Source organism: Silene latifolia, chromosome 5, assembly GCF_048544455.1.
Source record: "Silene latifolia isolate original U9 population chromosome 5, ASM4854445v1, whole genome shotgun sequence".
Lineage (NCBI taxonomy): Eukaryota > Viridiplantae > Streptophyta > Magnoliopsida > Caryophyllales > Caryophyllaceae > Silene > Silene latifolia.
Genome location: NC_133530.1, coordinates 38,234,469 through 38,306,557, shown reverse-complemented (window position 1 = coordinate 38,306,557; position 72,089 = coordinate 38,234,469). Strand labels below are relative to the sequence as shown.

The 72,089-nt window shown below is 41.3% G+C and overlaps 3 protein-coding genes and 1 non-coding gene across 4 annotated transcripts; 2 read left to right on the top strand and 2 right to left on the bottom strand.

Annotated features, from left to right (window-relative positions):
• Positions 1–28,200: 28,200 nt before the first annotated feature.
• On the bottom strand, positions 28,201–31,223 carry LOC141655240 (uncharacterized). The gene is made up of 4 exons (XM_074462329.1): positions 30,543–31,223; positions 29,978–30,279; positions 28,453–28,699; positions 28,201–28,344 (listed from the first exon to the last, which is right to left on the bottom strand). The coding sequence occupies exons 1-4, from the start codon at positions 31,221–31,223 to the stop codon at positions 28,201–28,203; spliced, it is 1,374 nt and encodes a 457-aa protein (XP_074318430.1).
• Positions 31,224–32,459: 1,236 nt separating this feature from the next.
• Positions 32,460–32,566, top strand: LOC141658155 (small nucleolar RNA R71). Its single transcript, XR_012549057.1, has one exon. It is a non-coding gene; the product is annotated as a small nucleolar RNA R71 (small nucleolar RNA).
• Positions 32,567–53,999: 21,433 nt separating this feature from the next.
• Positions 54,000–56,836, bottom strand: LOC141655239 (uncharacterized). The gene is made up of 3 exons (XM_074462328.1): positions 56,300–56,836; positions 55,895–56,203; positions 54,000–55,295 (listed from the first exon to the last, which is right to left on the bottom strand). The coding sequence occupies exons 1-3, from the start codon at positions 56,834–56,836 to the stop codon at positions 54,000–54,002; spliced, it is 2,142 nt and encodes a 713-aa protein (XP_074318429.1).
• Positions 56,837–59,036: 2,200 nt separating this feature from the next.
• LOC141657282 (putative auxin efflux carrier component 1c) lies at positions 59,037–63,019 on the top strand. Its single transcript, XM_074464458.1, has 6 exons — positions 59,037–60,545; positions 61,156–61,423; positions 61,580–61,665; positions 61,994–62,151; positions 62,252–62,328; positions 62,668–63,019. Exons 1-6 carry the CDS (start codon positions 59,390–59,392, stop codon positions 62,732–62,734), a joined length of 1,812 nt encoding a protein of 603 aa, XP_074320559.1. The 5' UTR covers positions 59,037–59,389; the 3' UTR covers positions 62,735–63,019.
• Positions 63,020–72,089: the final 9,070 nt, after the last annotated feature.

The window sequence follows — 72,089 nt, the reverse complement described above, 5'->3', positions numbered from 1 at the left end:
TTCACGTTTCCCGACTCACAACCACCCACGTAGTGACCAACCGAAACAATAGGATCTAGTTTTGAAATGAGGGATCATTCTCACCCAAAACCGACCTCCTATAGCACTCATGTCGGGTTCATTTTATTAGACACTCCTATATTCATTTTAGTTCATTGGTTTAGGTTCCAAAATCGTCGCTCTGATACCACTTTGTAACACCTCCTTCTTACCCGACCAAGGTAATTAGGAAATGCTACCGTCTCGGTTTCCCGTGGCAGTGAAATCAGAATTACAATTAGGAAACTTTATTAAATAAATAACAAGTTTAGTTATTACAAACATGAACTAATGGATAAATGAAATACAACTCGTCTATGACTACGTCATCTACCTAGTGACTATGTACTCGACTCCAAAGTCTGTAGCGCGGCCCCAATCCCGACCACGTCAACAAGCAAACCTGTACTTAACCTGCTCCCCATATGATCGGAAATATCATATGGATCGACATAGGCCACCCCTAATTAGGTGACAATTACATAGACAGACAAACGTCAGCTTCAATAATAAAGTGTCACACAACTCAAAGTGTGTGAGTATGCAACAAGACTACAATATGAATGACATGCTATCAAACAACCACCACTATGGTACCGGGACACGCCTATAGACATACTGACAACCACACTGGTACCGGGACACGCCCAAACATACCAACAACCACAAACAGGTATCGGGACACGCCCAGGCGTACAGGGTCCGGAAGCCAACCGGATCCCCTGCCAGACGTCGTGTCTCAACCACACGAGTCCCTCCGTAACGCAAGCCATTAATGTGCACATCCCTCTTGGAGTGGGAAGCTCCAAGAAGCGACCCGAGCGTGAGACAGTCTCCCAACCGCCTCACGTCTCCATAACAACAAGTAACCCACCATGTCCTCCGACATACAAAAACAACACAAATATGCAAGATACCATATAGCATGCCAGTTACCGACTCATCCAATGCAAACAATGACAAACGACTCATTTAATGAATAAACACAGTATCGAAATTGAATAGGATAAACCTACCTTTTAGCAAGCTCCATAAGCAATCTAATAATAAACACAACTCTATAAAACCGCCGCCTAAATACGATAATTAAATATATTTAATTATTAACTAATCTAATTAAATTATAATACGTAATTAATTAAATAATAAAACTCGTCTTAAGGCTACCCAAAACACCCGACATATATCCCCTAACCACCACCAAAACAGCCACCACCGGCTGCTGCCAGCCACCCTACAGTCCCCCTGACCATTCTCGCCACCATCAACCACCCACACGACCACCATAATAGCAGCCATCACGACAACAACCAAAAACGAGCCAAACCCGCATACCCTTTTTCCACCCCATTTTCGACCACCAAACGCTGCTCATTCTACCACCCAATACTACCACTAGACTCTCCTCTCAACCCTCGACACAACCACTCCAACACTAGCCTAAGATAGTCACGAAAGGTGGGTCAAAAATCCGTCTTAAGACGGTCACATAACAACAACAAATACCCATAAAATGTCTCTGTCAAACTCGTTTTTTGTTGGTCAACGGTGGTCAATGGGGTGGTCAATGACGGTCAAAGGTTAGTCGGGGTCAAGGCGGGTCAATGGTCTTAATTAAATATATAAATGCTAGTTTAATACGGTTTTGCCTTATGATCTTGAGGCGGAGGGACAAAATCTCCATTTTCTTCTAATCTCTCTTTCTCTATTTTCTCTCTATCATTTGGTGGTGGATTTTGTGAGATATGGAATGGATAATATTATGGTGAGGATAAGGTGAGGGGTATATAATGGTAGTTAGTATGGTATGAGTATACGTATACATGTATAATATATCGTATTACGTATTATTATTATTATTATCATTACAACTTATTATTATTATTATTATTATTATTATTTTTAATAGAAGGATGCGCGCAACTTTCATTAAAAGAAAAATAAAAGTTTACATGAAATTGGTGGGGAGCCGAGAGACAATATGGGCCCCCACACCCTTAGCAACAGCAAAGCTAAGTCTAGTGAAAATATAAGCGGCAACCCGAGCCCCCGCATCCTAAGATACCGAGAATTTATGGATCCGCTTGAGCAAGGCAACAGCATCCGAACCCAGCTCCCCAAGTGAAGAGAAAGAGAAGGGAAGGAAACCATAACCAGCTGCCGCGCATAACTCCCCATACTTAGCACACTTACGCTGAGCAACATCAGCGACAACCCGGTCGGGCACAAATATTATTATTATTATTATTATTATTATTATTATTATTATTATTATTATTATTATTATTATTATTATTATTATTATTATTTTTATTATTATCATCATTACCATTTTATAATAATAATAATAATAATAATAATAATAATAATATTTATTATTATTATTATTATTATTATTATTATTATTATTATTATTTCATTATTCCGTCTCATTCATAACTCGTATAAATACAATATAATAATATTATTATATAATTATTAAATACGGCATATTACATTGGCACTCGACCGAGTAAGGTTTTTATGATTTTGGGGATAGCTACTGGAATGTGGCCACTCGGTCGAGTGGAGTAGACACTCGACCGAGTGCCCAGGGTGCTTGACCGAGTGAATTTTATGTGATTTTTGGGCCAGCTACTGGTGTGTGCACTCGGCCGAGTAACACGAGTACTAGACCGAGTGGCCAGTACTCGACCGAGTTGCGTAGGTCACTCGACCGAGTACCTTTTTTGGCGGGTAATATTTCATTTTGAGCCGTAGGCCATGTAATAACGTTTGTTTTGGTTATTGAAGATCAAAATGTCGTCAAAGAGATCTGCTGCCATGGCTAAAACTGCTAACACGACCCTCGACGATATAACAAGGATGATTGAGAAGAATGATATGGTCACTGAGGCCTTAAAAAATGTGGCAAGGGGGCGGGAGGTAGTTGTGGATGCATCCGCTCTAAGCACCGCTATCTCTCGCCATCGTCCTACGACGTATGAGGGCACAGGAGCACCCAATCTGCTCGATAACTGGTTTCGTGAAACGGAGAGCATATTTGAGGTGGCTAATTATCCGGGGGATATGAAAGTGGATCAAGCTACTTTGTACTTGAGAGGCCAAGTTGGGGGATGGTGGGATCAAGAAAAGAAAGTCGAGCGGGAGTACTACAGGAATCGGGGTGAAGCAGCGATTCCCTGGGAGGAGCTCAAAGTTGCGATGAGACGCGAGTTTGTTCCGGAGCATGTTCGTAGTCAAATAAGGGTTGAGTTTGACTCCTTTGTCATGACCAGTAGCATGATAGTGTCCGAGTATTATATAAATTTTAATGAGCTAGCATGCTATGCCAAATATATTGAGATGAGTCAACAGGTTCTAGCACTTCGTTTCGAGAGGGGGTTGACGTTGCGGATTATGGAAAGGTTGCCAGCTCGGGTGATCACTAATTTGAAAGATGTTTCTAAGTGAGCGGGTCATGCGGAGCGACTTGATAATATGGCTAAGGAGGTAAAGGAGAAGGTGAGTGAGAAATGTAAGGCTGACAGTGAAGGTGGTTGTCAATCGAACGACAAGCAGGGTAACTACAACCAAGCTAGGTCGTATTCCGGGGGAGCTAGCTATGATAGGGGCTCGCGTTATAGTGGTAGTGGTGCACGCAGTACCAGTGATAACTCCAACTTGACATGCTACAATTGTGGTGGCACTGGCCACAAGAGATTCGAGTGCAGAAGCAATGGAGGAGGGGGTGATCAGCGATCTTATCAGGGGAAATTTTCCCAAGCTCCGACTCAGAGTATGGCTAACAATCGTCCGGCAGACACTTGGAACAACCAAGGAGGTCAAAGTAACTGTAACACCCCCATACTCCAAGTGCCTTACCAGGACCACTCAGGTATAAGTACTTTTCACTAAAGTTATATCATTTAAGTTGTTTCGTTATTGTCTTGTGAATATCATGCCTCGGGTAACCGAGATGGTGGCATCCTTATACCTGAGTGGTCCTGGTAAGGCACTTGGAGTATGGGGGTGTTACAGTAACAATAATGGTGGTTATAACCATAATGGGGGATCTTATCAAAGCCTTAATAACAATTGCAACCAGAATTCGACGGCCAAATTTACAGCATCAGTGAGTATGGTGCAGGGAGGAGGTCAGAAAAACAACGCGAAGTTGTTTATGATGGATAAACAAGCAGCATAAGATGATGCTCAAGTTGTTACGGGTACATTTCTGATTAACCATAAACCAACTTTTATGTTATTAGATTCGGGTGCTACTATCAGTTGAGGATTAAAGATGAAGACATTCCTAAGACAGCTTTTGAGTCGCGATATGGTCACTATGAGTACGTAGTGATGCCTTTTGGGTTGACAAATGCGCCAGCAGCAGTGTTTATGTAACACCCCCATACTCCAAGTGCCTTACCAGGACCACTTAAGGCATGGGAATGCTACCATATTGGTTACCCGAGGCAATGTATATCAAATAGACAATAAAGAAACATACTTTATTAAATATGTTTAACGTGATACAAGTCCAAAACAAACACTGATAAAGTAAAATACAATTGTTTCTCAAAACTGTCAAACCAACTGAAATAAACTAAGTTCATGACACAGCGGAAGACTCTAGTGACTCATGTGATGACTCCATCCCGGCTATCCCTCGCACAAGCCACCTCACACCTGCTCAATAACTGCTCACCATCCCCGAATGGATCACCACAGTTTTTTTAAAACAATTAAACGAGGTCAGTACTGATTATACAAACGTTACAACCAAAGCAAAACAACAATCCAATCCAACCAAACCAATGTCCATCAAATCACCACACACTAAAATGTGTAGTCCTGCCAGAATACTCATCGCAACAAGTATTCCACACCGCCAGTGGGGGACCGCAGCCGTTCCCACCTAAGTCCCGCTCATCTCATCCGAGAGATAAACCCAAGTTCCTAAATGTGCACATCCCTTATGTGACGGGTTCCACAGAAGGCGAATCAAGGGCGTGAACTCCCGCAAGTGACTCCACTCAGCCGAGGACGCACCTCGCAAACCACAGACAGTTATACGACCAACAATACAATAAACCATTACCAAATTCAATACCGATATGATATACAACAACAACAACAATCAATTATCAACAATGCCATGTAAACAATACTGAGTAGGGAAACCCTACCTGGAATAATAATCATACAACCGTCACAGCAGCTAATCAATACCGTTCCTCTACGAATCATCCTCCTATAACACATATGCATACAATTACCACCTAATTATTGATCATAACACACCCGGCCAAATCCCCCAAATCTACCCAATTAGGGTTTTAAACAAACTTATCAAAACATTATAAAAACTATGCAAGAAGCTTACCCTCGACACGACGATCACAACGGCGTAAAGAACAAGATAATCCAACGATCCTAGCCTTGGGATTTGTTAACAACGCGAAGAAAACGAACTACGTAACTCCTCTTTTTCTTTGAAAGGTTTTATAAAGGTTAAAAAGCAATTAGGAAGAATGACGGAAATCTTTTATATTAATCACGTGTTATTAACAAAATCCGGCTAAATCAACCCGTAAGACTCACTTACTCGATCGAGTAAGTGACTTACTCGATCGAGTGCCCCTTACTCGATCGAGTGTCACACGTACTCGATCGAGTACCCATCAGGTCAGCTACTATTTTGCATAAAAACATATTTACTAGACAGAGTAAGTCCCACTCTGATGGTTTCAAAATCAACCTCGCAAGTGCACGGTTGTCGTCGCGCAAAATTGAGGGTCGATCCCACAAGGAGCTAGGAAGATTACTAATTGTTTTAATTCTGAGGCTTAGCTAAGTTGACAATATTTAGATGAGGTTATTAAACTAACCTAGACAAAATAAAATGCAATTTAACGAGAGAAGGAAAAATGAGCAAGAGAAGATTAAGTTGTAAATCAAATGATTAAAAGGCCTAGAACTCGGTTCTCCCAGAACAATTCTTAATTCCACATCACGATTCCCTAGGCTAATTATTCGGGTAGACAAGCAAGGAGGAGATGGCTCTAATTCGCCTAATACCCCCTCTCGGGTTCGCATTAGGACACTAGTCCTCCCAACCCCCTCCCTTTCGGTCTCGGAGGTCGGAATCCTAAGGTAGAAACCCGACTACCCTAGAAATGTGCACTACTCTAAGGTATCCTAGTTTCTCCTAAGTCCAAAGCCCTCATCATTTTCCGGGTCATCCAACTCCTTCTCTCGAAGGTCGAATTCAAACAGTAACCTAGAGTTGCCCTCCCTTGGTTCTCCCTTTCGGTCTCAACCTAGGTTAGCAATAAGACCAAATTCCGGGTACCAGATTCCCAACCTAACAACTTTCATTGGTAGACAAGGGTTACAAATCAACATTACCCAAAATTGGCCCATAAACCAAATCAATCCTCTAGACTACCCTTACTAATCTCCCCCAACAATTAGCCTTTATGTGAATCAATTGATGAAATTACTCATGTTAGGTTAAACCGAGTGATACCGTCGTAGAGTACCAAAGATAATATTTATAGTCCAAACTACTACTATACCTAGCGGCAGTCAGGGTCGAACCACAGAGAGGCGAATGTAATTAAAAGTTGTCTATTTTAGTCTTAAGTAACAAATTTTTGGGGGTTTTATTTGGATGAATCTATAACTAATGACAATGAAATTTAAAAGTAAACTAAAGAAATGTATGAAATCAAATATAAAAGGGGTACTAAGATGGTCGGTTCACTGTAGTTTCGGCGGCAGCATACTAAGAAAGTCTAAAACAATCACGTGAGACGGGAAAATAAGAAGTCCTCTCGGTCCATTGTTAACAGGTAGCATCTTTCGATCTCGCTACGGGTCCCTAATATCACTAGTACTGACTCTCGTCCTGAAAAGTGACTTAAATGCCTAAATTAACTTATCTTTCGACCTCATTAGCCTAGTCGTCTTAATTAGGTAGTCTATTTCCCTCCCCTATCTTTCGATCTTTATCGGGTCGGTCAATTCCTAAGCATTCAACTAGTCGCGTGCACTCGATTGGTCAAACATAGCACTAAATTAATTAAAATGAAGGTAATCTCACGAGGCCAGTCGATCGACCATGGCGCGATTTAGGTCTTCTATTCTAATGCCGCCTAACCTACAGATCCCCTACATCCTAGCACAGGGTATTTAGCTACTCATACTGGAAATAATGAAAGCAATAAAATCAACAATTAAAGCATTCGAATTCATACTTAAATTAATTAAATGAACAATTAACATAAAACGATAATTGGCTTTGGGAATTCTAACCTAACAATTCTATACTACGAACGAATTAAAGCAGCGAGTAATAAACGAAGGAACAAAAAATACTGTAGGGAGAATTGAAGAGGAAAGATCAAAACCGAATGCAAAGAAAGCTTTATTGACGGAAAATAAACTAAACTAATGATTATTCAACTGTATGTTAAGAACTTGATGATAAAACTAGATGATTATTCTGAAAACTAAAGCTACGTTATATAGGAATATCCCGCAACTCTTATTCCTAAACCTAATATATAATGGGCTTCTAAATTCTCGTTCTATTAATTCACGTCAGAATTAACGGTTTGGTCGATCGACCACACAAGGCAGTCGATCGACTGCTCTTCGCTGAACAGTAGCTACTGGAAATCGTGCTCTGGTCGATCGACCATAGGCATCAGTCGATCGACCACTGTAACTGGTAGTCCGCTTCTAAATTCTTCATAAAGTTGTCTTTCAGGCCTCGAAATGCGCACCAAGCTCGTTTCCCGAGTAAATACTTCATGTCAAATGCAATGCCTAGTACTCGGGGACGGATTTAGCTCAATATCTACTCATTTCCGCAATAATCTGCAATATTACATGAAAACACGAAAGTAGACGAAATGGGGCAAATAGTAGCATAAACTACATAATTGAGCTCTGAAATGCGTGTAAAATAAGGTGTAAAACATCATATAAATGACACGCATCAAACTTCCCCAAACCAAACCCTTGCTTGTCCCCAAGCAAGAACTAGACTCGATCCTAAAACCTAATGGAACGAGTTCAATCTCAGAGCAAAATGCAAACCGATTAGCCTAAACCAATTTAATGCAACAACTAACAATCAATTAATAATATGAATCATGCAAACGAGTTTTTTAGTCGTTAAAAATCTGCTGAACCGTCAACTGTAGAGACTTATCAATTCGGACTCTCACGGGTCGCTCATATCACAAGTAGGCACAGGTGAATATATGTAAAAGATAGAAAGAAGTAAATGTAATGACACTCACCTAACTACGACCTATAAGGACATGCCTGCAATCTAATATGGAAATAATCTCTACAACCGTACATATGCATTCCAACCAAACAAATGACCATGACACATGCCGAGGTAAATATGGATATGTGAGGTATGGGTAAGAAGAGGCAAAACATTTATGGGAATGTGGAGGTATAGGTGATCAAGCTAGTACCTAAACAAAACCATATGACAACATCCAACTTCTTGCTCAAGATTTCCAATAAAACCAGTGTGTGGACAAGGCCCTCGGGAACTGCGTCCGCGGGATCCACACTAGGCATAATCGACTCGAGGTTCTTTCGAATCGAATTAAGACAAATTAGAGTCGCCACCAAGTTTTTTGGGAACTTGGAACCGTTCAAGTCAACTTTACACCTTTCATCGAAAAGCATAAAGCCAATCGACTACGAGTGATTAAAGATAAAGACTTGTACCCTATATCACTCGATTTGAATGACTCTCGTAATCCAATGGTATTTAGACGGATCCACAAACCATAGATCTTGAGTAAGGGGTGAGGGTACGTGTTGGGAAGCCCATAAGGACACCCAACCCCGCCCGTCAATAACGGCCTCTACTAAGTCAAGTGTCGGAGTTCAAACAAGGTCATAGCTACTACGATGTATGATATGCAAACGTTGTTTTAACCCTAGCATGTGACAACAATTTCTATGTCGTTTTAGATGCAACTAAACTAACTTTGTCAAAGTTGTAATTTAGCAAGTGGGTTGATTAATCTAACAACATACAAAACAAAGCAAACAAGGCTTAAGGGGGAATGGGGGAGCCGTTGGGATCTACCTATTACAAACCAGGCATTTCATGCCGACACAACAATAAATTAAAGATACAACTCGATCTAAATACAACGCTATACACACGACGCAATACACGGCCATTCGGCCTAGAAAACCGTGCACAAAGGGGTGACTCACGGCCTACATGACACACGGCCTTGGGTCACTCCTCGTAATGCGTGCTTTCACTTAATCTCATCGAATTAGACATTGGGCTACGCACCAAAGCATGCATTAGCATAAATCGGGCCATGTCGCTTTAAGCAACATGCGATTTACTACGCTCTCACATGCATTGGGACACAACCGTCTAACCAAACAAGACTAAGGTTTTTTGAAGAGGTTTTGACTCAAAAAAAGTAAAACAAGCTCGAAAATTACAACTCGATAAACAAATTACAAATTACAAGCAACAAAACAACGAAGAACAAAAGGTATAAAAAACGAAGCAAGAAAGACAAAGAAAACGGCCAAGCTCACGGCCCAAAACCACAACCACCCTCACGGCCAAGACAAGGCCACCCTAGTTCCTAGGTTAGGTTCATTGGTTAGATCGAATGATTGCGAAACGGATTAGAAAATGAGTTAGAAAACAAGTTATAAACGACGTTGATCGATTGAAAAGAGGTCTTGCAATTGTGTATTCTACACGGCTCAAAAGGGGTCAAATTAGGTCAAGTTCGCTAATTAATTTAACTCATCGAGTGTTAATAAGAAGGTGCTAATCACGCACTCTTATACTAGCGAGAAATTAGGTGAAAAGAAAGATGTATTCAATTAAGTTATAAAATTGTTAATCGATTTTTAAAGCTATGTCGATGCCACCTAACATGTCTAATTAGGTTATTAAATTAATCTAATGTCGTCTAAATATGTCATATGTTAACAGTCAGAGGTTAAACTAACATACAACGGATCCTAGGGTGTGTCGAATTGGCCGAAATAACAAAGGGGTCAAAAGCGAAGAGCGAAGTTAGAAATTCGTTTTATTTATGCCCTACCTTGAACACGAGGATATGTAAATGAGACGGGGGTGTACGACCGACTGATGTAGCGGTTTCTTTTCCCATCTCAAGTCAACGCGGGTGTTCATGGTGGTACTTTAACTCATACTCGGACTAAACTAGTTTCATAGTTAATTTAGACGATGAATAAAAGCGATAAACAAACAAAAATAAACCATAAGAAAAACAAGCATAAAAACGAAATAAAAAAAGGAGAAAGAGGAGGATTTGATGCACCCTCAACCTACATGTATCGTTGACACCGTCTTGGGTCGTAATCGATGGTAGATTTTATCTCGAGAGGCCGTCGTCGACGAAGAAACAAAGCAAACACGCGTTTTTGGCAAATCTGGACAGCAACTTTCAAACGATGATTTCTCCCTCGTTTCACGATGAAAATTCGATTTGAAAGATGTTTTGAAAACTAGAAAGAGAGGAGAACAGAGATCTTAAAGCAACCCCTGCTCGTTTTGGGTTATTGGGCACGAAAACGAGCACAAACAGAACTGGACAGACAAGAACAAACCGCGAAAACAGAGTGTATAACACTCTGTTTTTCGAGGGATTTCGTGTACTCTCAAGGGCAATTTGGCTCGTAAATCTTTGTCTAATGTGTAGATGGATGTTATGTGGTTAATTAGGAACAAGAAAATCGAGTTTTGATGGAGGTTTGAGGGAGGAACGAATTGCTTTTCGAGGAAGACACACAAACAGTTTCAGTTTGTATGTCGGTTTTGTGGAGGGATTTTGAGAGGCAATTAGGGTTTGTTTCTGAGGTTTAAAGCTTGTGGGTGATGGTAGGATGTATGGAGAACTTAGAGGAATCAATGTATGGTGAAGGGGTCGTATTTATAAGGAGTTAAAGTAGGGTAAAAGAGAGGAAGAGGCAGTCGGGCCTGTTGAGCATAGCTGCTGTCCAGCAGCTTTTGGGGGGCTTTCTAGGGTTCGTATGGGGGGTTTTCTTGGTGGTTAAGGTAAGGTAATATGGGTAGGATACTAGGGTATGGGTTAGGGTTAATGGGCACGGGTTTTGGTGGTATTTGGAGCGGGTTTTGGGCTCGGGATTGAGCTGCCAAAACAGGGGGGGGGGCTGTTTGTATGCGGGCTGTTTGGGGGGGTGTTTGGGACGGAATTTGGGCCGTGGATAGGGGGTTCGAACTGGGGTGGATGGGTATTGGTCTAGGTTGGTTAGTGTACTCGAGATTCGTGCCAATTCGTAAAGAAAACGGGCTCAAAAACCGAGCTAAAATCGAGCTCAAAAACATGCTTTTAAAACGAGTTTTCTTCGCTTTTAAAATCGATTTTTCAAATCAATCAATACATTAAAACAAATGATTTTTCAAATCAAATATATTCATAAAATGATTTTTCAAATCAATTATTTATTTTATTTTCAATAAAATAAACTTGGGAAAATAAATTCAAAATAAAATATAATAAATTGAATTCACCTCAAAAAAAACCATAATTTAAATATCATTTAAAATAATAAAATGAACTCACTAAAAAACATTAATTTAAATCTCATTTAAATTAATAAAATACTTCATCGACGACGCCCATTCTACATCGTAAAACGAACCCAAATAATGACAATGACAACTAAAGAATACATGTGTCCTATCATCATCGGGTGTTTGTCGGGTTCTCTATAAATTCCAATATCGACGGATACGGGTATCTACACAGTGCTAATTGTCAAGCACTAAACTCACAATCTCCAACTATAACCGTAATTCCCCAAATGATAATAATAAAGCATGGGAATAAAATCACCAACTAATCGGAACTTCAACCATGTGATTTTGTTTTCTCTTTTCTTTTTCGAATCATTTTTCTTCTTTTTTTTTCTTTTTATCTTTCTTTTCAAACCTTTTTCTTTCCTTTCCTTCCACCATTTCACCAACGTCTCGATAAAGAGTAATATAACCAAACCGCAATAAACACATTCCCAAAAACTAATACTACTAGCTTGACAAAGGCAGGCTAAATATAGGATGTAGTTAAGGGACAAAAGGCTATTTTTGGCTATGTGAAGCTTATGGGCAAAATGAATAAAGGAAACCTCTTCCACATGTGTCAACAAACCACAAACCGAATGCATATAGGTATTAAGCAGATTAAGTTCGTATTTATGCAAATTTATGTAACATGTCTCATAAGGAGTACTACTCACAATCCTAGATAAACTGGTCATGAATGACACCAGTTATAAGCTCTAAATCTCAGAATATAATGTAGTTTGCCAAAATTCTAAGTCAAGTTATCAAGTTCAGCAAATAATTAACGAAAACTCGTAGACTATGCATATAAGATTCTACTAATAACATGTCAATTTAGCACGGCTTAAGCATAAAACAGCTGAAAATGCAATGTCATCATTGAAATACTACCGTTCCGACTCGACCTACATGCTAAAATAAACATGCAATTTTGTTGAATTTTTGAAATTTTTTCAATTTTTTTGAAATTTTGTACATATATAGGAAATTAAACAACAATGCAAACTGAAATGCAATAAACGTGAAACAGAAATGCAACAAAACATGTGAATGCAATTCAAAACCCTTCCCCAAACCAAATCACACAATGTCCCCATTGTGCGAAATCATGTAATGAAATAAAAAGGGAAATGGGATTTTGCAATAAAATAACTTAAATAAGACATAAAGGCGACATGGGAAACTTACAAGACTTTAAGCGCAGCAAAAGGAAACCTCCCCAAACCAGCGTGAGCTAGGAGGTTTCAGTAGCCAGCAGTATTACCATAAGTACCTGAAAAGACAACAATACCGTGCGTAATTCCGAAAAAAACAATTTATTAGACGCAAAATTATGTGCAAAATAAAGAAATGGAAGAAAACAGAAATGAGTCGGAGAATAAAGTGGAGAAAAGACTCCCTCAACTCCGCAAATCGACCAAACACAGCAGGGGAATGATCGAAAACAGGCACAGCAGCGTTGGGTGGTCGATCGACCACATTACCCAGTCGATCGACCACGGTGACACGAACAGTAGCTTCTGTAACTGTAGCAGTCAGTCGATCGACCAAGATGGCCAGTCGATCGACTGAAAAACCTGCTGTAAGTTCTGATTTCTTCGAATTAACTCAATAACTTGAGCTAATATGGTCTATAAACCTGCAAAAGCACATAATAACGCGCCCAAAATTTGCGCAAAACCCAAAGTAATAGTCTAAAGGTCTAAAAATCCTAAACAAACTTAAAAGAGCGAAGTTTCGCGCACACCAAAGCAATAAAAAGTTTAACAAAACAATAAAATGAATGTTTTTGAAAAAGTCTTAATCAACTAATAGTTGATCAAGAATGGCCACGGGATGGCCCACTTGCTCGGCTTCTGGCTACAAGAAGTAGCCTCAACAGTGCTCATCTTCTCAGCTGCACTCCTAGTAATTCCAACATCCGCAGAACTCAATGGATCAACATCTCGGACTTCTTCCCAATCAATGACCTCGTCTGGCTCGTCAAAATCCAAATCGGACTCCGTCACCTTGACTGGCTCATCATCAGGCTCATCATCAGTGTCATAGCTAAGACATCCTAAGCCGCCTCTTTGAACGATCGGCTCCTTCACAGCTGGAGCAACATGCGGCTCTTCCTTCCCCAAACCACTTCCTGCAATATCCAAAACAGAAGAATCTTCCTCCAATTTGCTCCCAATCTGGGGCGGAGGGGTTACAACAGAAACAGGTAAGGGGGCAGGCACATCAGAAAGCACAAAATAAGATTTCTTCTCAGAAATCGTATTACAGGTGACTGGCCACATAGAATCTTTCTTCTTAGCGGGCTGGGCAAAAACGATGGACTGTTTCCCTACTTTAAAGGTCAATGTCCCTGAGCCAACATCTATAACTGCACCAGCAGTGTGCAGAAATGGTCTACCCAAAATGATAGGAATATGAGCATCCTCGGGTATATCTAGTACAACGAAGTCAACAGGGAAGAAAAACTTTCCTATTTGCACAGGAATGTCCTCTAAGACTCCTATAGGCTGGACCGCAGAACGATCATCCATCTGTACTAACATGCTAGTAACTGCAAACCTAGTCAATTTCAATTTTTTAGCTAGACTCAAAGGCATAACGCTAATACTGGCTCCTAGGTCACATAATGCCTTCTCAATTGAGAAGGTACCAATATTACAAGGAACGGAAAAGCTACCTGGGTCAGCTAACTTATGAAGTGCAGTATGGGTCAAATAAGAACATGACTCCTCAGTTAGTGCGACAGTTTGCACATTATCAAGTGACTTCTTTTTAGACAAAAGCTGCTTCATAAATTTCGTGTAAGCAGGCACTTGATTAACTAATTCAAGGAAAGGAACTTGCACATTTAAGCTGCGAATAACATTTTGAAACTTATTAAATGATACCTGTTCCTTTGTCGGCACCAATCTCTCCGGATAAGGGGCTGTAAGAAGCAACTTAGCCCTCTCCTCTAAATCTCTCATGCCGGCGTCGGTGGATTTAGGCTGAAAATCCACTACCTTGTCCTTGTTGTAGCTTGAACCTTCTTCAGACCGTCTCAAAAATGAACCATTAATCGACATTGGGTCATACTTTGGAACCGGGACTGACCCATCAGCATTCGGATCTTGCCTCAATATTTTCGGAGTCGTCGTACCCCGAAACAAGTGGTCCCTCAAGTTATCTGGCATTGGAGGACGAAAAGGTTCATGATCGCGGTATTTGTCGGTCGATCGACCATGTTGGTCGGTCGATCGACCGACTTCTCTGAACCGAGAAGCCGTATCTTGTTGCGTGTTTCAGTCGATCGACCGGGTATGTCAGTCGATCGACTGATATACCTGCTGATCGTCTTCTTCTTGCTACTGTTCACCACAGCCTTTTTCTTGCTCGGTTCCGCCTCATCTTTTCCAGTAGCTTCCTCAATCATAGCGGGCCCATCGAGTGTAGACCCACACCTCAAAGTGATAACATTTAGGGTCTCTTTTTTATACGGCTGCGACGGTAAATGCCCCGGAGCTCTTGTTGCACTCTTGCTTGCCAATTGAGCAATTTGGCTCTCCAACATTTTCATCCCGGCCTCTCTAGCTTGAGACTCCTTTAGCAACAAATTTTTCAACTCAGTCAGATCGGAACTTTGGGACTGCTGCTGCTGCTAAGGGACATACGGAGGCTTTTGGTATGACTGCTGCTTATGAGGGGGCACATAATTCTGCTGCTGTGGACCCGGATTAAGGACATTCTGCTTGGTCCACCTCAAATTGGGGTGGACATTAGAGGGATCGGGATATGTACCAGTCTGCCTATAATGATGAAAGGCAGCACATACTTCAGTCGAACTAGGACAAAAATCCGAAACATGTCCCTCAGCTCCACACCTCTTGCATATAAAGGGACCGTCTGAAACAGCATTAACTTTATAAATCCCTCCTTTTTGGGATCCCCCAAAATCTATCTTGTCAAACCTCGCAGTAAGGGCTTCTATTTCAGCTACAGCAGGAGATTCAGCCGATCTTCTCTGATTTCCTCTAGAATTCCCATGCTCAGCTTTATGGGTGGCAATGTCATCGATGATTTTCCACCCCTTTGTCTGGCCACTATTTTCTTGAAATCTCCCATTGGCTGCAGCATCTAAGATAGCTCTTTGATCGTCATAAAGACCATTATAGAATTGATTGCACAGAAACCATTTCTCAAACCCGTGGTGCGGAATGGTTCGCACTAGTCTTTTGAAACGGACCCATGCCTCATGAAAATCTTCATCAGGACCCTGTTTAAAGCTCGTGATCTGAGCTCTAATTGCATTGGTCTTTGAGGCAGAGAAATATTTCTTGTAAAATGCTAGGGCCAGAGAATTCCAGTCAGTAATCCCGTTAGCAGCTCGATCCAAATCTCGATACCATTCCCTTGCAGCATCACGAAGCGAGAATATGAACATAGTCTCCTTCACCTGGTCCTGGGTCACACCTGTTGGTGGGGGTGTGGAACAGCAGTAGTCAATGAATGTCTCCATATGCTTAGCTGCATCTTCATTTGCAGCTCCCCCGAATTGGTTTCTCTCAACTAAGTTGATGTAAGACGGTTTTGGCTCGAATTTTCTATCCGTCCTTGGTAATGTGAATCCCTTATAGAGATTCTCAGCTGTCGGCTCAGAGTGACTGGCTATACTCGCTTCTTCAGCCATGTCTGGAGATGTGACGGTCTCAGCTGAAGAAGTGGAAATGGGTGATGAAGGTGGATCCTCCTCAAACAGCTCGTTCTCGTAGTAACTGGACAGAGTACTCAGCTCTTCCTCTGTCGGCAATACTCTAGATGATCGTCTCAACTCGCGCAAAGTCCTTTCGATCTCAGGATCTAATGGTCTCAATTCACCACCATGTGACCTGCGCATAAGAGGAAACTACAAGTAGAATATAAGAAAAGTTTAAGGAACAGATGTCCCTTAAACTAAGAGAAAGACTAAAACAAAAACAACTAAAAATTAAACAATTGCCTCCCCGGCAACGGCGCCAAAATTTGATACCGTCGTAGAGTACCAAAGATAATATTTATAGTCCAAACTACTACTATAGCTAGCGGCAGTCAGGGTCGAACCACAGAGAGGCGAATGTAATTAAAAGTTGTCTATTTTAGTCTTAAGTAACAAATTTGTGGGGGTTTTATTTGGATGAATCTATAACTAATGACAATGAAATTTAAAAGTAAACTAAAGAAATGTATGAAATCAAATATAAAAGGGGTACTAAGATGGTCGGTTCACTGTAGTTTCGGCGGCAGCATACTAAGAAAGTCTAAAACAATCACGTGAGACGGGAAAATAAGAAGTCCTCTCGGTCCATTGTTAACAGGTAGCATCTTTCGATCTCGCTACGGGTCCCTAATATCACTAGTACTGACTCTCGTCCTGAAAAGTGACTTAAATGCCTAAATTAACTTATCTTTCGACCTCATTAATCTAGTCGTTTTAATTAGGTAGTCTATTTCCCTCCCCTATCTTTCGATCTTTATCGAGTCGGTCAATTCCTAAGCATTCAACTAGTCGCGTGCACTCGATTCGTCAAACATAGCAATTAAATTAATTAAAATGAAGGTAATCTCACGAGGCCAGTCGATCGACCAGGTAACCCAGTCGATCGACCATGGCGCGATTTAGGTCTTCTATTCTAATGCCGCCTAACCTACAGATCCCTTACATCCTAGCACAGGGTATTTAGCTACTCATACTGGAAATAATGAAAGCAATAAAATCAACAATTAAAGCATTCGAATTCATACTTAAATTAATTAAATGAACAATTAACATAAAACGATAATTGGCTTTGGGAATTCTAACCTAACAATTCTATACTACGAACGAATTAAAGCAGCGAGTATTAAACGAAGGAACAGAAAATACCGTAGGGAGAATTGAAGAGGAAAGATCAAAACCGAATGCAAAGAAAGCTTTATTGACGGAAAATAAACTAAACTAATGATTATTCAACTGTATGTTAAGAACTTGATGATAAAACTAGATGATTATTCTGAAAACTAAAGCTACGTTATATAGGAATATCCCGCAACTCTTATTCCTAAACCTAATATATAATGGGCTTCTAAATTCTCGTTCTATTAATTCACGTCAGAATTAACGGTTTGGTCGATCGACCACACAAGGCAGTCGATCGACTGCTCTTCGCTGAACAGTAGCTACTGGAAATCGTGCTCTGGTCGATCGACCATAGGCATCAGTCGATCGACCACTGTAGCTGGTAGTCCGCTTCTAAATTCTTCATAAAGTTGTCTTTCAGGCCTCGAAATGTGCACCAAGCTCGTTTTCCGAGTAAATACTTCATGTCAAATGCAATGCCTAGTACTCGGGGACGGATTTAGCTCAATATCTACTCATTTCCGCAATAATATGCAATATTACATGAAAACACGAAAGTAGACGAAATGGGGCAAATAGTAGCATAAACTACATAATTGAGCTCTGAAATGCGTGTAAAATATAAGGTGTAAAACATCATATAAATGACACGCATCACCGAGTCCTAGTGAAAGACTACTCACTAATCATGGTTCTTAAGACAAAAGAAACAATAAAGATGGATTCTTTAAGCATAAACATGGTGGGAGAATAAATTCTACTACTAAACATGCAATAAACCAACAAAATTATGAGGAAAGACAAATTAGTCTAAGATGGGTAAGAATTAAACCAAAAGACACAAACTTTAATACAAGAAACCCAAAGACTCAATCTTTGGGTGAAAACAACAATGGCGAACAAGGAAAAGATGAACAAGAGAAGAGAAAAACAACAATCAAACAACAAAGAGAAGAATTCTAACATGAACAACTAAGCAAAACTTAAGAGAAAGCAAATGTAAATAAATGAAACTAAGGAGAAAAATTGTACCAAATCAATAGCAAAGAAAGGAACTTGGATTGAAAATAAGAAAGGAGAAATCTTCAATCTTCTTACAACCCAATTTCTAGTACTAATAATAAAGTAATTAATGAAGAACTTGTTCTAATTAAGGAAGGATTAGCAAACTAATTAGGAGAGATTCAAACTTGGTAAGGAAAAATATAGATCTACGGTTGTGTGTCAAAATGAATTAGGGGAGGGGTATTTATAGTTTTACAAACAAATGGGCCGAAAATTACAAGGAAATAGAAATGCGGGGAAATGGGTCTCAGCCGGCCGGCCGGCCGCCGGTCCTGGACCGGCACATAACCCGCTGTAACTTTCAGCCTAAATTTAGTTGTCAGGTATGATGAGCCGGTCAACCGGCTGCCAACTCTGAACCGGCTGTCAGGAGGGACTCTCAGTCGGCTGACCGGCTGCCGGCTGGGAGCCCTTTTTCGCCTGTCTTCAATCTTCTTTTCCATACTTGTCCCGTGATGTTCTTAGCTAGCTCCTTTAGTCCTCTCGGGTCCCAAACCTGCATGAAAAGATATAAACTCGTAGTGCGGGACTAAAGCTACAAAATGCAAGCTAAAGAGGTCAAAACCGTCTAAATTTAGGACAAAATGTATAGGGAAGAAGGGGGAAAGTGAGGCCAAATGACCACTCATCAAACATCCCCACACTTAGCTCTTACTCGTCCCCGAGTAAGTCTAAAATCAATATTCAAGGTGCTACTATGGTAAGTATCAAGAGTGCATGCACAATATAAGCATCACTCAAGTATTCTACTACATAAGCCGATCGAGTATTAGCGCACCCAACGCCCTTTCAACTCACGTAGTTGTGCTTATGAGGTAAAGCACGACTCATGAGGCAAGTGAGGTCTTGCAAGAAAAATGCGATGCATCCAATCATATAAGCACAAAAGCAAGTAATAGAATGCATCTAGCAAAAAATGGTCCACTTCCTCATCTAAGTGGCCAAATTTTCAGCTCAAAAACATGGTCTTGGTCGGGAAATACCGTCTCAGAGTCTCAATGGAGGTGCCAACCCCCTAGGCATGGCCTAGGCAACCCTAATGTGTCCAACAAAGCTCAAGAAACGGATTCTAGAGCGGGAAAGGGGAAAGAAGGACTAGACTTTCGAGAATTACAAAGCCGACACAAGATTTAACCAAAAGACCCATGACTAAGGGGAGCTAAGTCAACGACATCCTCACGGTTTTCACTCATCTCTCATTAGAATTCCTGGTGTTTTTGTACAAAAAGGAGTCAAAACACTCTCCTACTCTGACTCGTGAGAACGTGCCCGCAATCTAATGTGTAAGACCGTCCTATGTCCAAATGAGATGCAAAATGTAACAATGCACAAATCGTGAAATAAGGGTTGTAACGGGGCTAGGGAGTAGGACGAAACGGGATTGGTGCAAGCACCGTTGTACATGTGGAGTTCAAATCAAGAATTGTCGACACATCACATCCCACTTCTTATTGCAACACATGAGACGCGTCTATGCCCTAACATAGAATTGGCTACCAACACTATGCAAAAATTGCATAAACCCAACTCAAATTGGAAAAAATTGAAAATACTCCTCTTATTTCAACAAATGAGCAACGTCTACACCCTAACAAAAACTCGGTTTCCCAAATTATGCAAAAAATGTGTAAACCCGACTCACTTTGGAAAAACATCAAATTGCCCCTTTATTTAGCAACGGCTTTTTCTACCCCTTTTAATGATGAGGAGGGGTGTTGCTTGCCTTTTTCTTTCCTAGCACAATTATATACCACACAACTAGCCTCTTTTTTTGCATTTTTCAAAACTTTTTCACTTTTCTATTTTGTTTTTCATTTCAACATTAGGACCTCTTATTCATTTACAATGCCAAATGCATACCAAATTTTTGACCCATGTGGACATGTACACTATCCACCATTATGACCCAAATCACCTCCTAAAACACTACTACAAAACCGACCAATTCTTGATCAAGGAAGGGTGGATATGGATTGTAGCTATTTTAGTGGGTTTGCCAAATGGAAAGGCTAAGGCTCAAAGGGGGTGAATCAAAATGGGAGATAATGAAAGGGACAAAACAAGGCAATTTGGCTATGTGAGGCTCATATGCATGTGAAAACAAATTTTATTTCATAACTTGTGCACAAAAATGAAATGCAAATCATGGTCTAAGGACGGAATGACAAACTTATACGTCTAGACATAACACGTCCCGCGAGGAGACCTATTCACAATCCTAAATGAGGGTTGGGTATGAATGTACCAACCCTAAGAGGCTCTAATCCTCACATATGAGTAGTTAGGTCGAGACTTAGGTCTAGCCTACGGTCAATGGTCTCACAGGGTGGCCTAGACTCGTTAGTCGGGTCCCAAATTTCCCACGGCTGACCTATGGACACGGGTGTAAGCCACGGGGAGGGGGAAGGCATGGTTGGGACTTGACTCATCCTTGGGGTATATGCTTCCCTCCCTTGACCACATTTCAAGCAAAACATTATATACAAACTAAGTGCAACAAGAAGGAAACACGACATATATATACATGTGACAATGCATGCAAAAAATGGAAATGACATAAAGGAGACGTGCAACAATTTGACTAAACCTAGCAGCATATCAATACCAACAATCCAAAAGTTCCCCAAAGGAACATCCAAGGCACAAAATCCCATCCTCCTCCAAATATACAAGATATATAAAGAAAGAACGGTAAAGGAGCAAGAGATTAGAACGAGTTTACCAACGGTCTTCTAGCTCCTTTTTGCTTCAAATGGTCAATGCCTATGCCAAAGGTTAGCCAACATATATATACAATGCAATATTTTTGAAATTTGTTTTTGAATTTTTTTCGATTTTTAGGCATTTTCTTGAATTTCTTAAATTTACAAGTATATATGTATATGCACAAATATAAACAATATTCATAAAGTAGATATTTCCCTCCCCACACTTGAAATTTACATTGTCCTCAATGGAACAAAGTATAGGGAGAGAATATATAGGAAAAATAAACAACATATTTTTGGTGGTTTTTGAATTTTTTCGAAATTAAAGAACATGTTTTTGGATTTTTTGAATATTTGAAAATAAATAACATATTTTTGTATTTTTAAAATGATGGAATTTCCTCCCCACACTTATTTATTTACATATTTCCAATGGAAATAAATATGTGGAGGAAATTCGTAAATGAAATACATGTTTTTGTTGATTTTTTTATTTTTCAAATTTTTAGTGATTTTCAAATAGGTATGCAATGCATGATCTAATCTATATGCAATATTGAAATACAATGTAAAGTATACTAAGTGAATGCAATTCCTATATGTGATGATATATTACAAATTTTAAATCTAATGCAAGCCTAAATGAATGTAACTAAATGAGTTTCTAATCTAAATATATTACATATAAGCTAAATGCATACAAAAATTTAAATATGAATGAGAAAATTTGGATTAAGGGAGAGATCATACTTGGCTTTGGATTTTCAAGGTGGGAGCAAAGATCAAGGCTCATTCGATGTCCGAGCCAAAGTCTACGAGTTCTTTTTCTCCTTCTTCTTCTTCATCCTCATCATCATCTACATCAACAACACATTTTCCTTTGCCGCGGCCTCCATCGTCATAGCCGCCTCGGTAACCATAGTCTCCATATCCGCTTCCACTACCACCATAGCCACTATCCTGAGCATCAAATCCACTCCCGCCATACCCATCATCATCCACATCAAATCCACTACCTTCATAGACGCTATTTTCCACCCCAAACCCACTTCCACTACCGCCTTGTCCACCACCACTACCAACAAACCCTCATAGGTTATCATGAGGGTTATATGGAGCATCCACATTGATGTTAGTGTGTGGTCGGACTCTCGATGGAGGTTTAGTTTTCGGTACTTGTCGTTAGGAGCACCTAGACCAAAACACAATTTATAACTTCACAAACAACTCTACAATTAGTAAAGAGGCAAGTAAAGGTCGGATCCCAAGGGACGGGAATTGAGATGAGATTTTTAATTGCAACTAGCGGTGTCTAGGGGTGTCACAATTTGGGGTTTGAAGTAGAAGATCACTAAACTAAATAGCAATAAAAGTAAACAAGCAAGATGATTAAAAAGGGATGTAAACAATTGATAAAAGGCACTAGGGTGTCATGGGGTCATAGGGGATTCATGGGAATTGATCATACAAACATATTCTCAAATTATAAGCAAGCAATTATTGTTGTGATGGATCGAGTTGGTTTATATCTTACAATCCTAGGAAAGTTTGGGTCCCGGAGCCGAATCGATTAGATTGTACAACACCTACAAGTCGACTTAATCTTTCCTACTCAACTATATGCATGGTCTAATGAGTCTCGAGTTGGTTTATGTCTTACAAGTCTCATTGAATAGATAGGTAATAGGTAAAAAATGCAAGGATTCATAGGCTCGCATTTCATCAAACATAACATGTGCATAAGTTGAGATCACAACAAGCAAGCAAATAAACTATGAAAACATATTAATTTAAGCATGAATCATCCCCCATGTTGGTTTCCCCTAATTACCCATTAACCCTAGCTAAGGAAACTTTTCACTCATTATCATGTTGAACATGCTAGCAAGGTTGTCAATCATACCAACAAAGTAAAACATGATGAATAAATGAAAATGATTAACAATAATTAAAAAGGGATTAAGAGAATTATACCTACTAATGATTCCAATAATAAAGCAAAGAATAATAGAAGTACTTGATGATAGATTGGAAGGTTGTAAATCTCCCAATAATAACCCAAATAATCTTCAATTACCCAAAATAAAGTATGAACAAAAGAGAGATTAAGGAAATGAAACTTGTATTAAAACTTGATTAAATGTTGATTACAAGATTAAAGAAAGATTTGATTGATATTAACTACACTAAAGATTGCTAAGAAGAACATGCTCTTCTAATTAGACTAATGGGGTATTTATAGTGGGGATTAGGTACATAAATTAGGGTTTACTAAGGGCTTAAATGACGATTAAGTCCTTGAGGAATCGCCGGTCTCGAGGGAGACTCCGGTCTCTTTTTCGCCGGTCTTAGAAAAATATGCGCATCCTTCCTTGAAGCTTGTAGAAGACGAAATGGCTGACTCACAATCCGAGCCTCCAGGGCACGGGACGGGCGGATTCTGGTGATTCTGGACGGGCGTCCAGCTGGGGAAGACGGGCGGATCGGGGGTGTTTTGGACGGGCGTCCACTGGGGGAAGACGCTCGGATTGCCCCTGTTGGCCGGGCGGCTTGTAGACAATCCGCTCGGATTGTCTTACAGCTTCTTTCCTTCTTCTTTCCTTCCTTTTTCTTCATAGAATCCTTGAGGATTTCCTCGGGGATGCAAGGATCTTATCTCATCATTGCCCATCTACTATAGTATGTACAAAGGCCTTCTAGTCTTGTCTCTCCTTGATGCTTGGTCATTGAATTCAATCAATTTAGCTCTATTTTGCCATGAAAATGCAAGGTTTGCATTCCTTTCCTACCAAGGACACAAAACCTCAAAGAATATGCAAAAAAAAAAAAGACTAAAGACAATAAATGACCCAAATATGCACTAAAAAGCATGGGAACAAGGCTAAGTCGGGGACTAAATGTGCTTAAATTATGGTCACATCAGTGTGGTAGCCTCCCGCTCCCGAACCTCCTTGGCCATCAAAGCCCCCCCCCCCCCCCCCCCCCCAAAAAAAAAAAAAACCACCGTAGCCACCTCTTTGGTTGTAGTCATATCCTCCACTAGTTTGGAAGGAAGGGGCGCTATAGTAGTCGGGGTGCAAGTTGAGGCCTCCATGAATCCCCGGTTTTGTGTACCCTCCATTTGGTAAATTGAAGTAAGAGGTAAAAGGGCCATCAGGTGGGACCATACGCCGGGAAGCGTAGTCCTCATAGAGTGGGTAGTTTCCTAGGGCTTGATCCACGTAGATTCTATCAATTTTTTGGTGTGCTCGGCCCAAGGAGTCATCGACTTGCTCAAAACGTTTGTCGACGTGGGTGCGGAAATCATCTAAAGAGGATTTCACCTTCCCAATCCCAAGGTTCATTCTCTCCATGAGCTCCCACACTTTCAGATCAACGGGTTGGTATTGGGAGGGTTGGGCGGAGGAAGAGGTGTCGGTGGAACGTGGGGCATCATAATTGTAAGATGATAGGGTTGGCCCTTGGGCATTTCTTCCATAGGAGAGAGTGCTACGGGCTACTTGTCGAGTGATAGGAACGGTAGGGTTTGCAATAGGAAGGAGATACTTGTCTTTGTCCGGCTCAAGGGTAACCATGTCGGCATTTGGGAGAGCAATTGAGGTCAAGTTCTTCCGAATCAAAAGGTAAGTCTTTTTATCATCCCAATCATACCGAGTAAATAAAAGTGAGGTCAAATGGTTACTATCTATGATGGTGACCCCTTGTACCGGTTGATGTCGTGATTCCACAAATCCTACCGTCTCCTTGGCAATTTGGGTTATCAAACCCCCTACCACTATTGGTGAATTGTTTCGGATGTTTTTACCAATCGTTTGCAAATGGAGGATCAAGAGGTTGGCAATATTGATTTGATACGCCTTGGAGTGTTGCCTAAGGTAGCTCCCGAGAATGTAGAGCTCATCGGAGCGCATGTTGAGAGGCTCATGCCTCCCAAATATGGTCCACCCCATAGAGCGGTGCCAAGTCCGGATAATAGGACTATGAGTATGGTGCTCCTTCATTTTTGGTTCATCATCAATATTTTCACCCGAAATCGCTATTCACAACTCCTTTTGATCATACCTATCCGGGGGAAGGTGGCTCCCAGTACTAGGCAACCCAAAAATTCTCCCAAATCTCTCAAGGATCACTTGAATTGTCTTGTTCATTAACCGGAAAGAAATACCGGTTATCTTACTTGTATTCTTATTTTTCTCCACTTCAAGGGAGGACAAAAATTCAAGTGTAGTCCTAGCAAAAGTTTGGCGATGCAATTTGTACATAGCTCCCATCCCGACCCCATTAAATAAACTCTCACATTCGGTATCCCATCCTAGCCTTCTCAAGGTATTGCGACAAATAAATCTAGTAGGGATAATTTCACTAGATTTTAGGTGAGAAAACCTTACCTTATGTGCCTCGGAAATGAAATTGACCTCCGGGAAGGTTGGGTCGGGTGCTATCTCAGCTCCACTAGTGCTAGCATCGGCTCTAGCCCTCTTGTTTGGTGCCATCTATCTCAAATAGCTATCTCACCTTATTAACCCAACTCAAAAACTCCAATTTTTCTACCAAAAAGGCTTAAAAAGACAATTAAACCTTAAATAAACCAAGGTAGAGTAAAGAACTTACCAAAAAAATGATGTGGAATTTTCGGATTTCTCCAAACCTAGCCTTGAAAGTGATGATTTTTGTTGTTTTTTGGTGTTTTGGTGATGAAAAATGGAGTTTGTAGTGATAATATATGGTTAAAAGGAAGTTTTAGCTCAAAAAATGGTTGATTTGATGATGATTTTGAGGATTTAGGGTTGAGTTGGTGAGGAGAAAAGATGGAGGATGTGTTTATGTTTGAAGAGAGAGAGAGTGATTTATAGAAAGTGGTAAGAAAATGAGTGGTTAAGAGGAGTTAAAGGAGCACGGGTAGGAGTTTGAGCCGGTCTGGGACCGGCCGCCGGTCGATCGACTGGTATCCTCTCCAATTTGCGATTTTTTTGTCAAAAGTTACAGCGGGTTTTGCGCCGGTCTGGGACCGGCCGCCGGTTGACCGGCTAGTACCTCCCTCCTATTTTTCGCAAAAAAATTCACCAAGTGTAATGTAACTCTCAGCCGGTGGACCGACTGCCGACCGGCTGGGAGTCCTTTCCAATTTTTTTTCTCAAACTGCCATGCTCACATTGACTCTCAGCCGGTGGATCGGCTGCCGGCCTGCCGGCTGGGAGTCCCTCTTCGTAGTTTTTCAACCAAAGTTACAGCGGGTTATCAGCCGGTCATTGACCGTCCGCCGGTGGACCAGCTGGGACCCCTTTTTCTCATTTTCCCCACTCTTGCTAACTTGAAATATGTCCAAAAGTTCCAGCGGGTTTTGAGCCGGTCATAGACAGGCCGCCTGCCCACAGGCTCAGATCCCCTTTTGACATACTTATTGCTTCAAGCATCAAAAATTTATCAATGTTGGAACATTTCAAAAATCAACTCTCCCAAACACAATTAATTCATCGGAATTCCTCCTAGACTCCAACACCAACTCCAACGTGCCGAGTATGATGCTTCCAAATTCCTCATTTTCTAGCTAATTATGCATGATATTTACAAAATCCATGGGTTGCCTCCCAAGTAGCGCCCTTGTTTTACGTCATAGGCTCGACCAAGTCATGAATTACATTCAAGGATGGGAAAGGTAAGTTTCAATGGAACTTATGTTCTTAAATATGGGCGACCCGGCTATGTAGTGCTTGAGCCGTTGCCCATTGACCTTGAAAGTTTGGTCCCCATTAGTCACCTCCACCGATCCATAAGGAAAGACTCGGACCACGGTAAAGGGACCCGACCACTTGGACTTGAGTTTCCCGAAAAATAGCTTGAATCTTGAATTGAATAGGAGAACTAACTGCCCTATTTGAAACTCTCTTCTTAGAATTGCCTTGTCATGAAATTTCTTCGTTCTTTCCTTGTATATTCTTGAACTTTCATAAGCATTGAGGCGAAATTCTTCCAATTCATTCATGTTAAGAAGCCTCTTCTCTCCCGCTTCCTTCAAGTCATAATTCAAGAACTTTACCGCCCAAAAGGCGCGGTGTTCCAATTCAACGGGGAGATGGCAAGGCTTACCATACACCAACCTAAGGCTAAGTTCCAATAGGAGTTTTGTAGGCGGTACGGTACGCCCATAGAGCATCATCTAGCTTCATTGACCAATCCTTTCGTGATCTTGCCACGGTCTTCTCAAGAATGGACTTAATTTCCCGGTTAGAGATCTCGGCTTGCCCATTTGCTTGGGGGTGATAGGCAAGACTTCTCCTATGTTGAACCCCATGTTTCTTGAGCAAAGCCTCAAAGGTCTTCTCATGGAAATTCTAACCTCTATCACTTATAAGCGCCCTTGGCACTCCAAATCTCGGGAAAATTGTAGTCTTCAAGAATTTGCCAACCGACTTGACATCACATGTCTTGGTAGGAATTGCCTCCACCCATTTACTCACGTAGTCCACCGCTACAAGTATGTACTCATACCCGAAAGAGGAAGGAAAATGGCCTTGGTAATCAATACCCCATACGTCAAACAATTTAACCTCTAGCATGTAATTCATGGGCATCTCGTGCCTCCTTGAAATCCCGCCACTTATTTGGCATTTGTCACACCCTTTCACATAAGTAGCCACGTCGTGGAACAAGGTTGGCCAATAAAAACCGCATTGGAGGATTCGAGCGGCGATTTTTCTTGATCTCTCGTGCCCTCCACTAGGCATGTCATGGCAATGAGATATTATTGGCTTCACCTCCTCATTTGGAATACATCTTCTAATAATCCCATCCGCACATGACTTATATAGACATGGTTCCTCCCAAAAGTATTGTTTAAGATCGTGAAAGAACTTCTTCTTATGGGAATCATAGTCATGTGGGATGATCCCGGATACCAAGTAGTTGACGAAATCCGCATACTAAGGAGCATCCATTATAGCAAGTGCAAACAATTGATCATCCGGCAAGTAATCATCAATAGGTAGCCCATCCTTCACATTCCCATTGACTAGCCGAGAAAGATGATCGACTACAACATTTTCCACACCTTTCTTGTCTCTTATCTTAATGTCAAACTCTTGTAGCAAAATTATCCACCGGATCAAACGGGGTTTTGATTCCTTTTTTATTAGCTAATGCCTCAACGCCGTGTGATCGGTATGCACTATTACTTTAGAGCCCACCAAATAAGAACAGAACTTGTTCATAGCATAAATGACCGCTAGAAGCTCCTTTTCGGTAGTGGTGTAATTTGCTTGAGCTTCATCCAAAGTTTTGCTTGCATAATATATGGCATGAAGTTTGCCATTCTTTCTTTGTCCAAGCACCGCTCCCACCGCTACATCACTAGCATCGCCAAAAGGTTCCCCCCAAGTGGGAGGTTGCATGATTGGAACAGTGATGAGAGCTTCCTTCAACCTGTTAAAAGCATCCAAACATTCATTAGTAAACTCAAACGGCACATCTTTACCAAGTAACAATGTCAAGGGGCGGGCAATCAAGGAAAAATCCTTGATAAATCTCCGGTAGAAACCGGCATGCCCTAGAAAACTTCTAACCCCTTTGACATTTGTAGGAGGGGGTAGGGTTTTAATCACTTAAATCTTGGCTTGATCCACTTCTAAGCCTCTACTTGACACAACATGACCCAAAACAACCCCGGATGTCACCATAAAGTGACATTTCTCCCAATTCAAGACTAGACCGGTTTCTTGACACCTCTTTAAGACCTTCCTCAAATTAGCTAAACATCCATCAAATGAGGTGCCTACGACGGAAAAATCGTCCATAAACACCTCCATTATATCCTCAACATATTCGGAAAATATAGCTAGCATACATCTTTGAAATGTGACCGGCGCATTGCATAGCCCAAAGGTAGAGGTGATCAAATGGCCCAAGCCCATTGGCCCGACCCGGCCTAGCCCGCTTCTTTGAAGGGCTTGGGCCTTTTATTTTGGCCCAAAAAAGCCCATGGGCCGGGGCAAAAAAGCCCAATGTACTTTTGGGCCGGGTTTGGGCTAAACGTTTGACCCAAATTTTGGCCCGACCTGGCCCATATTTATTATTACGGAATATTTTTGTTATAAAATCTGTGTAAGTAGCGTAAATTTTATATATAATTCCTTATAAACTCGTGTATATATTTATTGAGATTTAAAAGCAATGTTTACGTATCATAAATCATATAATCTATATGTACTTCATCATACTTTGTACGATTTTTTATACTAAGTGCACTTTTAAAGTACTAGTTGAAGGTATTATACTACTTATCTCGTTCGGTAAGTCGTAAAATTTAGGGCCTGAAAAGCCCATTTAGGCCCAAAAGCCCGATTTAGCCCATAAGGGCTGGGCTTGGGCTTGCTAAATAGGCCCTCTCATTTGGCCCGTCCGGCCCGACCCGTACATGTGGGCCATTTTTTTCATCCCAGCCCGGCCCAAACCCGCATAGGCCCGGCCCATGATCAGCTCTACCCAAAGGGCATGCGCCTATAAGCAAAGGTGCCAAACGGGCACGTGAAAGTGGTCTTTTCTTGATCATTGGGGTGAATCGGGATTTGGAAAAACCCCGAAAACCCATCTAGGTAGCAAAATTGAGAGTGTTTGGCAAGTCTCTCCAACATTTGGTTAAGGAAAGGAAAGGGGAAATGGTCTTTCCTAGTCACCTTGTTGAGGCGTCTATAGTCTATACACATCCTCCAACCCGTTGTAATTCTTGTTGGAATTAGCTCATTCTTGTCATTGGTAACAACCGTGACCCCGGCCTTCTTTGGTACAACATGCACCGGGCTCACCCATGCACTATCGGAGATAGGATAAATGGTACTTGCATCATAGAGCTTCAACACCTCCTTCCTTACCACTTCTTTCATTGTGGGGTTAAGGCGGCGTTGAGGCTCAATGGAATATGCACCCTCGTCCTCCAAGTGAATGCGGTGAGTGCAAAAAGAAGGGCTAATTCCCTTGATATCATCAATTGAGTACCCAATGACATCCTTGAATTTTCGCACAACATTGAGTAATTTTTGAAGTCGGTGTCATTGAGTGCACTATTGACAATAGTAGGGTATGTGTCATTAGGGCCAAGAAAAGCATGTTTAAGAGTAGAGGGAAGAGGTTTCAACTCCACTTGAGGAGGCGTGGATCTCTCCTCTTTTTTACCATCCCTTCTCAAGCTCTCAAATTCCTTGTTTGGGTCTTCTTCAATTGTTGAATCCATAGCCAAAGCATATTCCCGGTGCTCCTTTCAATCATTTACCTTACCCTCAAGAAATCCTTGTAAGCCCTTGTCCTCTTCAAATCTTTTCATGTCAACCCATTCTTCTACCATATCAATCATGTAGCAAGACTTTACTTCCGAAGGTTCCTTCATAGCTTTGTTCAAAGATAACTCCACCTTTTCTTCACCAACTTGAAGAGAAAGCTTCCCATTTTTCACATCAATCGTGGCACCCCTCGTGGCAAGGCAAGAGCGCCCTAGTATAATGGGAATGTTTGAATCTTCGAGGATGTCCATCACATAGAAATCATAAGGGAATTCAAGTTTGCCCACTTTGAGTGGGACATCCTCCACAAGACCAATTGGATATCTTACCGACCTATCCGCAAGTTTTAAAGAAACTCTTGTTGGCAAGAGCTCATAATCCTTCAATTTCTTAAAAATTTTGAGGGTCATAAGGCTAATACTTTCCCCCAAATCGCATAAGGCTCTCTCAATATGAACGGTCCCAATTGTGCATGGTATGGAAAAACTCCCCGGATCCTCAAGCTTTTGGGGTACCTCATTCATTAGAATGGCACTACATTCCTTAGACAAATTCACCGTAGATGGTTGCATGGCATTCTTGTTGGAAATCAACTCCTTTAAGAATTTACCATAGGTTGGTATCTCCTTGATGGCATCAATGAAAGGCATGGAAATGTTAATTCCCTTCATCATGTTCATGAATTTTCCATATTTTGCTCAAGTTTTACCCTTGCCAACCTTTGTGGAAAGGAATTGGTGGCACATATGTTCTCATAAGTTGTTGCTTGGGCTCTTAAACAATTTTTGTAGGTTCATCAACTACCATGAGAGTTTCCACAACAACCTCTACTAGATTATCTTCAACCACTTTTTCTTCAATCACCTTTGTGGTTCAACCACAACATCCGGTTTACAACTCTTTCTCCTCTTGATGAATACCCAGTCCTCCAACTCTCTACCACTCCTCAAATGTATAGCATTTATGGTTTTTGGATTATCCTCGGTTTTACCCGGAAACTTTCCATTTGAGGCTTGCAATTGACTTATTTGAGAAGCCAATTGGGAGATTTGATTATCCGTCATTATTTGAGAGGCTTGCATTTGAGTTCTTAGTTGATTGATAGAATATGTTGTCTCCTCCTGTTTTTGGTTAGAATGAGTGATGAATTGGGTTTGAGTATTCATCAATTGCTCCATCATGAGCTCCATGTTTGATTTAGGTTGATGTATTGTTGAAAGGGTTGAGAATTTTATTGGAATGGTTGGGAATTTTGTTGAAATGGTGGGTTGGTTGGTTGATTGAGTGGTTGAAATTGTGGTCTTGGTTGGAAGGATCTCCCTTGGAAACCCGGAGGTGCTTGGTTAAAGGTTGTATTTGGCTTTTGAGATTGGAAGTTTGGTGTAAATTGTGGTTTTTGTGGGAAAGTAGGGTTTTGGAAATTTTGTGAGCCATAGGATAAGTTTGGGTGGACTCTCATTCCGGGGTGGTATTAATTGTTGTTAAATGCTTGCTTCGCCGGGCTTGACTCCCACACCCCATTTACTTGCTCCATACTAGCCTCTCCCATCATCAAGGGACACTCATTGGGTGGGTGCCCTTGATCTCCACAAAATTCGCAAGAGAATCCTTGATTCCTAGAAGAAGAATTGCTAGTGTTGTTAGAATGTAACAAGGCAACTTGTTGCTTGAGCTCTTCAATTAACCCCTTGACCTCAACATTGTTAGCCGACTTGACGGTTGACTTTCCCTTCCTTTTATGCCTATCATTGTTCCAATGAAAAGTACGGGAAGCCATTTCCTCAATAAGCTTCTTGGCCGTCTTGTGATCAATTTTGTCTAGTGCCCCTTTTCCCGAGCCGGAGTCTAGGTTCATCTTCATTTCATTGCTCAACCCCTCATAGAAGTTGTTTATCAACTCATCATCTCCGATCCCGTGATGAGGGCACAACCTTTGGAGTCCCTTATACCTTTCCCATGCCTCATAAAGGGTCTCATCATCATGTTGGGTGAAGCCTTGAAGCTCACTCTTGATTCTTGCGGTCCTTTGTGGTGGGAAGTACTTGTTCAAGAAGGCCTTGGAGACATCATACCAAGTCCTAAGAGAATCGGGCTCACAACTCTTCAACCATTCCTTAGCACTCCCCCTCAAGGAATAAGGAAAGAGCCTAAGCCGGATTGCATCCTCTGACACTCCATTTGCTTTATACATGTCACAACTATCCAAGAAATCATTAAGATGTTCATTGGGGTTTTCGGTAGCTCCCCCTCCGAATTGGTTTCCTTGGACTAGTTGCAACAAAGTAGCCTTCACATCAAAGTTATTTGCTTGTATAGGTGGCTTGACTATGCTTGGATTCACCACCTTCTTTATAGCCAAATTGTCCCTCATAGGAACCGCGGCCATTGTTGCTTCTTCGGGAATTCCAAATGGATTCTCAAAAAACTCAAAAGTACCCGGTTCTTCTAGAACGTCTTCCACTACTAAATGTTCTTCGAAAGTTGGAGTTTCTATCAATCCCCTTCTTCGGAGTGAATTGAGTCTTCTTGCGGTAGCTTCAATCTCGTGGTCAATCGGATGAATAGGTTTACCCCTTCGATTTCTCCTACTCATGCAAAAAGTCCTACACACTTAAGGTAAGGATTAGTAACACAAGAGACTTAGTCTAAACTAGAACAAAAACTATTAATATCTAGCCTTTGCTCCCCGACAACGGCGGCAAAAACTTGATGGTTTCAAATTCAACCTCGCAAGTGCACGGTTGTCGTCGTGCAAAATTGAGGGTCGATCCAACAAGGAGCTAGGAAGAATACTAATTGTTTTAATTCTTAGGCTTAGCTAAGTCGAGAATATTTAGATGAGGTTATTAAACTAACAACTAACCTAGACAAAATGAAATGCAATTTAACGAGAGAACGAAAAATGAGCAAGAGAAGATTAAGTTGTAAATCAAATGATTAAAAGGCCTAGAACTCGGTTCTCCCAGAACAATTCATAATTCCACATCATGATTCCCTAGGCTAATTATTCGGGTAGACAAGCAAGGAGGAGATGGCTCTAATTCGCCTAATACCCCCCTCTCGGGTTCGCATTAGTACACTAGTCCTCCCAACCCCCCTCCCTCTCGGTCTCGGAGGCCGGAATCTCAAGGTAGAAACCCGACTACCCTAGAAATGTGCACTACTCTAAGGTATCCTAGTTTCTCCTAAGTCCAAAGCCCTCATCATTTTCCGGGTCATCCAACTCCTTCTCTCGAAGGTCGAATTCAAACACTAACCTAGAGGTTCCCTCTCTTGGTTCTCCCTTTCGGTCTCAACCTAGGTTAGCAATAAGACCAAATTCCGGGTACCCGATTCCTAACCTAACCAACTTTCGTTGGTGGACAAGGGTTACAAATCAACATTACCCAAAATTGGCCCATAAACCAAATCAATCCTCTAGACTACCCTTACCAATCTCCCCCAACAATTAGCCTTTATGTGAATCAATTGATGAAATTACTCATGTTGGGTTAAACCGAGTCCTAGTGAAAGACTACTCACTAATCATGGTTCTTAAGACAAAAGAAACAATAAAGATGGATTCTTTAAGCATAAACATGGTGGGAGAATAAATTCTACTACTAATCATGCAATAAACCAACAAAATTATGAGGAAAGACAAATTAGTCTAAGATGGGTAAGAATTAAACCAAAAGACACAAACTTTAACACAAGAAACCCAAAGACTCAATCTTTGGGTGAAAACAACAATGGTGAACAAGGAAAAGATGAACAAGAGAGAGAAAAACAACAATCAAACAACAAAGAGAAGAATTCTAACATGAACAACTAAACAAAACTTAAGAGAAAGCAAATGTAAACAAATGAAACTAAGGAGAAAAATTGTACCAAATCAATAGCAAAGAAAGGAACTTGGATTGAAAATAAGAAAGGATAAATCTTCAATCTTCTTACAACCCAATTTCTAGTACTAATAATGAAGTAATTAATGAAGAACTTGTTCTAATTAAGGAAGGATTAGCAAACTAATTAGGAGAGATTCAAACTTGGTAAGGAAAAATATAGATCTAGGGTTTTGTGTCAAAATGAATTAGGGGAAGGTTATTTATAGTTTTACAAACAAATGGGCCAAAAATTACAAGGAAATAGAAATGCGGGGAAATAGGTCTCAGCCGGCCGGCCGGCCGGCCGCCGGTCCTGGACCGGCAAATAACCCGCTGTAACTTTTAGCCTAAATTTAGTTGCCAGGTATGATGAGCCGGTCAACCGGCTGCCGACTCTGAACCGGCTGTCAGAAGGGACTCTCAGCCGGCTGACCGGCTGCCGACCGACCGGCTGGGAGCCCTTTTTCGCCTGTCTTCAATCTTCTTTTTCATACTTGTCCCGTGATGTTCTTAGCTAGCTTCTTTAGTCCTCTCGGGTCCCAAACCTGCATGAAAACATATAAACTCTTAGTGAGGGTCTAAAGCTACAAAATGCAAGCTAAAGAGGTCAAAGCCGTCTAAATTTAGGACAAAATATATAGGGAAAAAGGGGGAAAGTGAGGCCAAATGACCACTCATCACACTCGATAGAGTACCCATAGACATAGAAAACCGTAGTATTACGGTCATCCCTCCTTAAAAAGAACTTCGTCCCCGAAGTTCAACCCATACACAAAAACAAAACATACTATCTCCACTCCGATACAACAACATAACCAAAACTCAAAACAAAACTCCCAAACACCCAAACCGACTCAAAGCAACTACTAACTATACTACAACCAACATAAAGTATACAAAAACCTTATGCGACCATCTCCTACCCCCCTAAAAGAAACATGGTTATGTCCCCGTAACCACACATACCTGATCAAAAAGAGACGGATACCGCTCCCTCAAAGACTCTTCCGCCTCCCAAGTATCCTCCTCAACCTCATGGTTAGACCAAAGAACCTTAAGCGACACCGTTTCCCCATGTCTAGTTTTCCGAACCTTGCGATCAAGAATCTGTTTTGGCACCTCAAGATAAGATAAGGACTCATCCAACTCAATGTTCTCTACCTCTAACACATGTGAAGGATCGCTCACATACTTCCGTAACTGAGATACATGAAACACATTATGTACTCTATCCAAAGCTGCTGGCAACGCTAACCGGTAAGGAACCTCACCCACACGATCCAAAATCTCATATGCTCCGATAAACTTCTGGCTCAGCTTCCCTTTCTTACCAAATCTCATGACCCCATGCATAGGAGAGACTTTCAAAAGAACCTTGTCCCCGACCTGAAACTCTATGTCATGGCGATGTAAATCTGCATAGTTCTTTTGTCGATCCTGGGCCGCTTTCATCTTTTGTCTGATCAGCTTAACATATTCTATCATCTCCTATGCCATCTGTGGTCCTAAAACCACTGCCTCAGCTCTATCATCCCAACAAATTGGACTCCTATACCTCCTCCCATACAAAGCCTCAAACGGTGTCATCCCAATACTCGTGTGATAGTTGTTGTTATAAGAAAACTCAATAAGGTCCAATATCCTCCCAGCTACCACCAAAATCCATCACACAAGCTCGCAGCATATCCTCCAAAGTCTTGATGGTCCTCTCTGTCTGTCCATCTGTCGCAGGATGAAATGCAGTACTCATCTTCAAAGTAGTTCCCATCAACTCCTGCAACTCTTTCCAAAACCGTGATATGAACCTCGCATCTCTATCTGACACTATATCCTTAGGCACCCCATGCAAACGAACCACATGCTTCCTATAAGCCAAAGCTAACTGCATCTTGGTCCAAGTATCTTTCATCGGCACAAAGTGAGATGACTTGGTCAAACGATCAACTATTACCCATATCATGTTATTACCTTTTTGACTCCTCGGCAAAACCACTATAAAATCCATAGAGATAGACTCTCATTTCCACTCAGGTACCTCAAGAGACTGAATCTTACCTTGTGGTCGTCGATGTTCTCCCTTAACCCTCTGACATGTCAAACATCGAGCCACAAACTCGGCTGTTTCCTTCTTCATCCTAGGCCACCAGAAAGTCTTCTTCAAATCTTTATACAACTTTTCACTGCCTGGGTGTACCGAATATGGTGTGCAATGAGCCTCTGTCATGATCACCTTTTTCAACTCCTCATCACTAGGAACACACCATCTTCCATCGAATCTCACACTATCATCTGTATGAATAGAGAACCGAGACACTGTCCCTTTCGCTACTCCAGCTCTCCACTCCTCGATCTTAGGATCCAAAACCTGCTTCCTGCGAATATTCTCGTAAAGATCTGGCTCCACTGTCAAATCCCCTCTAGCATCCCCTTTCTGTATCATATGTATCCCCATCTTCCACACCTCATCTCTCAACCTCATCAAAGACATAGCTGTGCATAGAGAATGCACACTCTTCCTACTCAACGCATCAGCAACCACGTTTGCCTTCCCTTCATGGTATATAATATCCATGTCATAATCCTCAATCAGCTTCATCCACTTCCTCTATCTCATGTTCATCTCCTTTTGAGTGAAGATGTACGTGAGACTCTTGTGATCTGAAAACACCTTAAAGGTCACCCCATAAAGGTAGTGCCTCCAAATCTTGAGAGCAAACACAACTGCACCCAACTCCAGATCATGTGTCGGATAGTTCTCCTCATAAGGCCTCAATTACCTAGAAGCGTAGGCAATTACTTTCCCGTTCTGCATCAACACACATCCCAAACCATTCTTTAAAGCATCTGTATATACCTCAAAGTTCTCACTCCCTTCAGGTAGTGTTAAGACTGGAACTGTGGTCAAACGCTCCTTTAATGTTTTGAACGTCGTCTCACAACTTTCATCCCAACGAAACCTGTTTTCTTTCCTCATCAACGATGTCATAGGTCTGGCTATCTTGGAAAAGTCTTTCACAAACCGACGATAGTACCCTGCCAAACCCAAGAAACTTCTGATCTCTGCCATATTCTTCGGTGCTTCCCACTGAGTAACTGCCTCTATCTTGTCCGGATCCATAGCTACACCTTTCTTTGAAATCACATGCCCCAGAAAGGCAACCTCCTCGAGCCAGAACTCACACTTAGACAACTTTGCATATAGCCGATTGTCACGCAAAGTCTGCAACACTATCCTCAAGTGCTCCGCATGCTCCTCCTTAGTCTTAGAATAGACTAAGATATTATCGATGAAGACCACCACAAACCGATCCAAAAACTGATTGAACCCGGTTCATCAAGTCCATAAATACTGCAGGTGCATTAGATAACCCAAACGGCATCACAACATACTCATAGTGACCATACCTCGATGTAAAAGCTGTCTTTGGTATGTCCTCATCTCGAATCTTCACCTGATGGTAACCCGACCTCAAATCAATCTTAGAAAAGACTGATGCCCCATTAAACTGATCAAACAAATCATCTATCCTTGGCAAAGTATACTTGTTCTTCACTGTAACCCTGTTCAACTCCCTGTAGTCGATACACAACCTCAAACTCCCATCTTTCTTTTTCACAAACAAGACTGGTGCTCCCCACGATGATGCACTAGGTCTAATGTATCCCCTATCAATCAAATCATCCAGCTGTTTCTTCAGCTCCTCCAACTCCTTAGGACCCATGCGGTACGGGGCCTTAGAGATTGGTCATGTCCCTGGTTTCAGCTCCACACTGAAATCTATCTCCCTCTTTGGTGGTAAACCTGGTATCTCATCTGGAAAAACATCTGGAAACTCTCCCACCGCTAGTATCTGCTCAACTGTCGGGCTCTCCATACTATGGTCTCTCACATGGAATAAGATCAACGGACACCCCTTCCTCAGATAAGACTTCAATGTCACCGCTGCAATCAACTTGACTTTGGGTTTGACAACAAACCCACGTTAAGACATACTAACTCCCTTAGGACCTCTCAAAGAGACTCTCTTTTGGTGACAGTCTATTCTAGCTTTATACTTACCCAACCAATCCATGTCAACTATCATCTCAAAACCATCCATAGGAAACTCTAACAAGTCCACTGGTAGGCCAACCTGCCCAACTATCATAGACACACCCATATACAACCTCCCACAAGATACAGACTCACCAGACGGTATAAAGACTTCCTCTTTTACAGACTCAAACTCTCTCAAACCCAAAAGCTTAGCATGACTCGATGATACAAACGATTGTGACGCCCCCGAATCAAACAAAACAAAGGTAAAGACTCCATTAACAAGAAAAGTACCCGTGATTATGTGAGCATCATCCTCAGCTGTTTTATTCTCCATCATGAAGAGCTTACCACTGGTCTTCTGTCCACCTCCTTGGACAGTACTAGCAGAAGTAGACGGCTTAGCAGCCGACCCCTGGTTGTTATTCGTCGGTGGTCTCTGATATGAATTACCGCCATTGCGGTTAGCCCCAACGTTGTTGTTGTTCTGACCACCCTGATTGTTCCATGACCCAGCCGGCCTGTTACTAGCATAACTCTACGACGGACCCTGAGAGAAACTCCTCTGTGACTACCTCTGAAAACCCCTGCCTCCTGCACTGGTACTCTCATGTCTCTTGTGGCCCACACCGCCACAGTTAAAGCAAGATAAACCCCAACTACTACTACCACCACCGCGGCCACGCCCATAAAAAGCTCCACCACTGAACCCCGATCCCGAAGAGTAAGTTCTCACCTGGTTATGGCCGCTCCTCTTATAACTAGACTGACCACCACCCTCACTCTCAGCTTTCCTCTTCTCAGCAGCTCTCTCCCTATTCTCCTTAGCCATCTCTACCAACCTCTCAACTCTCCCGGCACGCTCATATACCTCCTTAACATCAGTAAGGACTCCTACTGGCAGCTTCTCCATAATCTTGGGTGTCAAACCTTTCTCAAACCTCAATGCCAAGTTCTCCTGATTCAGCCTCATATCCTCTGCATATCTAGACTTCTCGTTGAACTTGTGATAATACTCGGCCACTGTCATATCAGATGTCATCTTGAAGTCATCAAACTTCTCTCTCAACTTACTACGGACATGTTCCAGCACAACCTCTCGACGCATAGCCCTCTTGAACTCACTCCAAGGTATAACAGACATCCCCCGTTTCACATATAGCGCCAAAGCACTCTCTCTAACCTTATCCCACAACTCTACAGCCGCATCCCTCAAGTATAACGCAGCTTGTTCCACTCTAAATCCTCAGGGCAATGAACCACGTTAAGTATATTTTCCTTCTCTCTGTGCCAATTATCAAGCAATATTGGCGCACCTGTGCCCATGTACTCTTTTGGGTTAAACCTTGCAATGTTTATACTCATCTTGGCGAAATCCACACCCGCCTCTTTGTCTTTCCCGAACTTCTTTAGGGCCTCTATACGCGCATCCTGATGCTCTAGCATCTTAACTATCTCATCAACACTCATATTCTCAGCCCTAGCATACAGCGCATTCCTCTTTGGCAGCATCTTGAAACTATATAAGAGGAAAGGTAAACATAAACACACTTCCCATATCTCAAACACGTATATGACCTGTGCAGACCCTACTCGATCGAGCAACACCATCTACTCGATCGAGTTTCCCACTTACTCGATCGAGTGCCTCGCCTCCAGATGCTGACCAGAATGCATCCAAAACGTCACTCGATCGAGCCACATACTTACTCGATCGAGCTGACCCCACTCGATCGAGTTCCCCTACCTACTCGATCGAGTTCCCCTACCTACTCGATCGAGTGCCCAAAAACAGTATACTGTCCAGAAACGAAAAACACCCTACTCGATCGAGTCACACCCACTCGATCGAGTCTCTCACCTACTCGATCGAGTGCCCTCCATTCGATCGAGTCATGCTGACTCGTATACTACCCGCATGCTTTTTCAACACTTTCCCAACCAACAACTATACGTATATATATAAAAAACAGTAAACATACGAGTATACGTAACAAACAACACCTTATTTCACATGTTCCTAATAAGCCACATTAGAAATCGTCTATCATGCAAATTCCGTTATTCAATCAACATACATAGTCATATTACTTATCACCTTTCACCACAACATCCTCCATCGTCCACATGCATTCATCCACCAATTCACACGACACCTTTTCTACATAAACATGCAACATACTTAAATAAACACATAACGATCCCAAGACACACCCCATAGTGATAGGTTCAAAGTTGCAGGGCGAGATCGCGACTTTAGGACGTCTCCCAAGTCTTTGCATTAGCTCCTAACAACTCCTACCCGGGTTCATTTTATTTTGACTCCCTAAGTTCATTGGGTTCATTAGTTACAGGTTCCAAAATCGTCGCTCTGATACCACTTTGTAACACCCCCATACTCCAAGTGCCTTACCAGGACCACTTAAGGCATGGGAATGCTACCATCTCGGTTACCCGAGGCAATGTATATCAAATAGACAATAAAGAAACATACTTTATTAAATATGTTTAACGTGATACAAGTCCAAAACCAAAACTGATAAAGTAAAATACAATTGTTTCTCAAAACTGTCAAACCAACTGAAATAAACTAAGTTCATGACACAGCGGAAGACTCTAGTGACTCATGTGATGACTCCATCCCGGCTATCCCTCGCACAAGCCATCTCACACCTGCTCAATAACTGCTCACCATCCCCAAATGGATCACCACGGTTTTTTTAAAACAATTAAACGGGGTCAGTACTGATTACACAAACGTTACAACCAAAGCAAAACAACAATCCAATCCAACCAAACCAAACTCCATCAAATCACCACACACCTGACTACACACTAAAGTGTGTAGTCCTGCCAGAATACTCATCGCAACAAGTATTCCACACCGCCTGTAGGGGACCGCAGCCATTCCCACCTAATCCCCGCTAATCTCATCCGAGCGATAAACCCAAGTTCCTAAATGTGCACATCCCTTATGTGGCGGGTTGCACAGAAGGCGAATCAAGGGCGTGAAGCCACTCCCGCAAGTGACTCCACTTAGCCGAGGACGGACCTCGCAAACCACAGACAGTTATACGACCAACAATATAATAAACCATTACCAAATTTAATACCGATATGATATACAACAACAACAATCAATCAATCAATCAATCAATTATCAACAATGCTATGTAAACAATACTGAGTAGGGAAACCCTACCTGGAATAACAATCACACGACCGTCACAGCAGGTAATCAATACCGTTCTTCTATGAATCCTCCTCCTATAACACATATGCATAAAATTACCACCTAATCATCATAACACACCCAAATCCCCCAAATCTACCCAATTAGGGTTTTAAACAAATTTATCAAAACATTATAAAAATTATACAAGAAGCTTACCCTCGACACGACGATCACAACGGCGTAAAGAACAAGATAATACGACGATCCTAGCCTTGGGATTTGTCAACAACGCGAAGAAAACAAACTACATAACTCTTCTTTTTCTTTGAAAGGTTTTAGAAAGGTTAAAAAGTTATTAGGAAGAATGACGGAAACCTTTTATATTAATCACGCGTTATTAACAAAACCCGTAAGACTCACTTACTCGATCGGATAAGTGACTTACTCGATCGAGTGCCCCTTACTCGATCGAGTGTCACACGTACTCGATCGAGTACCCATCAGGTCAGCTACTGTTTTGCGTAAAAACATACTTACTCGACAGAGTAAGTCCCACTCGATAGAGTACCCATAGACATAGAAAACCGTAGTATTATAGTTTATGGATCTCATGAATTGGGTCTTCAACCCGTTTTTGGATAGGTTCGTGATGATCTTCATTGATGATATCTTAGTGTATTCCAAGACTAAAGAGTAGCACGAGGAGCATTTGAGACTGGTGTTGCAAACTTTGAGAGATAATGAGCTATATGCTAAGTTATCAAAATGCGAGTTCTGGTTAGAGAAGGTGGCATTTCGGGGCCATGTGATTTATAAGGATGGTGTGGCAGTTGATCCAAGTAAGATTGAAGCGATGTTAAACTGGGAAGCACCAAAGAATGTGGCTGAAATTCGGAGTTTCTTGGGTTTAGCCGGGTATTACAGGCGGTTTGTGAAGGACTTTTCCAAGATTGCTCGACCTATGACAACATGAAGAAGTAGAACAAATTTCGTTGGGACGAGAGTTGGTGAGACAGTGTTCTAAACCTTAAAGGAATGTTTGACTACAGTTCCTGTCTTGGCTTTATCAGAGGGGAGTGAGAAATTCGAGACTTATACTTACGCTTCGAAGAATGGCTTGGGTTGTGTCTTAATGCAGGGCGGGAAGTTGATTACTTATGCATCAAGGTAACTAAAATCATATGAAGAGAACTATCCTACTCACGATCAAGAGTTGGGTCCGGTTGTTTTTGCTTTGAAGAATTGGAGACACTATCTATATGGGGCGACCTTTAAAGTGTTTTTGGATCACAAAAGCCTAAAGTACATCTATACCCAAAGGGAGCTGAATATGCGGCAGAGGAGATGGATGAAGTTGATAGGTGACTATGATATGGAAATTGTTTATCACGAGGGAAAGGCTAACGTGGTAGCTGATGAGTTGAGTACAAAGAGTGTACATTCTTTGTGCACTGATATGTCTTTGATGAGATTGAAAGATGAAGTAGAGAAGATGGGAATCCACATGATTCGCAAGGAAGACACCATTAGTGATTTAACCATGGAGCACGAGCTTTTTGATGAGATTAGGAAGAAACAGTTGCTTGATTCTAAAATCCAAGAGTGGAACCAAGGGGTGGAGAAGGGTGCTACATCAAGATTTTCGATCCACGTGGATGGGTGTATTCGGTTTGATGATAGATGGTGTGTGCCAAAGGATGACGAATTGAAAAAGATGATCATGACAGAGGCTCATTGCACTCCTTATTCAGTGCATCCGGGGGGTGACAAGTTATATAAAGATTTAAAGAAAATCTTTTGGTGGTCGGGGATGAAGAAAGAGGTAGTTGATTTTGTTGCTAGATGCTTGACTTGCAAGAGAATCAAGAGAGAACAGCGAAGGCCGCAAGGTAAGATTCAGTCACTTGAGGTACCTGAATGGAAGTGGGAGTCGATATCTATGGACTTCATTGTTAGGATATCAAGGACTCAGCGAGGTAACAACATGATTTGGGTGATAGTTGATCGGTTGACCAAGTCAGCTCATTTTATTCCAATGAAAGATTCTTAGAATAAGATCGAGTTGGCAACAGCTTATAGGAAGAATATGGCGAAGCTACATGGGGTACCGAAAGATATTGTGTCGGACCGTGACGCAAGGTTTATTTCTCGGTTTTGGCAAGAGTTTCAGGAATTGATGGGGGTTACATTGAAGATGAGTACGACTTTTCATCCAGTGACCGATGGGGAAACTAAGAGAACCATTAAGACCTTGGAGGATATGTTGCGAGCTTGTGTGATGGAATTTGGTGGTATTTGGGAAGATCGCCTTGATTTGATAGAGTTTTCTTACAACAACAGTTACCATACGAGCATCGAGATGGCACCATTCGAGGCATTGTATAGAAGGAAGTGTAGGAGCCCAGTGTGATGGGATGACAGTTCAAAGGCGGTTGTTTTAGGACCACAATTGGTACAAGATATGATTGAACAAGTTCACTTGATCCGGAAAAAGATGAAGGCGGCACATGTTCGACAAAAGAGCTATGCAGACTTACATCGCCGCAATATTGAATTTTAGGTGGGTGACAAAGTTCTTTTAAAGGTGTCACCTATGCGTGGTGTGATGAGATTTGGCAAGCGAGGCAAATTGAGCCAAAAGTTTATGGGCCCCTATGAGATATTGGATAGAGTTGGTGAAGTGGCTTATACACTAACTTTGCCACCGGCTTTGGATCGAGTTCACAATGTCATTCATGTGTCACAACTTCAGAAGTATATTAGTGACCCATCTCATGTGTTAGAGGTTGGGACAATTGAGCTAGATGAAGCACTCACTTATGTTGAAGTGCCAAAAGAGATCTTGGATCGCAAGGTGCGAAAGACGAGGAATGGCGAGACTACGCTACTTAAGGTGTTATGGTCTAATCATAACGTGGAAAACGCCACGTGGGAACTGGAAGAGGCAATGAAAGAGAGTTATCCACATCTTTTTGAGCAGGTATGTGTATATGGTTACGGGGTCGTAACCTTATTCTTTTAAGGGGGTAGGAGATGATCGCATACGTTTTAAGTCGGTTTTGTATATGTGTTGGAGTTGGTTTTGGGGTGTTTTGTCTATCTTTTATCACGTATTAATTCTAGTTTGGGTTGCTTTGAGTTATTTGGTTGGTGGAGTTGGTAAGTGTGCTTGTTATACATGTATGAGTATGAACTTCGAGGACGGAGTTCGTTTTTTTAAGGAGGGAAGACTGTAATACTACGCGTTTCTGGACCTTGAGTACTCGGTTGAGTGGGTTGTACTCGACCGAGTAGATGACTAGTGTGTTTTTGTCAGGCTTCTGCCTAGGTGTCACTCGACCGAGTTAGTGAGAGACTCGGTCAAGTAGAGTGTACTCGGTCGAGTGCCTCTGGTACTCTGCCGAGTTCCTGGTCTGAGATCGTGTCTTGCACGGTTTGATTAGAATGATTTAGGAGTTATATAATTTCATAATCAGTTTTGTTAATCATTTCTCTACCCTAAAACATTTCTCTATACTCTAATCATCAACCTAGCAAGGACCTAGCTTTTGTCGTCGGATTTCATAGTTTCTTGTGTCGATCGGATTGTAAGTATTGGTTCTCATCTTTATTTAGTTATTTTGTCTTAACCCTAGATTGGGTGTTATAGTAGTAATTGTTTATGTAGTACTCCCTCCGATCCACACCAAAGGTAACATGGGGAAAAATGGAGTATTTAAGAAAAAGTGGAAAAAGTAAGGGTAAAAAGGAAAAAAATAGGTGGGCCATGTAATTATGGGTGTAATTATAGGATGTTATGTGGGGTATGTAATGACATTTTGTGTAAATATGAAATGGGTATAAGGATAATTTGGTAATGTTGTGGACCAAATAAGGTATGTTACCTTTGGTGTGGATCGTCCGTTTTAGGTAAGTGTTACCTTTGGTGTGGATTGGAGGGAGTAGTAGATTTTGATTGGTATTTTCATATATATCATTGTTTAGGTGGAGATTTCGTAGATGAGCAGTTCATGTTGTCTTGTGCTATTTCGGAAATTTAGAAATAAGGTAGAGTTTCCCTACAAAGTACGATTATACCGTTAATTTGTTTGGGTGTTGTTGTGATTGTTTTATTATAGTAATGTCTCATTATGATTGTGGTTGTTGGAGGTAATTGATTGGATATTGTGAGCCATGTCGGGAGATGGTTTCACTCCCTCTCTTGTGACTCCTGTCGCAAGGGGAATGTGCATATTAATGAGCTTGAGGTCGCTCGTTGCGATGAGCGGGGATTTGATGACCAGTGCTGCGGTCTGGCATCGACAGGGGTAGGTTACCTGTTCCGATGAGAACCCGATGACTCGTTGCGATGAGAGCCATTTGTTGTTATGGAGTTTGGAGGATGTTGGAGTATTGTTTGAGTTATCTTGTGTTGCATATACTTTTGTGTGATTTGTGATTAATCGTGTAATTGTACTGACCCTTCAAGTTTTTCAAAATTGTGGCGATCCATTTGATATTTTTGGCAAATGGTGAGCAGTGAGTCTAGCATGAGTTGATATTTGAGCTTGGTTGCGGGTTTGGATGGGACGCCGTCGAGACTATCACATTTTAGCTTCCGTTGTTGTTTAGACATTCACTTGTTTAGTTGAGTTGTTTTCATTTTGGTTTTTGGAACTTGTAACCTCGTTAAACATTAATTTATATTAATAAACGTTTCGTTATGATCAATTTGATATGTATTAGCTCGGGCAACCGAGATGGTAATGTTTTCATTTGCTAAGGTAGACTTTGGTAAGACACTTTGGTAGATTTGGGTGTTACAATTATACAATTTGAAGGTAAAAAAAAACATGGTTTTGTTAAGTCAAGACGGTAATTTGACTTTTTTTTTTAACGGAAAGCGTTAGTTCGTAATTGTTAACAATGGATATATAAATTTTAGGTATCTTTGGGCAAAAAAATAACCTACGTGCAAAGTGACCTAAATGTTAGGTACTTTCTCACAAAAGAAGCCTTAACATTAAAACTAATTACTCCAATTAGGTAGAAGATATTATTATCTAGAAAAAGAGAAATAAATAAACTTTATTGAATTTAAAATGAAGTTCTAAATAAACAAGAAAACAGTCCAAAAGGTATAGTATTAGATGAAGATATTTTGAGCAAACGATAAAACAATCAAAAAATATTTTAATAATTACTAATAATGCGTAAATATGAATTTAATGTTTTGAAGGAGGCATCAACGTACAATAATGTGTAAATATGAATATAATGTTTTCAAATAGTGTACATATCGACTATTTTTGGAGCTTAAGTATATTTTAGAATTTCAAGCTCAGTCATTAAGACCTGCAACAATCGCGGTTATTATTGCAATATTATCAAAGATCTATAGATAAGAAACAAAGAATAAGAAGAGTTATGAACTTATGATGACAAAGAGGATAAACCGTGATCGTACAATTTTCTTACTTGCATTGTTATGGTGATGAACAGGATGAAATGTAATCGTACAGTTTTCTTATGTCACACTATCGATGGGAAGAAATCGAGCATTACCATTTTCATGTGATGCACAAAATCAAATGCGATAGATTTTTAATGAAGAAAATAGTGTGTATACGAATATTTGAATCAAACTTGTTTGTTAATTTCAACATGTTCAAACAAGAATACTATTTTACCATAGAATTCGTCATGTTTTTGTGTTATATAAATACATAGATGATAGATGTGAACAAAGTCAAAACATCACACCTAATTCTAAACATCCATGATAAGAAAAATGTCAACGAAGTCAAACAACCCATACATAAATTGGATTATTAATGGATTATATATGTTATATATTTATATACAACAAATTGACACATATTTTCCATACATTAGATGTTATTTAGATAGATCACCTTGTTCATATATAGTATTTTGATTCATTTTCAGTTTTTCATCATAAAATCCGGCCATTCTACTAAGAGAAGTGTAAAAAAAAAAGGGGCAAAAAAGATTTATATATACTCGTACAATGTAATGACTTTAAGGGATGCATGAAAATTGTTGACTGATTTTACTTCTTTTGTTTATTTATCAGGCTGCTTTACCGGAAGGAATTGTCCCATTTGTATTTGCCAAGGAATATGATGTCCATGCGGATATTCTTATCGTACGTATTCCACTTTTCTTTATTCTTCAAACACTATAATAATGTTAATCAACCATATATGGTGGTGTATTTAGGTTTGACAGATGATCTTGCTTGTGATCGTCACAAGCTTGTGATCTTTCAGAGCCTCTATTTCACTTATCCTTCTACTTGTTCCTTGTGAGAGGTCACAGACTTGTGATGGAATAGTGCCGTTACAAATGAGAATTTGTGAGAGGTCACTAGCTTTTGACGGTCACAAACAAGACTTGCTCGGGGATATTAACGGTCAAATTTAGTGACTTTTCTCAATTAGATATTTAGATTACCATTGTGATACGAGTCGAGATCCTCTCCATTTTCTAAAAAAAAATGGAGAGGCAAGTTCCTTTAAACGGTTCAGATTACATCTTGACAATATCGAACGGTTGCACATTTATGTATAGAAATAAAGGGTTAATAGTGTGTAAAAGGGAAATATTATTAAATGAATTTGTGAGAGGAAATGGAGAGAAAGAAATGGAGAGAATTTCAATTGCATTGTGATCCCTTTTACCGTATAATATAACAAAAAATAATCAAATTACATTTTTCTCTTCTTAAAAAAAAAAAAATTAAGGTGTGATAAATGTGTAGAATTAGTTGCAACTTCCAAAATGAAAGTTTAGTTTGCATTTGTTTAATGCAGGGTTATATTTGGAATACTGGTTGTTGTACCAATTACATTGGTTTATTACATTTTGCTTGGTCTTGTACATTAGCAATACCTGCCTGCTAAAGATCGTCGACAATTTACTAATTATCGTCGACAATTTTAATGAACTTCCAAAATTGCCCCTCCCTCACACTCCCCCTTATATTTTCCATATTATTCAAAAACTAACCTTTCACACTAGGGCTGTCAATGATATGAGCCGGCTCGTTGAGCCCTCGGATTCGGCTCGGTCAAAGCTCGACTAGTGCTCGGTCAAACCGAGCTCGAGCTCGAGCTCGAGCCAATCTCGGTTAAATACGAGCTGAGCCCGAGCTCAGCAAGGCTCGGCTCGAAAGCTCGTTTGGGCTCGTTTATAATTTTTTTGTATAATCTTTATATTGTAATATTATTATTATTTCAAATTATATTTTATTTAGACATTTATATAAGTATGTTATAATATAATAATTTTTAGTATTTTATAATTTTATTTGTTTTTTAAAAATATTTATATTTTGTTAAATTTAAAAGGTGAGAAAGTGAAAATATATAATGACAAAACGAGCTTGATTCGAACTCGAGCCGAGCTCGAGCTTTTCCCGAGCCGAGTTCGAGCTTCAAAATTTTAGGCTCGACGAGATTCGAGCCGAGCCCGAGCTCGAGCTAAAAAATTCGAGCCGAGCCCAAGCCCACCCGAGCTCGTGCTCGGCTCGGCTCGTTTACACCCCTAACACTTCCAAATTTTGAAAAAAAAAACCCGACTCACATAACAACAAAAAATCGTTTCGACCGCATCATTTCCGTCATCAAATTCAAACATTCAACAAGGTATGTGATTGTTATTAATATGTTTTTTTTTTATTATTTTCTTAGTTTGTAAATTTGTGACGGAATTAGGATAGATGCTAGACGGAATTAGGATAGATGCCTTGATTTGAATCGGATTAAGTCGTGTTTTGCAAAAAATCAATCGCAAAATTCAAAAAAAAAACGAAAAAAAAAAAAAACAACAACAAACCTGGGCTGGGACGAAGAACATTTTCGTCCAGGTCCAGGCCCAGACGAAAATGTTCTTCGTCCATTATGGGTCTTGGACGAAAAACATTTTAAATGCGGGCTCGACGGACTGACGAAAATGTTCTTCGTCCAAGCCCATTTTCGCGTTTTTTTTTTCTTTTTTTTTTGAATTTCTCGTTTGTTTTTTTTTTGTTTTTTTTTTTAAAACTTATTTTTCCGTCTTGTTTTGTTATCGTTAAGAACTAATAAATTATTAATAATAAACCTCGTCCGTGGCGAACTCGTTGTAAAATTATTTATTTTATTTTTTAAATTTTTAAAAACTTATTTTTCCGTCTTGTTTTGTTATCGTTAAAAACTAATAAATTATTAATATAATAAACCTCGTCCGTGGCGAACTCGTTGTAAATTTATTTATTTTATTTTTAAAATTTTTTAAAATTTATTTTTCCGTCTCGTTTTGTTTTCGTAAAATATTAATTAATTATTACTAATAAACCCCGTTCGGGGATATTTTTTTTATTTTAATTTTTTAATTTACTTAAACTTATATTTATAAATTCTTTTGTTTTATTAATTTAAGTAATCAATGCGTTTTTGTTATTTTTTGAATAGATGGCCGGTGGAGGAAAAGACCGTCACGTTCGAGCTCGAAAGGGGCTCCAGTTTGAGTCTGAGGTTGGAGATGGAAGTACCCAGTCGTGGACTGCGGAGCAGTTGGAGGAGGTGGTTCGGTCTGGTGATGTGATAGGTGAGGAGGAGGCGGGTGTTGAGCGAGTGCGTAGGGTGCTCCGTAGACGGAATGAGGAGGGGCGTTTTCAGCGGATGTCGGATGGTAGTTCTAGTAGTGTCGTGGCTCCGAAGAAGAAGAAGTCGGGTAAGGATGTCTCTTGGTTGATTTCCGATCGTGTTCCGGGTGGTCCTCAGTTTCCCCACGTGATTCCCAGCTTTGGGGGCCACATTGCCAACACCTTATGGCCGACTCCTAATGAGGTCGGTCGACCAGTTTTGACGGGTTACCACCGGTTTGGTAGGACGAGGTTGTTGAGTTGTTGGCGACTACCTTCGGCCGTTCAGACTATTTATGACGGTAGTGGTCTTTCTCACCTATTAGATTCCATGGCCGAGCATTTTAACATGCCTCTTATTTCTGCTTGCGTTGAGAGATGGCAACCCGACACCAACAGTTTTCACATGCCTTTTGGGGAGATGTCCATACTCCTTCACGATGTTGCACAGATCTTAGGTGTTCGGGTTGATGGTAACTGTTGTAAGGTGGAGAGTACGGATGGGACGTTGGCGGATCCCCTTATGTTTGTTTGTGGCTTCTTTGGGATTTCATCAAACGAGTTGAGGTTGCCGTTAAACCCTAGTAAGAAGGCCCCTATTTACAAGAGTGGGGGTATATTGGTAGATGCAGTTTGTGACATGGCGACAGCTAGTTGTGATGTTGTTTTTGCTCATGGGTTTTTAGCTGCGGTGTTGGGGTCGACACTTTTTGTCGACAAATCAGGTGATAGGTTACGTCCTCAGTTGTTTCCCTTAGTGACTGATACTGATTGTGTACACCACTACGCTTGGGGAGCCGGTATACTAGCCTTCATGTACCGACAGTTGGGTGTGGCTTCACGTGCTGGTGTGAAGACTATTGGTGGTTGCTTGACTTTGTTGCAATCGTGGATCTATGAGTATTTTCCTATGTTCAGACCCGGTCCACCTTCGGTAATTGACCCTACTCAGCCTCGGTCGTGTTCTTGGAGATACGTTGGTCCCTTCGCTCAAAACGCGGAGAAATTGTTGGAGTATCGGAGGTTGTTAGATGGGCTTACTTATGCTTCCATTAGGTGGGATCCGTACGGACCGCGTCAGGAGGAGTATCATCCTCGTACTCTGTTTGCCGGTTGTGTTCGTTTCATGGACATAGCCGATCCGTACCAGCCTGATCGGTGTTTACGACAGTTTGGGTATGTGCAGATCATACCCAATCCCATTATGAGAACGGTAGCGCATCGTCCTGCTTCGGGGATAGGGTACGAGGTTAGTGTCGGGGCTGCGGTGGCCGATCATCTTTGGGATTGCTGGGAGGATCACTTGGTTCACCTTTCTCGTAGATCGAGACCAGTTAATTTCCCGGGTGAGACGGCGCCAGATTATGAGGATTGGTATAATGGGAATTCTCACCCGTTGATCATTGATCCCGACCACCACGATGCCCCCGCTGCACTTGATGATTTTGATATTCCTTCTGAGGTAATAATTTTACTTACCGTTGCTGTAATAATTGTTTAATTTTCTTACTGTCGATAATTTTTAAAATGTCTTAGTTATTTTTGTCAATTTGCAGACTGCACGTGCTGTAATGTTTCAGTTTGCCGAAGCCGGAAAGATTGTCGATGACAAGAAACAACTTGCCTTTTTTCCGCAAGATGATGAAGAACTTCGATCCATTTGTTTAGAGGGCTAGGGAGATACAAAGGTATAGAGGACCTCGTCAAACACCCGGTGATCGTGTTCAGCGTAGAGCAGATGATGTGTATACTGATAGCGAGGAAGAGGATGATCAGGAATCGGGAGACTAATTTGTGTTTGTTTTCATTTATTTTGTACGTTTTTGAAGACTTTCTTTATGTTGGATGATTATGTTAGTTGACTATTTGAACCTTGTTTAATTCAAAAAACATGACGGTTTTAAATTCTGAAATTTCTTAAATTTCTGGAATACATAGCAACTGATGCAAATTCATACATTTTCTGAAAATACTCACTATTTCATGACAATTGCTAACATAAGGAAAACAAACAAATACAAGATACACTTGAAATAAAACTTCATCATCCTTGACATTTCAGAAATATCTTTTTTTATACCTATCACTTGCTCTTTCATGACATTTCCACTTGATGCATCATCACCTTCATCTTCACATACTATCTTCAACTTTTTTGTTATTGTCAAATGATCTTCCGTCAACCACGACACAAAATGATCGCAAGGTAAACACTTAAAATACGCTTTCTTTGGATTAGTAACTGACCCGGAAATCTTGATGATAGCGTTTTTTGTGACAACGATTGCAACATTGATTCCTAAAATTAAGGCCTTCAATTGGTTGGTTTCCCCACATTGAGGATGATGTCGACATAAGTAGAGAAATGGAGAAGAAAATAAAAGAAGATGAATATGAGTGAAAATTAGAAGAAGATGAAGATGAGTGAAAAAACACAAGAATATGTAGATGTTTATATAGGAAAAATAACCGTTACAGTTCAAAAATAACTGTTACAATTCAAAAATAACCGTTATAATTCAAAATAACCGTTATAAATCAAATATAACCGTTATAATTCAAATATAACTGTTACAATTCAAAATTAACCGTTATAATTGAAAATAGCCGTTGCAATAAAAAATAGCCGTTATAGTTAATAGCTTATAAATAGGTCATTCTATGTCAATTTCAATCACAACATCCAATCCTATTCACTCACTACAATACTAAAATGGTTCTCATAAATACTCAAAAAATCAGAGGTTATCAAGGCAGAATCGATCTAATTGTTCAAAATTTACCAGTTCTAATTTCTCGTCTTAAATTAGTGGTTCCCAGTGCCACTGTATGGCACATGCTTGAAGAGCCTTCAATTGGTAGCCTTTGTATAATTTTAACCGGAAACCCGGATCATGTTCTAACTCCAGCAGTTAGAGATGAGGTTGTTTCTGATGAAGCAGTAAACGAGAAGATGTGGGAGTTTCGGAGGTTAAGAAGTGATCTCTTTACATATTTTGAGCGCATCCTCACCGTGATCGATTACCCAAGACTATCAGACTTATGTGCCGGTAGAGTGATGAACCTAGGATATGTTTATCTCTACATCAATGATTTGTTGACTCAATATATGGCTACCCAACCTGAAGAAATTGAGGTTCAAGATCATGAAGAAGATAAGGAATCGTCATCTTCATCATCGGAAGATAATTAAGTTCGATAGTGGTTTAATTATGTTATGTTTTATTTAATATCGTTGTATGGGTTTAGGGTTTGAGGTTTGGGGTTTAGGGTTTGAGGTTTGGGGTTTAGGGTTTAGGGTTTAGGGTTTGGGGTTTGAGGGTTGGGGTTTAGTTATGTTTTAATTATGTTTTAAGTGGTTTATGTAATGTCGTTGTATTTCAAATTAAGGAATGTTTTAATTAAATTATGTGAAATTATGTTTTAAGGATTGTTTTAATTAAATTACGTTTTAAGTCATTTAATTAAATTTCGTTGCATATTAAATTAAATTACCCAAGACATTTAATCGGATAAATAAATTATAAACTACAATAATTGGATAAATAAAATATAAGGTACAATATTCGGATAAATAAAAAAAAGCTAAGATCCGGTCTCGAAACTGCGCCATAAAGATAGCTGATGTCGATACATGCCACTATAATGAGCTACACTTTCATCATGTACCCAACAATGGGCTATTGGAGGCATAGGTGACAAGGGGCGTACCCGGAGCCTCAGATAGTGGTTTCCCGCATGTAATACTCATAAGACACCATATGGGGTACGTACTCCGGGGGGGGCTCGTAAAGGCAAATAAGTATGACTACCATTCCAATGTCGTTGACCTACTTGATCGTCCCATGAAGAAATACAACATATCACCCAATTGGACATCGTAGCATAACCATATAGATCGAAACTGTCCATCCAATGACCCGAGCCACAAGGTATCTGATCCATAAATGTAATTCTAGCTACCTCCGCATCAAATCTCACTGGGCCATAAATATGATCACGGTAAAGGGGACTACGGATTTTCCTAAGTAAATCTATTCTAGCCATCGTGAAATGAGATTGGTCACCCCGAACAGCATGTGAGAGAACTCGGAAACCACAATGACCGTCTCCGGAAGGATTATACCACGCTTCTAGGTACTCCGTAAACCAGAAAGGCAAAAAGTCAAGATAAGGAAAGTACCTCGAATGACCAATAGTGTAGTCTACCTCAAGAGGTGCGCAATGCGATGTGCCGAAACTCCCCGTACTCGTGGTAGCAGTGGTAGACGGTGTACCGGGGCCCGTTTGAGTGGATCGGGGGGTACTAGACGGAGTAAAACGAACCGTCGGAGTGGAACGGGGAGTAGTAGACGGAGTAACAGGAACCGTCGGAGTGTAACGGGGGGTACTAGACGGAGTTCGTTGGGAAGACGAGTTTCTTTGGGGTGTAGCTCTGCCTACTCGAACCCGAACTCGTGCATGCTCAACGGCGGACGGCTCTCTACGAGTTCCCCTACTCGGACGTCCTCTAGGGTTCTCGTTCACCCGAGGCTCGTTTACATCCTCCTCATCCGGATGTATCTGAGAGTAAAGGGCATCGAACATGGATGATCTCATACTCAGATCTGCATTCCGAATTTCATCGAATAACTCCTCCAATCGAGACTCGTCACAAGCCGGCATTGCCTCGGAACCATCGTACTCCAACTTCCTCCAAAATGCATGTAACACATCAACAGGGACCCGAGAACCGTTTCTAGCAATGCGATGAAGTGAACAAGCACATAACAAACCAAGTGTAGTAGCCTTTACACAACCGCAATCGATCATCAAGGAATCTTCCGTCATCTTGGCACCTCTTTCGAATTCTTCACGCAATTCAATGATGGCATTCTTTGATATTTTATAAGAAAGTCTGGAAAATAATCGCTGAATCCACGTCAACTGCCTCGATCTAGATAACTCCAACGAGTGTCGGATCTCAACATGTTGCGTTTCCATCAAAGAATGAAACCGAATCCAGATGCTATCAATGGCCAGTTTCGCGTTATTCAACCATCTCTTCAAATTCGCATGAGCCGACTCAACCCAGGATGTGGAAGTGTTCTCAAAATGAGTTATCTTGTTCGTTCTATACTTGGCCCATTTTTCCAAGTGCGGGAACCATTGCCTCTCAATATAAGCCGCCACTCCCGCCCATTGCCTTGCCAAATTGCCCCACGCCACATTAAACTTATCTTCGGTCTCCGCCTCGACAACCGCTTCAAACAAGTTACAAGTTATGTGCTTAGCCCAACTATCCCGACCCGTGATATCAAGTGCTTTCGTCTCCACGTTAGAATATACTCCCTCCGTACCAGACCAAAGGTAACGCTTACTATAAACGGACGTACCACACCAAAGGTAACATTCCTTATTTGGCCCACAACATTACCATGTTATCCTTATACCCATTTGATATTTACACAAAATGCCATTACATACCCCACCTACCAACCCACAATTAAACCCACAATTACATACCCCACCTATTTTTTCCCTTTTTACCCTTACTTTTTCCACTTTTTCTTAAATACTCCAATTTTCCCTACGTTACCTTTGGTGTGGTACGGAGGGAGTATATGCCAAAGACATAGCAAGTGGGACGAATCTGGAAAAACAATGGGAATCGCGTTCAACAAACCGGCCTCGCAATCAGTAACAATAGCATTAGGTTGAACGGCATCATTGAGAAGGGCCTTCAGTTTCCGTAAGACCCACATATATCCATCCTCGGACTCATGCTTCACAAGAGCATACGCGATGACAAAGCTCTTCCCGACGGGTGTGACTCCAACCATCTCAACAAGCGGAAGACGGTATAAATTTGTCCTGTACGTGGAATCGATCAGTACCACATAATAGTATGATCGAAACATCTTAACGGCTTCTGGATGAGCCATGAACACGTGGGTTAGCTCATCGGTCTCCTGATCAGTGACCCAATAATGAACGTACTTATCTTTGAACCGCAAGTGCTAGCATCTTGTTGTCGGGTTTCTCCCATCTCTTTCCTCGGCCCTTACTTTCTGAGAACGATTGTAGATTTGTCGCCGATTAGGTCTTGACTTTTCCGGATTCCGCTGATACAAACCCGCACTAATAATTGTCGGTCTAACGTGAGCTCTAACTTGGGCATCGATATAAGCCAACTCCTCTTCATCAAACTTTGCAAAGTATCTGTCGCCGTCACAATACAACGTTAAAGCATGATTATGAAACCCGGATCTCATGACAAGCTTCCACTTATTCTCTTGTAATTCAACAACTTTCATTGAAAATTTGCATTTGCACCACGCGGTACCCGTGTTACCCCTCATTAAAGAATCGACATCCTTATTTACGGGACCTCTTCCACCCATCCGACAAACAAAATAATCTTGTCTGAAATTCGTGTTACGACCAACTCTCTTGTTGCTTGCTCTTTTTATACCAAACCCGAGTCGGAGTCCAATCTCATATGCCCAATTAAACGCTTCCATACTTGATGCAAAGAACATGGTAGTCGTAAAATGATCTGAGTAATCAATACCGTCTCCATCGTTATTCACCTGCGCACGCATTTCGATAAATTAGTTAATAATTAATTATTTTCTACGAAACGAGTCGGAAAAAATAAAAAATAAAAAAAATATAATACAAAGACGGTAATTAATTTTTTTTAATTGTTTTATACAAAACGAGTCGGAAAAAATAAAGAAAAAAATATAATATAAAGACGGTAAATAATTATTTTAATTGTTTTATACAAAACGAGTCGGAAAAAATAAAAAATAAAAAAAATATAATACAAATACGGGAATTAATTATTTTAATTGTTTTATACAAAACGAGTCGGAAAATTTTTTTTTAAAAAAAATATATAAGACGGAAAAAAAATAGAAAAAAAAATACACGTATTGGGCCTGGTGTTGGACGAAGCCCATACTGGACGAAAGAATTTTTCGTCCAACACCAGGTCTGGACGAAAATTCTCTTCGTCCAGCCCATTTCGTCTTTTTTTTTTTTTTTTTTTCGATTGCACTTTTAACTTAATCCGTCACGAATTCTATCATAATTCCGTCTACAATCAAGGCATCTATCCTAATTCGGGATTCAATCGATAATAAAACATAAATTTTAGACAAAACTAAATCGTAAACTCACCTCGTTACTAGCTTCATTGTTGGAATCGTTGTTAAAATCGTTCCCGTTCATGTTGTTAATTACAAATACCGCTCTTTTTTTTTTTTTTTTGAAAAGCCGTCTTTTTTTTTTTGTTTGAAATATTTTAGTGAGACGGTGACTTGTGTTTTAGTGAGACGGAAATTGCATTTTAGTGAGACGGATATGGAGTTATGTTATAGAGGGCAAACTTGGAAATTTACATTAATTGTCGACGATAATTAGTAATATGTCGACAACATATAGCAAGACCTAGCAATAACCACCACTGTAAAGTGTAAACAAAAGTGCTCATGTTCAACTCATGATGTATAGGAAATAATGAGGCCAGATTTCACCAGCTTTGAATCTATGGAGATACTTTCAAACACTATAATCATAATTTCTTTAATTATAAATTGCAGTTCACTTTTGTGTTGTGAAAATAACATTACGGGTTTTTATTACTATAATATTTCCTCTATTTTAAACATGATTGTATTTTAAACATGATTTATGTTTACATTTGAGACTTATGTCTATATGCATACTTGTCTATCCTTTTTCTCTCCATAATTCACTGAATAAGACAAAAAAACATCGGAAATGAAACTTATTGTGGAACAAACGGGATAACAGTAAAACTTAGGATAGACGGTCTTTCAATAAGTTATTGAGAGGTCAGTCTTCCGTACCCTTTTATTTGTATTTCGTGACCCTTTTGTTGTTGATCGTGACAAAGTAGTTTCGTACCTATTTACATAATAAATGTACCCATTTTACCTTTAATCATAATTTGTACCTATTTTACTACATTTAGTACAACTTTTTTTTAAAATTGTATAATAATCTCCCAATAAACTTATTGAGAGATCTTCTCTCAAAAAAACATACTCCAAAGTAAATCAGTTAAAAATAGCATTCATTTCGATCCAATTATCATTTTTAGTTACTCGAAAACGAAAAATTCTCGGGTCCTCCGGGTGTACAATAAATGCGTCCTCCTTAGCCAATAAAAAGCTTGCATTTCTAGTATTTCCTATATTTACCTTTACATTTATATATTTTTTAATGGAAATGAAGCTTCTTATTGGCTAAGGAGAACGCATTTATTGTCCTCCCGGAGAACCCAAGAATTTTTCTTCGAAAACAGTTCTATGAGTTGTTAGTTTGTTACCACAAAGTCACAATGATCGGGCAATGAATATTGTACATACGATCAGTCGATCACCTATTCACCTTACCACGTATTTTGTGATAAACCCTTTTTATATATGAAATTTACTAATTGATCCTAAAAAAAATAATTACTTGTCGTCTCCATTTTTTTTTCTTTTCATTTCTTTTAATAGAACAATTTTGAAGCATTTTGTCTTCAACATCTCACCAAACAATTGACTCTTTAATCATTTCGAAGAAAATCCAAACTATCGAGAGTCAATAAGTTTCGTTTGTGACCTCTCACAATCCCTCTCCCACTTGTTACTTATAAAAGGTCACAAGCTTGTGACGAAAAATGTCCATCACAAATGAAAATCTGTAATAAGAATAAACCGAAAGATATAAACCGAGAACGAAATGGAGAAGATCTTAAATAAGAAAAGAATGCAAAAAGAGGTCACACTTTGTCTGCCATTTAATGGACAGCCATAATACAACTCCTAGACCATAGTACCTCCACTTTCCTTTTTTCTTCTTAACACCATCATTTTCACTCTCCACTCTTTCTCTCCCTTCTGCATTCCCTCTTCTTCTTGAGCCCAGTGTACACTGTACACAGACACACCTCTTCTTAAACACGCCTCCAATCTTTCTTCCCCAAAAAAATTACCCAATGGGTTAACTTTCTTTCCAAAAAACCCTCCAAAAACCCTTATAAAAACAGAGTAAATTTTTCTAACTTCTCATTTTTACCCACTACTCAAAAAAACCCAGAAAAACCCATATTTTATTTCACCAAAAATCACCCAAAGATGATAACTTTACTAGATTTTTACCATGTTATGACAGCAGTTTTACCACTGTATGTTGCTATGATACTAGCATATGGTTCAGTAAAATGGTGGAAAATATTTACCCCAGATCAATGTTCAGGGATAAACAGATTTGTTGCATTATTTGCTGTACCACTTCTTTCATTTCACTTCATTTCAACAAACAATCCTTATGCTATGAACTACAGGTTCATTGCAGCAGACAGTTTACAGAAAGTTATTGTCTTGATAATCTTATCATTATGGTCTAGATTAAGTTCAAAAGGTTCATTAGAATGGTCTATTACATTATTTTCGCTATCAACTTTGCCAAATACTCTTGTTATGGGTATACCTTTACTTAAGGGTATGTATGGTGATGATTCTGGTACTTTAATGGTGCAAATTGTGGTGTTACAGTGTATAATTTGGTACACAATTATGCTGTTTCTGTTTGAATATCGAGGCGCTAAATTGTTAATTTCTGAACAATTTCCTGATACTGCTGCTAGTATTGTTTCATTTAAAGTTGATTCTGATATTATTTCATTAGATGGTAAGGAGTGTTTGGAAACTCATGCCGAAATCGGTGAAGATGGTAAATTACATGTTAAAGTAAGGAAATCTGCTAGTTCTAGATCAGATATTTTCTCTAGGAATTCTCATGGAATGACTAGGAATAATATGACTCCTAGACCATCTAATTTGACAAATGCTGAGATTTATTCACTGCAATCTTCAAGGAATCAGACCCCAAGAGGGTCTAGTTTTAACCATAATGATTTTTACTCCTTTGTGAATGGTAAAGGTTTGAGTAATGGGGTTAGTCCTAGAACTTCTAATTTTGGAAATTTGGGATTTGATGAGGAAAGTGGTGTTGGTGGTGTTGCTGGGTCTAAAGGGGTGAATGTAAGTGGTGCTGGGTACCCGGCCCCGCCGAAAGCCGGGATCTTTTCGCCTGCAGCGGGTCCGGGAGCGAAGAAGAAGGGTGGTGGTAATGGTGGTGGTGGTGAGAAGGATATTCATATGTTTGTATGGAGTTCAAGTGCATCTCCTGTGTCAGAAGGTGGTCTTCATGTGTTCAGAGGTGGTGCTGCTGCTCCTACTGGTGGTAATGATTATGGTCATGATCTTGGTGGAGTGGCTAACTCTAAAGGTTTGCTCTTTTACTTTTGTGTGCACCACTTTTGTTTTATTTAATGTCCTCATGTTTGATTTATGTACATTTTTTAGACTAATATTTGACTTTACTTGTGAGATGTTTCAAAAGTATGTTCCTTATGTTAAAGTTTATATGAGACGATTTTATGCATACGATTAAAGCGATTTAGTGGTATAATGTTGAGAACTGTTTCATATATGACGATCAAGTTTGTATGTTTGTCAAGTTGATTTATTTGTTGCTGTCATCAAAAAAATGAGAGATGTTTGGGATTGATTTCATGTGATTTTGATGTATTATTTTAATGAAATTGATGTTACCTATATTGATCTTGGAGTTTTTTTGTGATGTTTTGGATTTTACTCAACTGTACTGTTGATTATGGACATCCCTGTCATCTCTCCACAAAATGTGGTGGGTTTGGTGAGATTGTCTGGGGTGATACTTAATATTTTAAAGTAAAATTCATTTTTCTATCCACAATGTCCAGGATTTCAGAAGCATGATTTTTTGGCTTTATTTGTCATTACTGTGCAGTTAATATTTGTTAATCCCTGGCTAATTTTGTTTTAATCTTGGGTTTATGTCGGTACGATGAATGTAGATTATGATGATTATGGAAGGGATGAATTCAGCTTCCGAGACAGGACTGATGGGGGGCAAGAGGGCCCTACCTTGTCTAAGCTGGGATCGAGCTCCACGACTGAACTTCGGCCTAAGGCCAAACCCCTTGGTGAACCAAAACCCACTGCCATGCCCCCTGCCAGTGTGATGACAAGGCTCATTCTAATCATGGTCTGGAGGAAGCTTATCCGGAACCCAAACACGTACTCTAGTCTCATCGGCCTTACCTGGTCCTTAGTCTCGTTCAGGTTCGTGAGTTCCCTCTGACTTTATTCAATCTTGACATAGGATATGGCTTCAGATTTGGTATAAAGTTAGGCTGAGTAATGAAATTGAAGCAAATGTTGGTACTTTTACGATGAAAGTTTGATATTCTAATGCTGTTTCCGATTTTGTATATGAAGGTGGCATGTTGAAATGCCTGCTATAGTAGCTGCCTCAATCAAAATCCTCTCTGATGCTGGTCTTGGAATGGCCATGTTTAGTCTTGGTAAGCAACTTTCCTGATAATGTTTTACAAGTACTGTGAATTTGATCTGGTTCAGTTAGTTACTGAGATTCACAAGTATCAAACCGGTTATTCATGTAGGGTTTAATTTAGGTGTAAAGTGAATTGTGTATGACTTAGATAGTTAGATCGTCCCAAAGCATAAGGTCCTAACTAAATTACTTAGTTTTGGGTTGAATGGTTTAAAATTACGTCAATTCCAGTTCCGGGATACCTTGAGCTCTTATATTCAGGAATAATTCGGGTTGTTTGGCTGGTGTAATCTTTATGAGGCTCAATCAGAATCCAATATGATGTGTGGTATTTGCAGGTTTGTTCATGGCACTTCAACCCAGAATCATTGCTTGTGGGAATTCAGTAGCTGCCTTTGCAGCGCTAGTGCGATTCATCACAGGCCCAGCTGTCATGGCTGCTGCTTCAATTGCTGTCGGGTTGAGGGGGACGCTCTTACACATTGGTATCGTTCAGGTACAATAGCTTCATCAAGATTCTTACGTTATTAATATCTTATTAGTTAACGGTGTATGCTTTTCTTTACTTGAATATAATGTTGGTGCATCATTTTCAGGCTGCTCTGCCCCAAGGAATTGTACCTTTCGTCTTTGCCAAGGAATACGGTGTTCATCCTGATATTCTCAGCACAGCGTACTAACTCTTATCCTTCCATACTCTTTAATCTTAGTTCATTTGTTAAGCGAATGTATTAGTTGGTAAAAGTTATGTAGAGTCGCTGAGTCGGTCCTCATCGCTTCTGTTCAAAACCAATTAGAATTAAAAAATCGGCCTTTAAACACCTATTTGTTAACAAAAGTTAAAACGCCTTGATCTCCGACTCATAACACGTGCCCTAGTATCAATATTTTCACGGCAATCAATACCGCCTCACAATGCGACTACTCTCAAAACTTTTATAACGTGATTCAGTACCGCCTACTCGGGAAGGCATGTAGATAAATGTTATTGATGCAGTAAATTTTAATGCAGGGTAATATTTGGAATGCTGATAGCATTACCAATAACATTGGTGTATTACATATTGCTGGGACTTTGAAGAAATCAGAAATGCATGCTGCAGTAGGGAAAGCTAAAGCCAGCTAACATTTGGATTTATCATCAGTAGATTCCTTGACTTTTCAGTGTCTCTTTTTATTTTGATTTGGAATCTCTATGTATTTTACCTTGGTAGATGGTAATTATGTGATGGGTAGTTTTTTTAGTGGAATTAACTCTTAGCCAAGCTAGTACGAGACACATGTATACGGTTCATCAGTCGTAAAATCGGCTATTTTGTTGGTATTGCAGAAGTAATGAAATGAAACTCGACTTTTCTAAATAAGAGGCTTAATAATCTAATGTTATTAGCTAACATAAGAAATTTTCAAGTAGTCAATATGGTGTTTTGGTCGATAGTGTAGACATGTTAGTGAAATTTAAATTGACTGGTACGGTTTTACACCTAAACTTGATCAGATTTAGTGGCGCATCTTGAAGTAAATTAAACTTTAAAACGCAATAAAAATCAAACCCTTACTAATATGACTAAAAATTAGCTAGTCTTCCTTAAAACGTTAGTAGTCAGTGTAGTAAAATTTGTGCAACGACGAAAGCCATGTTACTAGTGAAGATACATTGAACTCAAAAAAAAAAAAAAAAACTGGTGAAGATAGTAGCGATAAAGGAGGCAAGAATGATTAGGGTAACATAATAAACGTACTATAAATCGTATTATCTGAGATTTTCTGAATAAAAGCATGCAGGTTTCATGTAACCCAACTGTGTAAAGCACTAAAAAGGACCTACTACTTTTCTGAGTTGTGACTAATTTTATGGCATTGAGTATTGTTTAGGTACGTAATTAATTATATTAATTAATGTGTTTAATTGTCGTCACATCGTAATCTAAGCAGACAATTTACTGTTGATTATTCCTGCCGCATAGCTTTTACTGTATATTTCTTCTACCTTTTCAAATTACTCATGTTAATCACATTTGCTTTTCATTGATCATACTGGAAAGTGGAAAATCACATTTTAAATTAATTTAATTGTGTAACAATCATCTTTTTGAAAAGTATTAGAGATCTATCTCGATTAAAAGTTTTTTAAGTTATAGATGAAACTAAGTTATAGCACAAATTCTCATTTGTGACGGACATATCCGTCGCAAGCTTGCGACGGGCCAAATACAACTCATGTGGGGGTAGATAAGACAAAAGCAAAGTGTCTAGGGAGTAGCATTCTGTTTTGTCTTATCTACCTCACATTGTATTACTTGACTCGTCGCAAGCTTGTGACGGATATACCCGTCATAAGGGAGACTTCTTGAAGTTATAGTAATATTCTTTGACACTCCCCTCATTCGGAGGCCCGTAGGCGTCGATGTCGACGCGTGGATAATGCTTGCGAAGGCTCATAGCCTCATAAGCATCAAGCGTGGACAAACACATTGACATTGAACCCATGATTCGAACACACGACCTATAAGTAAACTTGTGCTGTATTACCATATTATTGAGTTTTTGTCATTGGTTAGATTTCTTAGTACTATAATACTCCCTCAATCACGGTCATTTGTTAATCTATTTCATTTCGGGGTCTCTTAGTCAATTATTTAGTTTCTTAATTTAAGAATGCTTTTGGTGAAAAATTTGATCCTCCACACCGAATTTAGTCCGCTTGTTATATAATAATTGGCCTCATTCTTCGTCCTTCGTCTTTTTGCCCAAACTAAAAGTAAACAAGAAAACTCCAATCTCAATTATACAACATCTCAATTTATTTTATAGATAGCATATCCTAATAAACAACCATTGCGTTTCACATTGTTACATATACGTTATACGAGTTTGTAAAAACTGAAATTGCACTAGATGAAATACACATACAATTCAATTGAAATATGGTCTTTCCTTTAACCTAGAATAAGGCTATGTTTTTTGGACTTAAAAGCTACTCCCTTAAGTCCGTTAAATATAAAAATACTCAGCTCAATTCAAATTTTATAGGTTCAATTCAAAAAAGTTTCAGCCAAATTAAATTCAAAAGAATAAAGCCTAATAATGTTATTTAGAATCATAAGGAGTAAGATGTTTTTACTCCGTAATATTTGTTGTGTATTTTTTTTTTTTTTTTTTTGCACACATTTGTGGCATAATTTCTTAATACGAAAAGTTTAGCTTATCTAGTCTGTATAGAAGAATTATAAAAATCAGTAACTTGGAGATAAATAAATGCGAGATTTCTTACACGCTGACTACCTAGACCATTAAATTCAATTGGTATTGCTCAACCATTTAAATGCAGCTAGTACGTCCAATTACTTGAAAGAGACGTAATTCACAGAGTTTACAGGCTGATGAAAATGACAGATTTAGAGACAATGCGACAAACCAAACTTACGCTCAACCCCAATTTCAGACGTCAATACTTATTTTGGTCTCCTCAGTTTCCATGTTCTTGTCATTAGGTTTTACGACATCCAACGTTAATATTCCCCTCGTTTAGACACCACCATGGCATATCACAAATTCTCATTATAGTCGGGCATTATCCGTCTATACGCGGGCATTATCCGTCTATACGTATAGACGGATACCATTTTCCTCACAAAATACTCATTTGCCATAAAGTGGAAAGCACATGGGGTGCCCCACCTTATTTCCCCTACCCATTTCATTAGAAGTCTTTACCCGTTTGTTCGCCCCACCCGTCTATACCAAGACCTATTGATGGCATATACCCTTCTTCAATGGTAACTTCTCATCAACCCATTCAAGTCAATCACATCCCATGTATGTATTGATGGGGCATATTCTGCACCCGCTGACCGAGTCAACACATTGAGCAAGGTCAAAGATATCCACACAAGAAGTCAACGGCTTTAGACGGCCTTAACCGCTCAAACTGTCGGCCGCCTCTTGTGCCTCGGCTAGGACAACTAGCCGTGGGCACACATCCGCGAACTTATATCCAAGACCCCTCGGCGGTGAGTCAACGGGGCCGCCACGGGCCGCCATGGGTCCCTCTACGAGGGTAGATCGGTCTTTCCACTGTTAGCCACTTGGCCACTTGGCCACTACGTGACAAAAGGTGAAAGTCTATAAATACTCCTCAACTATCATTGAGGAAAGCATCCACAATTTAGTATAAGAATCACTATTCATCTGGTAATATCTTCCTTATCTCTCTACAATACATACTTCGCCAAGTAACCACAACTTACCTCTCTAAGTTACTGACTTGAGCGTCGGAGTGAGTTCGCTCGGTCCAAAGCCGAGCCCTCGGTTTGTTCACTTTGTTTCGGGAGACCGAAAGGAGAAGCCAACCAAAGACGTCATTCTACAAGCACGGGTGGTAACAAATAAAGCGCTCCGGAATTACACCCGGAACAATTGGCGCCGTCTGTGGGGACAGATACTAGAAGCTAGTCACATTCATTCCCAAAAAAAAAAAAAAAAGAACCAAAACAAAAACCCACCCAAAAAGCTAAGAAGATGTCGAAACAACCAGAGAAGGTGTTGGTGGAAAACGAATTCTACCAAGACGACACATTCCACAACTCAGAAATCGGGCAGTCTCCCACCGGCCGTATCACTGATACGACGAACGGGACGCCGAAGGAACAAGATATGCCATCGCCCGCGCCCGGGTCACCATCATGGGACATGTGGTTGATGTGGCAAAACCGAAGCTACTCCTGGACCTCATTAGTATAGTACGTCGGCGGCACCTTTGTCACACCGACAAGAGCGGCGGAACCCGTCCAGGAGACCAGGGCCCAGAATGTGACTCCAAGAGACTTGAATGGAGCACTGGAAGAAGCTGGCCCTGTCAAGACGCCGGGGGAGCCCAGAGCGCTAGTGGTAGACCTTAGTCCTTCCGGCACTCGCGGGAGGACGGCGTCGCCGCAGCGCCGACGAGGCACCCCCCAGAGGAGTGAAAGAAGTCCGACTCGCCAGAGTCGGAGAAGAAGCCCGACTCACCAGAGTCGGAGAAGAAGCCCTTCCCGCCACGGGGAGAGGAGCCGGACTAGGGATGTGAGGAGCCGATCGCCGCGTGTCGTTCGGCACGTGGTCAGACAGCCCCTCAGCGCCTACGTCCTAGATACCCCGTTGCCGACTAAGCTGAAGTTGCCACCTATAGCATACAAAGGAGAAGGCGACCCAACCGACCACGTCGAGGCTTACGAGTCTCACATGTCAGTATGGGAGCAACCCGATGAGGTTTGGTGCCGAGTCTTCCCAACGACACTGCATGGAATGGCACAAAGTTGGTACAAGGGGCTACCCGACGGGTCGGTATACTGTTACGCCGACCTAAAGGACACGTTCCTAGCCCAGTACTCCTGCAACAAGAGGAGGGTTGTGGAGACCTCGGACCTCCTGACTATCAGACAGGAAGGAGGCGAATCTCTCCGAAGTTATGTGAAGAGATTCGACGCCAAGGTTCAGCAGATTCGTGAGCTGAACAACGAACTGGCAGCCTTCGCGCTGATGAAAGGCCTCCCGAGAGGAGACCTAAAGAATGAGCTCATCAAGTGCGGCGGCCAGAGACTAGACTCCGCCAGGAGAATGGCCGATCAAGCCATTAAGGTGGAGGACTACCACAAAACCTGGGTAGGCCCCAGCGAGGCCGAGCACTCAGAAAGAAAAAGCCGCCGGGAGGACAACCCGGATGAAAAACGCCGTGACGATAATACGTTACGGTCTGACAGGTCCACCAGGAAACAGAACTCGGCGGACGCCGGGTGGAGTTCGGGAACGAACCGCCAGAAGCGGTACAATGATCACACCCCCCTGGCCATGTCCGCCGCTGAGATTTTCGCCCTGAGCAAGAACGAGGGTCATAAGTGGGAGAGGCCACCCAGGCCGAGGAGTGACGGTGACACGAGCCAGTACTGTGAGTACCACGGCCACACCGGTCACCTTATCGACAACCGGCATCGAAAAATGCCATTGAAGAACCGATCCGGAAGGGGAGCCTCGGCAAGTATGTTGCCAAAGGCCAAAAGGCGATGCCGGCGGTTCGGATAAGATATCCGTCTTCGAACGGATAGGAGTAATCCATGTTGTCATCGGGGGCAACGAGAACGGTGGGTCCGCTCATGGGCACAGGCCTGACGGCTCGAACGAGCATGTATCGAGGCCATCAACTTTGTGCCCAACACGGCGACTCCCGCTTCAAAGCATCCCCGATATAACTATTGGGAAGAAGGACTACGAAGGAGTCATCGCCCCTCACAGCGACCCACTCGTAGTCCACTTGGACATAGCCAACCACCTGGTGAAGAGGTGCCTGATTGACACAGGCGCCTACACAAACATTATGTACGGCGAATGCTTTCTCAACCTCGGTCGAAGGTTGAAGACTTGAGCCCCGCACCAACCCGTTGTACAACTTTTTGGGGGCGGCCTGGTACCCCTTGGGTCAATCAGTGCCGGTGAGGTTCGGCGAGGGAAGTGCGGCCAAGAACGTTATGTCCGAGTTCGTGGTCATTGACGGCTCGTCCGCCTACAACGTTCTCATAGGCCGAGTCACCCCGAGCGAGGCCGATGCGGAATGTCCATCGGGCTCGACATTGATGTATGTCTCGGACGGGGGAAGCGCATAAGCTCGTTTCAAAGAACGAAAAGGACGAAGTGGTCAATGTCCAAGTGTCCGCGGAGGGTGCAACATGCAATCCTTCAAAGCGGCGAAGAAGTCAGAGAAAGGGAAGAGCCCATCCTTGCAACAGGAGGGCGAGCGCATGGATACCACCGTCGGCATGGTCGAAGGAGCGGAGACCGAAGAGGTAGAGATTGACCCAGGCCGCACCGTAACTATCGGTGTTAACCTGGAGCCAAAATTCAGAGCCGCACTCCTAGATCTGCTGAGAAAGAACAAAGACGTCTTCGCCTACTCAGCGGCCGAGATGCGGGCGTGAGCGGGAGGTAATTGTTCACAAGCGAACGTACTCCCCACCGCTCGCCCTGTCAAGCAAAGGATGAGGAACTCCTCAGCCGAGAAAGATGAGGCCATAAAAGCCGAGGTAGATAAATTACTGGCGGCGGGCTTTATCATGCCCTGTACCTAGCCTGAGTGGTTAGCTAATGTTGTAATGGTGAGGAAATCATCGGGGGCATGGAGGATGTGCGTGGATTTTACCAATCTTAATAAAGCATGCCCCAAGGATTGCTATCCCCTGCCTCGAATAGACAGTTTAATCGACGCGACGGCAGGTTACACTATGCTGAGCCTGCTGGACGCCTTCTCAGGGTATCACCAGGTGTTCATGGCCGAGGAAGACATGCCTAAATGCGCATTCATCACTGCTAACGGCACATACATGTACAAAATGATGCCGTTTGGTTTAAAGAATGCCGGTGCAACTTACACAAGACTGGTGGACAAAGTGTTCCAAAATAAAAAAGGGCGAAACATTGAGGCTTACGTCGACGATGCTATTGTAAAAAGCAAGTCCGACAACGAGCACTTAGCCGATTTACACGAGACATTTTGTTCACTAAGGAAGTACAAGATGAAGCTCAACCCAATGAAATGCAACTTCGGTGTCCGGGCAGGTAAGTTCCTCGGCGTACTTGTCAGCGCCAGGGGAATTGACGCCAATCCAGACAAAGTCCAGGCGATCCTAGACCTGCCGGAGCCGAGGAATCGAAAGGAGGTCATGATCGACCGGGAGGATGGCGGCTTTAGCCGTTTCATCTCTCGGTCGGCCGACAAGAGCACCCCATTCTTCAAGGTGTTGAAGGGGAATAAAGACTTCGGCCGGGGGGAGGAGCGAGCACGGCTTTCAAACAATCGAAAGCTCATCTTCGACTCTCCCAACCCCCGTCCAGGCCGATGCTGGGGGAAACGCTATATCTGTACATAGCAGTTACCTCGGCCACGGTCAGTGTCGTGATCGTCAGAGAAGAGGACAAGCAACAGCACCCAATCTACTTTGTCAGCCATACATTGTTGCCCGCCGAGAGAAATTACCCGCTGATTGAAAAAGCAGCCTTTGCCGTCGTCGTCGCTGCAAGGAAACTGAAACCCTACTTCGACGCACATCCCGTGACGGTCCTAACCGACCAGCCGTTGGAAAAAGCATTGGAAAAATTTGAGCAATCCGGTAGGCTCATCAAATGGGCAGTAGAGCTATCCGGCTTCGGCATTCAGTACAAGCCGAGGCCCTCGATAAAGGGACAGGCATTGGCGGATTTCCTGGCCGAGTGCACATACCAAGAAGAGCAAAACCCCGGAGTATGGGAGGTATACACCGACGGGTCCTCCACGACGAACAGCTCAGGAGCCGGCATACTTATCATCAGCCCAAACGGGGACGAGTTCGAGTACGCCTTAAAATTTACCTTCTCGGCCTCAAACAACGAATCCGAATACGAGGCGGTGATAACCGGAGTCGAGCTAGCTAGGGCCGCAGGCCCGCATGGGCGGAGCACATCATTTTGAAAACAGATTCACTTTTGGTGGCTAATCAAATCAGAGGAGAGTACGAGACTCGAGACGACGAAATGGTAAGATACCTGGAAAGGGTAAAAGCTGACACCTCAAAGTTGAAATCTTTTCAGATACAATGCATTCCCAGGTCTGAGAACAACCGAGCCGACGCTCTCTCAAAACTCGCCAGTTCAACCATCAAGAATGTCACCGAACCGTCTTTGGTGGACATCAGGAATGCCAAGAGCATTACTGAGGCCGTCGGCATGGTGGGTAACATAGAGACCGAGACAACGTGGATGACTCCGATAATGAAATACAAATTGACAAGTGAACTACCGGAGGACCGTAGTCTCGCGCAGAAAATAAAGAGGATCGCAGCAAGGTACTTGGTGTTTGAAAGGGAATTGTACAGGAGGTCCGTGACGAGGCCACTCTTGAAGTGCGTCGGTCCAGCCGACGCGGAGCTAATACTGACAGAGATCCACGAAGGCATCTGCGGCCATCACATGGGGGCAAGAACACTAGCCCACAAAGCTCTCCGAGCCGGTTACTTCTGGCCCACCATGCTTGCGGATTTTGAGCCAAGACCAAAAAATGCAACAACTGTCAAATGCATGCTCCGGTGATACATGCGCCATCCCGAGACTCGCAGCCCGTTACTTAATCCCCTTCCTTTCGCACGGTGGGGGATGGATCTACTAGGGCCATTTCCAACGGCTTCCGGCGGAAGAAAGTTCTTGATTGTCGCCGTTGACTACTTCACCAAATGGGTTGAAGGCGTAGCAAGATCGCAAAAAGACGACGGCAAAAGTAAGAAAGGTAATAACTGGGAAAACGTCATAACTCGTTTTGGGTTACCCCAAGTCATGGTATTCGACCACGGCCGAGAGTTTTGGAGTGACACAATAATGAGTTTTTGGAAGAACTCGGTATCAAATTTGCATACTCCTCCGTCTGTCACCCACAGAGCAACGGACAGGCGGAGGCGGCCAATAAAACAATCCTCAACGGTTTGAAGAAGACAGTTTAAGACCTAAAGGGAAGATGGGCCGATGAACTACCCGGCGTCCTGTGGTCCCTGCGAACCACGGAGAAAGAAGCAACGGGGTACAGTCCGTTCCACTTAGTCTACGGGTCCGAAGCAGTCCTGCCAATTGAAGCAACGGTGCCGACATTTAGAACGGCCACCTTTAACCCGGTTGAAAATGAGGAAGGCTTAAGAACCTCCCTAGACCTGGTTGAAGAAAGCCGAGATACAGCACGCCTCAACTTGGCGGTATACCAAAACCGATTGAGAAGAGCTTACAACCGAAGAGTCCATAGAAGGGACTTGAAAGTAGGGGATCTAGTCCTAAGAAAGTCGGCCGCCACCAACAAGGGAAACATTCATGGTAAACTAACGGCCAACTGGGAGGGTCCCTACAAAGTGGTTGAAGAAATGAGGCCGGGTACATACCGGCTGACCGACATGGAGGGTGTGCCTCTGATGAGCCATTGGAACACCGACAATCTCATGAAATACTTTGTGTAGCGGCGGAGGTGCCCAAAACAATTGTTGGCACCCCAACGCATGTTTACATCTAATGAAGAATCACCCAATTTTTCCATCAAATTGTTTATCCCCTCCGCGGTCATATCGAGGTAGACGCCACGGCCCAAGCCGGGCAGTCACCCCAAGAATCTTTGTCGCGCCAGTAACCCCTAGTCGCCTCGGCCCTCCGAAGGCCCGGGCGGGGGACACAACGGTCGACACGCCAAAGAATCTTTGTCGCGCAGTAACCCCTAGTCGCCTCGGCCCGCCGAAGGCCTGGCAGGGGACACAACGGTTGATACGCCAAATAACGCTGTCGCGCCGTAACCCCTAGTCGCCTCGGTCAACCGAAGGCCTGGCAGGGGACACAACGGTCGACACGCTAACATGTTCACAACGGCGGTTGGGAAGCGCAAATCCGACGCCTCGGCTAGAC

What these genes read in the sequence shown, in the direction of transcription:
- LOC141655240 (XM_074462329.1), bottom strand. Translation starts at nt 31,223, where the DNA reads ATGATGAAGGGAATTAACATTTCCATGCCTTTCATTGATGCCATCAAG. An exon ending in ATTACAACGGGTTGGAGGAT is followed by an intron (nt 28,700 to 29,977) that starts GTGTATAGACTA and finishes TGCTTTTAACAG; the next exon opens with GTTGAAGGAAGCTCTCATCA. An exon ending in CTTATTTGGTGGGCTCTAAA is followed by an intron (nt 28,345 to 28,452) that starts GTAATAGTGCAT and finishes TTTGACATTAAG; the next exon opens with ATAAGAGACAAGAAAGGTGT.
- LOC141655239 (XM_074462328.1), bottom strand. Translation starts at nt 56,836, where the DNA reads ATGCGTGCGCAGGTGAATAACGATGGAGACGGTATTGATTACTCAGAT. An exon ending in TCTACAATCGTTCTCAGAAA is followed by an intron (nt 56,204 to 56,299) that starts GTAAGGGCCGAG and finishes GTCACTGATCAG; the next exon opens with GAGACCGATGAGCTAACCCA. An exon ending in TGTTGAACGCGATTCCCATT is followed by an intron (nt 55,296 to 55,894) that starts GTTTTTCCAGAT and finishes GCGAATTTGAAG; the next exon opens with AGATGGTTGAATAACGCGAA.
- LOC141657282 (XM_074464458.1), top strand. Translation starts at nt 59,390, where the DNA reads ATGATAACTTTACTAGATTTTTACCATGTTATGACAGCAGTTTTACCA. An exon ending in TGGAGTGGCTAACTCTAAAG is followed by an intron (nt 60,546 to 61,155) that starts GTTTGCTCTTTT and finishes CGATGAATGTAG; the next exon opens with ATTATGATGATTATGGAAGG. An exon ending in CCTGATATTCTCAGCACAGC is followed by an intron (nt 62,329 to 62,667) that starts GTACTAACTCTT and finishes ATTTTAATGCAG; the next exon opens with GGTAATATTTGGAATGCTGA.